At 38.9% G+C, this 72,089-nt stretch overlaps 1 protein-coding gene and 1 non-coding gene across 2 annotated transcripts; one reads left to right on the top strand and one right to left on the bottom strand.

Moving 5' to 3' along the window:
* The first annotated feature begins 31,156 nt into the window (after positions 1 to 31,156).
* Positions 31,157 to 67,652, top strand: Rnf125 (ring finger protein 125). Its single transcript, XM_026400759.1, has 6 exons — positions 31,157 to 31,457; positions 49,903 to 50,056; positions 54,819 to 54,913; positions 58,168 to 58,258; positions 63,906 to 64,013; positions 66,949 to 67,652. Exons 1-6 carry the CDS (start codon positions 31,294 to 31,296, stop codon positions 67,033 to 67,035), a joined length of 699 nt encoding a protein of 232 aa, XP_026256544.1. The 5' UTR covers positions 31,157 to 31,293; the 3' UTR covers positions 67,036 to 67,652.
* Trnav-cac (transfer RNA valine (anticodon CAC)) lies at positions 37,785 to 37,857 on the bottom strand. Its single transcript has one exon. It is a non-coding gene; the product is annotated as a tRNA-Val (tRNA).
* Positions 67,653 to 72,089: the final 4,437 nt, after the last annotated feature.

The raw sequence follows: 72,089 nt of genomic DNA, 5'->3' as shown, positions 1-72,089 counted from the left end.
GGTTTTTATCTAAGGGAGCAAAGGGCTTATTATGGGGAATCATCCCAAACAGGAAATTGGCATGATCTGTTTTGTAACGTAATAGTGAGCTGTTGTTGTTTGAGCAGAATAGATGTTTATATGAACTGAAAAAATGTTTTCTGTAGGAACCATGTAAAAGAATTGCGTAATCTAGGCCAGGGTTGTAGCTCAATGGGAGAACAAGTGCCTAGCATGCGTGAAGCACTGGGTTGATCCCCGGCACCACATGAAAAACAGCAACAACAACAAATAAAGTCATTGTGTCCATCTACAACTAAAAAAAGATAAATAAATAAAAAGAATTGCCTAATCTAAATGCATTAGTCTGAGATTAGAGAGTTTGGAATCATGGTTTTGTCCAAGATGATCACTAGGAACAATATGTAAAAATTGTGTTTGCTGGGGCTGGGGTTGTGGCTCCGTGGCAGAGTGCTTGCCTAGCATGTATGAGGCACTGGGTTTGATTCTCAGCATCACATAAAAATGAATAAATAAAATAATCTACAAGTTAAAAAAAATATTGTTTGCCAACATCTCTCCAGTAATTGCTATCATGCTTTCACATAGCAGACCCTCAAAAAGACTTTATAAGTTTAACCAAAAAAAGGGGGGGGGCAGCAGGGGTGGGGAGTGGGGGGGGGATGGAGGATGCCTGGAAGAAGTAGAAAAGGACAAGAGGGGAAAGAGGAAAAAGTTTCAGGAACATCACTTAAAGATTCATATGTTGTATAAGATGGGGTCTCTAAAATCAGTGTGCAGGGGCTGGGGATGTGGCTCAAGCGGTAGCGAGCTCGCCTGGCATGCGTGCGACCCGGGTTCGATCCTCAGCACCACATACCAACAAAGATGTTGTGTCCGCCGAGAACTAAAAAATAAAAAAATACTAAAAATTCTCTCTCTCTCTCTCTCTCTCTCTCTCCTCTCTCACTCTCTCTTTAAAAAAATAAAAATAAAAAATAAAATCAGTGTGCAATCTCTTAATTGTAGAGATGATAATTAGTCAGCTATTTGTCTCCTTGAAACTTACCTAAAAAAAATATAGAATAGCTTAAAATAGGAAAAGTTTATTTTGGCTCACAGTTTTATAGGTTTCATTCTGATCAGCTGGCTCCCTTGCTTTGGACCTGAGGTGAAACACAACATGGTAGAAGGACATGGTGAAAAAAAAAAAAAAAAAGGTATTTAGTTCATGGCAGCCAGGAAGCAGAGAGAAAGAGAGAAAGGGCCAGGGATAAGATATAGTCCCTAAGGGAATGCTCCCAAGTGCTCTATTTTCAACCATTCACCACCTGCCTACAATTTCTACCACCTCCCAGTATTCCATTCATCTATCAATGGATTAATTCACTGATGAGGTCAAAGCCCTTGTGAGCCACAAAGGGTCAAGACCCAAAAAGGGTCATGAACTATAGTTGAAAAACATTATTTTGACAAATAGTGGTGATGATTTACAAACTTTTCTGTATCCCTTTAATCTTCCTTTTTTTGTGAGCTGTATAATATTTGGGGCTGAACCTGAGATCTCCCCAGGATACGAATAACAGGGTAGAGCTAAGTAATTCCCACTATTTCATTATAGTTATGTTGAAGAATATCATAGGAAAGCATTATTGAGAAGTTCTGGAAATACAGCAAGTATAATAGTCAAAGACATCCCAGAATCTTGGAGAGACACTTTAGGGACTCACTGAGTGAAAGAAGGGAATAATCCACAAGTTCTGTCATTTAATGAATAAAGCAAGACTAATTATGTTGTATACAGGATGCTTCCATCTGGGTGAGATGACACATGCCTGTAGTCCCAGCAGCTGAGCAGGCTGAGGCAGAAGGATCTTGAGTTCAAAGTCAGCCTTAGCAATTTAGTGAGGCCCTGAGTAATTCAGTGAGATCCTGTCTCTAAATAAAATATAAAAGGGCTGGGGATGTGACTCAGTAGTTAAGTGCCCCTGGGTTCAATCACCAGTACCAAAAAAAAAAAAAAAAAAAGGATGCTTCTATTTGTGTACATCTGGTTGTACATACCAAGAGAGATGTTTTGTATACATTTATATGCTTGATGTGCATAGAATACCACTGGAGGACACCCATGAACTAGTCACAGTGGTATGTCACTGGTGGGGGTTACTGTGAGAGAGCCACTTATTTTTCAATGTGTATCCTTTAGTACTGCTTTAAATTTTTATCATAGACATGTATTACTTTTCAAAAATAATAATAGACTAATAAATAGGCATATTTCATGAGAGATAGGAAAACCTGAAAGACCAAAAAAATTCAGCCTTTGGTTGTGGAAACCACTCTACGTGATAATATCTGTGGAAAATTAAAAACAAAAATCTGGGGCTGCCCAGTGGCTCAGGAGGCTGAGGCAGGAGGATTCTGAGTTCAAAGCCAGTCTCAGCAACAGCAAGGTGCAAAGCAACTCAGTGATACCCTGTCTCTAAATAAAATACAAAAAAGGGCTGGAAATGTGGCTCAGTGGTTCAGTGCCCCTGAATTCAATCCCCAGTCCTCCCTACTCCAAAAACAAACCTGGGGCTGGAGATACAAATTAGTGGTAGAGAGCTTGCCTAACGTGCACAAAGCCCTTAGTTTAAGCCCCAGCACTAAACACTCACATGCCACCAAAATCCTAAAGATGTATGTGTAAGGGTACGGCGAAACGTCGGAGGGAGAGACCACCCAAGAGACTGACTCCATGCAATTGGCAAAAGGGGATTTATTAGGGATCCATTCCAGCGCACTGGGACTCTGTGCTCACTCAAGAAGGGAGAGCAGCCCAGAGCCCAGAGCAAAGGTCAAGCAGAGCTTAAGTACACTTTTTGGAGAGGGCGGTGGGCTTTGCATACATCAGAACAAATCATCATGAGGCTCGGGGAAATTGAACAACAACTCTGAGACGTGATTGGCACATTCATTGGCGGGAACAGGTCGGGCGGGGGTGATTGGTCACTCCTAAGCGGGGGGGGGGGGGGGGGGGGGGGGGGGGTACACATTTAAACTGATTGGTTCGGGCCCTAGGCTAAATGGCCAGTAGGGCATTGTTTTAACTATCTCAGGAATCTGGGTGTAACAGAGGAACTTAATAATACCTGATCTTTTACATTCAAGCTTTCCAGCTTAGAAACTTTACCCTTTCATATGTATGTGTTTTATGGATTATTAAGCACGTTAGTTTTTGTTATGGTTTGGTTTTTTTCGGTAGTACTGGGATTCAAATCCAGGGCCTTGTGCATGGTAAACAAGTGTTCAACCACTTAGCCATATTCCCAGCCCAGGTCTAGGGTGCACATTCTCTTCCAGATCTCCACAGTATATAGCATGTTATGAAAAGCCCAAGTAGAGGATCCCAAATATTTTCCAAAGAATTGAGATAGAGGTTTAGGATAAGAGAGAAATACAGAATCTTAAGCGAAACACCCTTCAGCCATTGAGATGAAGAAAACACATGGTAAACCTTGGCCCACACCATTGGAAAATGAGTGAAAAACATGAAAGCCCAGAAAAACTGGTGTGAAATTGTGCAGCTCCACACTGGATCCATCTCCAGTCCAGGCCCTGATACGGGCCACTAATATTGGAGCCCCAGCCCAAGTCAGGGCTGATGCTCACTCTAGAGACAGCCAGCATTTTCCTTTGAATATTGTCGTGATGGGCAAAATGTATGACTCATGCAGTGGAGGGGGAGAAATAAAGAATGTCCACACGCTTCTGCCCTTTTCAATGCTTTATTCACTCCAATCCCTCAATACAATTTCACTGTATACGTTCTATTTTTTTAACAAATTAATACATTTTATTTTATTTATTGATTTTTTAATTCATTTTTATGTGGTGCTGAGGATCGAACCCAGGGCCTGGCATGTGTGAGGCAAGTGCTCTATCGCTGAGCCACAACCCCAGCCCCACTCTATATGTTCTTAATCAAGTGCTAGACACTGCAATAGACATAATTAATTCACAGCAAACGATTCTAGATTAATTCTAAGCACTGCAAACACACTTAATCATGACAGGCTCATGTCAGACGTTCCCTCTTCATGCTAAGCTCAAGTGTCAAATCAAAAGTCTCCAGCCTTAGACTTTAAGTCCAGCAGATGCACACTCACTCAGACTGTGGTGATCAGATCAGGAACCAAGGCAGGCTTCTCCTGGGTGAAGCTGATGGCTGGTTGAGAAGAGGGGTCATAAGGAGAAGTCTTTCGTTCTCACCAGGGTCAAGATGTAGATGTAGAGTTTGAGAGTAGTAAGGAAGATGCAGAGGATCAGGTAAATGATGTTGGGATGTCACCAGGTTTCATTAGGCTCTCCAGTATGAGGGCATCAGTGTCAACTGGCTGAATGTCTGTACATTTGCTCCATCATTTATACTAAATTTTGGGGCTTCTGAGCCCCCTTTCAATTCCTATCAGCTGCCACCGGATTTCTCAGTGACATCATTTGCCCTGGGGTTAAAGCACCTGGTCTGGTGGTCCCTTCCCTGATTTTTTTGCCTTTCTGCCTGTCAGGACAAGGACAACTCGACTGAGACTTTGCTCTGAGCTTGTCAGGGTGGGGAAAATTGACTTGTTTGTGCCTGAGGGTCATACTGGAGTGCTCCATAGGTGTGCCTGGTGAGACTACAGGTTTCAAACTGGAGTTTTAAATGGAGTTGCTTAGGCTAAGGCCTAAGACCATCCTTACAAATGTCTATCTACCTTCCTAAATAAACCTCTGTCTCTGCATTTGTCTGGCTCCTGCTGAAATTCTTTTCCATCATGAATTCCCAATAACTCAATTGGTCCTGAGTTGAATTCCCTCTCTCCTCTAGGAACTTTTCGAACACTTCTCCAGAGACATCTTTTCTCCTGTGACAGAATGATGTAGGTTTCTCTTTCCCCTGCTTGTAGTAGCAGGGCTAGTGGCAAAGAACAATGAAGAAACGGAAGAGGTTCTCCCTGTGATACTGCCAGTTACTGGTAATGAGTTCTGCTCCCTCCTGTGTTGAAGTATAACATTAAAGAAGCACACCGAGTAGCATATAAAGCAAGGTTTATTTTAAAAGGGATAACAAAATAAATTCAAAAAATAAAAAGGGGCAACACAGATTTCTCCAGGGAGGAAGAAGGGGGCCATAACTGGTATCCTGGTATTCCCATATCCTGGTATCCCCTGAAGTGAGGGCAATTAGCCTTTTTATATGACTTAGGCTTCCTTTGTTCTGTTCCCTTCCTGCTTATCTCCTTCCTGCATAGCGGACACAACATCTCTATTTGTATGTGGTGCTGAGGATCGAACCCAGGCCGCATGCATGCCAGGCGAGCGCGCTACCGCTTGAACCACATCCCCAGCCCTAACTACCAGTCCTTAAATCTGACTTCACCTCTTTGGGCTTCAAAAGGAAGGGCAAAGAAAGGAGCTCCACATTCTTGGGATAATTCAAGAAGAGCAGTTTCTAAAAGTTAGTTTGCAGACGAATCATCAAGGTTGCTTTTAAATATCGAGTTTCCCAGACAGGTTTGGTGGTGTAGGCCTGTAATCTCAGCTACTGAGGAGGCCATAAGAGGATCACAAATTCCGGTCTAGCCAGTCTCAAAAACACAAAGAGGGCTGGGATACAGCTTAGTTGTAGCGAATCTTTGGGTTTAATCCCCAGTATAGGAAGGAAAAAACAAAAACGAAAAAGCACAGTGGTCTTCCTGGGGCCTGCTTCTAGAAATCCTGATTTAGTGGATCTGAGGTTTGCTATTAGTGATATTAAAATAGGTTAATTCTGCTGGGGATATAGCTCAGGAGTAGAGCACTTGCCTATCATGTATGAAGCCCTGGGTTCAATTTCCAGTATTGAGAGAGCGGGGTACATAAATCCTTTCTTTGTAGCAGCAGCAATACTGAGAGCAAGTGGTGTGCAACAAGCTATACCCAGACAAGATTTTTTATTTTAGGCTGAGGTTGTAGCTCATTAGTAGAGCACTAACCTAGCATGCATGAGGCACTGGGTTCGATCCCCAGCACCGCACAAAAATACTAAATAAACAAAATAAACGTATTGTGTCCATCTACAACTAAAAACATTTTTAATTATTATTATTTATTTTTACTTTAAGCCAGGTACACACCTGTAATCCCAGTGGCTGGAGAGGCTGAGGCAGGGGGTTCACAAACTCAAGGCCAGCCTCAGCAATTTAATGAGGCTCTAAGCAGCTTAGCAAGACCCTGTCTCAAAATAAAAATTAAAAAAATTTTTTAAAAATTTTAAAATGTGAGAAGCTAGGAATGTGGTTCAGGGGTAAAGCATGCTTTGGTTCAATCCCTGGGACAAAAAAAAAAAAAAAATGTTCACTAAATTGCCCAGAATGGCTTCAAACTTGCAGTCCTCCTGCCTCAGCCTCCTGAGTAGCTAGGATTGTTGTGGAAAGTTTAGTTGTTGTTCTCAATGCCAATCAATAATGAGGGCACGGTTTTGAGAAAAAGGAAAAAGAAGGTTTATTGCTTTGCTAGCAAAGGAGAAACACAGGGGACTCTCGTCCCAAAGGCTTTGATTCTGCCCATCAGCAAGAACAGGGGTAAAAGAGGTGATTCAGGGGTTGCAGTTGTGGTTCAGAGGTGGAGCACTCTATTACCATGCATGAGGCACCAGGTTTGATCCTCAGCACCACATAAAAATAAAATAAAGATATTGTGTCCACCTATAGTTAAAAAGTAAATATTTTAAAAAAATTTTAAAAAGAGGTGATTCAAAGGCTACATTAAACCTGTTTTCTGTTGGAGTTGTAACTCACTTATTAATTTGGAAGATAGTCATTTCTTATATCTTTTGGCACCATTCCCAATTTCAGATTACTTCTTTCTTATGGTGGGTGTGTACTCAGGGATAGATAACTCTGCCTAGGATGGAGAAGGAAGGTGATCTTGTTTCCCCTGAGATTAGAGAGGGGGAAAAGGGTAGGGAGGAACTGGGAAAGAGGAAGAGAAAAAAATAAGTTCCTTTTAAAAATCAGTTACAGAGCATGATGGCACACACCTGTAATCCCAGCAGCTCTAGAGGCTAAAGGCAGGAGGATTGGGAGTTCAAAGCCAGCCTCAGCAAAAGCAAGGCTCTAAGCAACTCAGTGAGATCCTGTCGCTCAGTAAAACACAAAATAGGGTTGCTGATGTGGCAAAGTGTATGAGTGCCCCAGAGTTCAATCCCCAATACTCCCTCCCCACACACACACACACACACAAATCAGTTGCAGTGGCAGAGCATCAAGGGCTATATTCAAAGCATAATGTGGGCCAATGTTACAGGATTACAGGTGTGCACTACCACATCCAGCTGATAAATTATATTTTCTTTATTCTTATTCTTATTATTTTGGTACTGGGGATTGAACCCAGGGACACTTTATCACTGAACTACATCCTCAGTTCTTTTTTTTTTTTTTTTTTTTAATTCTTTTAGTTGTAGCTGGACACAATTCCTTTATTTTTATTTACTTTTATGTGGTGCTGAGGGTCGAATCCTGTGCCTCACAGGTGCGGGGCGAGTACTCTTCTGCCAAGCCATGACCCCAGCCGCTCTTCTTATTTTTTTATTTTGAGTCAATATTTCACTAAGTTGCTGAGGTTCTTGCTAAATTGCCCAGGCTAGCCTGGAATACGTGATCCTCCGGCCTCACCCCGCCGAATCCCTGGGATTATAGTCATGACCACCTCACCCAGCTATAAATTCTATTTTCTGAAACTTTTGAGGACAAGATTTGAATGAAGTGTGACAATCCTGTTAAGAACAAACACACACAAAATACCAGGACAAAATAAAAGCAACAATACCAATGCAGCCAGGCATGTTGACACATGTCTGTAATCCCAGTGGTTTGGGAGGTTAAGGCAGGAGTATCACAAGTTCAAAGCCAGCCTCATCAAAAGTGAGGCATTAAGCAACTCAGTGAGACCCTGTCTCTAAATAAAAATACAAAATAGGGCTGGGGATGTGGCTCAGGAGTCAAGTGCCCTTGAGTTCAATCCCTGGTACCAAAAAATAAAAATAAATAAAAAACCAAGGATTATGTCTGCTATTCATCTGCAGACATGAAGACTATTTAAAGAGAAACAAGGCCTTTCCTTCTTGTGATTGTTAAACTGCAAAGTACATTTTCTTAAGTGGGTTAATCTGTGTAAAGAACAATGTCTGGCACACAGTATGAGTTCAGTAAGTATAAGCTATTTATTGTGATTTTTTTTAGGATACGTAAGAGAACAGTTGTTATGTAGATGAATCAGTGCTATAAATGATGCAGAGATGGGTTACAAGATCTTGTATCATGGGGAGTTTATCTTTATATCTTAAAGTTCTGGGTCTGAACATGAGCCAAGTAAATAGTGAAGAGGCAATACAATATCCAAACAGCTTTTGTGTGTGTGGTGATAAGGATTGAACCCAGGGCCTTGTGCATGCAAGGCAAGCACTCTACCAACTGAGCTATATCCCCAGCCCTCCACACAGCTTTTGACATTAGTGATACAGTCCTGTTTAAAACAGTTGTGGAACAAAAATGTTCCATGGTTTTTAAACTGGTATCTAAGTTGTCATCAATGGCACAGTACAAGTGAAAACATTGCTAAAAGTTCACCTTCACAAATGAAGGTTACCTAATGACACTTCTTTTCTCTACTTCCTCTCAACAGATTGTTTTCAATTTTATTTTGTTTTCATTTGCTAAGTTGATGAACACCCAAGCACTGATCCCAGTTTAGGTTTCAACTTTGTTCTAAATGCTTGGATAATGACCCAGATTCTGTCTCTTTTTTAAAGCCACAGACTTTCAGCCTAAAGTGAGTTAGTCACTCAACCGACTCAAACAGATGAGTTTCTATGTTGGCAAGGACTACAGACAAGTGAGCAACCACGTGTTAAAACCTCCTTGAAAATTTCCAAACCTAGGTGCTCACGTGGGTAACATCTTGTTTTATCAAGTTTCCTCTACTCCCACGAGAAAGACTATTCAGTAAATATTCCATACTTGAGATTTTAGAGAACAGCAAAAAAGGAGGGCTGTTCAGAGCGGCTCAGCCCCTTTCCTGGGTCCTCCCTTCCTTGTGTGCAGACCAGAATATTTTCCAAAAAATAGCAGCATCTTCATTGCACTTTTTTTTTTTTTTTTTTTTTTTTTTTTTTTTATGGTGCTGGAGGTTGAACCCAGAGCTTTATGGATGTGAGTCAAGCACTCTACTAATTGAGCTATATCCCCCATCCTAGAATATCCTTTTTAAGAGATTTTCTAGACTCTACTTTGTTTAAAGCTAATGAAGATGAATTTAATCCCTTTCAAAACATGTTACTCTATTTTTAGAAAACTGTTGGTAATTACAAGTCTTTTGCTTATGTTCCTTCTAATTGCGTCCATCTATGCTACCTAGAGCCCTGTGCCCTCTGAGAAAAGCTGAGGAAATGCATCTCTCATAAGGTGGCAGTCTTTCAGCTATATTCAGACAGCCTTGACACCCATTCTCCACTCTTTTATCTTTTCTTCTCTGGCTTCTGAAAGAGGTGGGAGGTAACCATGCATATGTAATATGCATCGCTTGGAAAGAGACTGGAGTGAATTATTGTTAAGTGTGAGTCCAATTGTATTTAATGCACTTTATATGCAGAAACTCAGCAGCAACAACAAAAAATTTCTAGAAGCTACTAGAAATGTTCTTATAACCTATTGAGAAATTTTTTTTAAGTTTGTATTATTTTTGTTTTTCAGTTGATGGTAGATCATTTTTACTGAGATTCTTTTGCTTCTCTCACTCACTGTATTTTTCTTCTTTATCTTTACCTTTTTTTTTTTTTTGTACCAGGAATTTAAATCAGAGCCACTTAACGATTGAGCCACATCCTTAGTCCTTTATTTTATTTTGTTATTATTATTATTATTTTTTTTTTTATTTTGAGACAGGGACTTGCCAAGTAGCTGAGGCTGGCTTTTGAACTTCAGATCCTTCTACCTCAGCCTCCCAAGCCACTAGGATTATAGGCATGTACCGCCATGCCCGGCCCTCTGTAATTTTAAAATAAAATAAAAATATACTAAAGGCTGACATTTTGACTGAGTGAGGACAGATAGCAGATGCTGTGGACTGTACCAATTCTTCCTTAAGTGATCCAGGAGGTTTTAAATGGCTTGAAAACAAAGGCCTATAGTCATCTCAGTATCATCAGTTCCTAGTACAAAACTATGCCCAAAGTTGGCCTCAATAAATGCTTTTTGTTTTAGGGCTGGGGATGTGGCTCAAGCGGTAGCGGTCGCCTGGCATGAGTGCGGCCCGGGTTTGATACTCAGCACCACGTACAAACAAAGATGTTGTGTCCACCGAAAACTAAAAAATAAATATTAATTCTCTCTCTCACTCTCACTCTCTCTTTTAAATAAATAAATAAATACTTGTTGCATTGAATTTACTTGAGTTTTCAGAAATGGAAAGATCACCAGAGAAAGATATAGACTAGGAAAAAGGGATTGAACTAACTTCAAGGAAGATTTTTAATATACCCTTCTAATCTTATCTTTCTGCTTATGAAAAATGACCTCAAGAAGATGAAAAATCATCCTGACAACCATTTGGCAAATGTCTAGGAACCCTCCTACCTCCAGTCTAAAAGCTTTGTCTTTTAACATTTTTTTTTTCATGTATTTGTTTTTGCAGTACTAGGGATCAACCCAGGGCCTTATGCATGCCAGGCAAATACAACCCCAACCCTAAATCTCTGCCTTTTAAAGTATCAGTGTTCTGATAACCCCAAAGCATCCCAGCATGTGTCATCATTGGCATTCTTTCCCTCCAAGTCACTGTGCATTTTTTTTTTTTAAAGAGAGAGTGAGAGAGGAGAGAGAGAGAGAGAGAGAGAGAATTTTTAATATTTATTTTTTTTTAGTTCTCGGCGGACACAACATCTTTGTTGGTATGTGGTGCTGAGAATCGAACCCGGGCCGCACGCATGCCAGGCGAGCGCGCTACTGCTTGAGCCACATCCCCAGCCCTCACTGTGCATTTTAAACACAGCCTTCTAGGGAAAGTGTTTTTAAACAAAGGAGAAATTATAATGATAGGCAGAGATGCTTTGGAAATTATTTTGATGGTGAGTGCTTAAAACTAGGAGCCAGAGAAATTCAAGTTCCTGACTTGACCAAGAAATAGAGAAATCCCCAGGAGAAAAGTTGGGGAGGGAGAGAAGCTGGGAGTCACAACCAAGGTGATACTGCAGTTTTCTGGAACTCCCCAAAGGATTCAGACCCAATGGCCTAATCCTGGAGAGTGGGAGGACTCTGGTTGACAGCAAAGTGCGATTGGCAGACTCTTGTAAGTGCAAAACACCTCATGAACACGTGCCTTTGTTTGAGGACTGCTTGTACTTTAACCAGATACTCCAATTAACAGCAGAACTTGCCCTGTTACAGGAAGCATGACTGTTTTCTGAGAGTGGAACAGGCACCAGTCTTGGGACTTGGCCCTGGACTTGCTCCTGTAGGAAGGGGGTGGGAGAGAGTGACTCAGCTAACAACAGAAATGCAGCCAGAAGAGCAGAGGACAAGGTCCCTGGGGGGGGGGGGGCATCAGTGTTAGAGAGGGCTCTTGCTTGATGTTGACCTCTACTCACCAAAAAGCCTGGGTTTCTGGGACAGGTTCTCAGTCCCCACAGAGTGGATAGGCAAATGCATGGCAAAGTTCTCATACCAGCTCTTGTATCCAGTATTGGTAGATGGCATGGAACTGTACTGGGTGGCACTTGTCTTGATATAAATATCTTCCCCTTTCATCTTCAACCAGGTCCTACTTAGGACAATAAATCATGTCATTTTTTGGCATGGGACACTAGGAAGGATACCAGACAAACAACTTTTGTAATAGGAACCAAGGCAAAGGCCAGCTTTATAAACTGGGGCAAGAGGGGATCAAGATGAGAACAATGGCCCAGGACACTGGATGGGATAAGCCTGCTACCCTTGTAGTTACTGGAAATCTCGAAGACAGTTCTAACCATATCCCATGGGTAGAAACAGGAGTCTATCTTTATTCACAATGACCCTTGCAACCCTCTGAAATAGAGAGGGTTATGGTCTTCTTAAATGGGTATTTCTTTTTTTTTCCCCTCTACTTTCTTTCTTTTTTCTTTTTTTCCTTATTGGTTTATTTTTTTCCTTATTTTTTCCTTATTGCTGCTGGGATTACAGGCATGTACTGCCACACCTGGCCTTTTTTTTTTTTAATATTGCTAATTGAACCCAAGGGCACTACATCCCCCTGGGTTCCTCTCCGTACCGCTGAGCTACATCTCCAGTTCTTATTTTATTATTTTGAGGCAGGATCTCACTAAGTTGCCTAGGTTGGCCATAAACTTGCCATCCTCCTTCCTCCGCCTCCTGAGCAGCTGGGATTACAGGGTGCACAACCATGCCTGGTTTACAACTGTTTTTGTATTTGCAGCCTTGTCGTTGAGAGTGACTGTGATTTACCCAACAGTTAACATAGTATTAAGTATCCTTGAAGAAGACAAAGGCTTTCATGGCGTATTCTTTTCAAATGTATAAACACTGTGCCACATAATGCATAGGTTATAAATTATTTCTAATCTAATTGGAAAGCTAAATAGTTACAAAAATTTTTTAACAGTCCAAGACTCCAACAGAAGAAATATCAAAAATTGGTGTCTGGCTAGGCGCAGAGGTACATGCCTATCATTAGGAGGTTGAGGCAGGAGGATTGCAAGTTCAAGACCAGAACTTAATAAGACCCTGACTCAAAATTACATCCCTACCCCCCTTTTGATTTTGAGACAGGGTCTCACTAAGTTGTTCAGGGCCTCCTTAAATTGTTAAGACTGGCTTTAACTGGTGATTCTCTACCTCAACCTCCTGAGTAACTGCTATTACAGTTAGTGACTCCTGGCTACCTGTAATATTTATGGGAGTTTAAAGGGGAAGAATAACCACTTCAGGTTGGTAAGATTAAAGAAATCTCATATAGAAAATGGGACTTTAGGTCTTGAAGGATTCCCCATTTATTAAGTACTTATTACTTGTGAGGCATTTTCACATGTGGATTCTTTTTTTTTTTTAACATTTTTTTGTTGTTGTAGATGGACGCAATATCTTTATTTATTTTTATGTGGTATTGAGGGTTGAACCCAGTGCCTCACACGTGCGAGGCAGGCGATCTACCACTGAGCTATGAACATCTCTATGAAACTTGTATTCAAAAGGTAGCAGAATACAACAGTTACTAATAGGGCATTATGTAAAATTGTGGATGTGTAAGCGACGTGATTCTGCAATCTGCATTTGGGGTAAAAATTGGGAATTCATAATCCACTTGAATCTAATGTATGAAATATGATATGTCAAGAGCTTTGTAATGTTGTGAACAACCAATAAAAAAATAAAGAAAAAAAAAGAAACTTGTATTCATATCTACAGTCTTCAAAGAAGGAAAACAAGGCTGAGAGGATTTAAACAATCTGTCCTCTATCACTCAGCCAGTAAACAGCAGAGAGGGCTAAGACCCATATGTATCTTCCAAGTTTCTATTTTTTCCAAGGGGGGAAAAATCACACACACACACACACACACAAAAAAAAAAAAAAAAAATCAGTGGTCTTCAGAAAGACAGAAGAGTGGGAATAAATGCAGGTCTCTTAATGGATGTGTTTAGAGTTCCCTGGCAGTCCTATTTAACAAGAGTAGAGGTTTCAGGAAAATGACAAAGTGGAATTCCACCTAAAATATTAAGTAGGGAAAAGTTTGTGAAAGGCTGGAAATAGCTTGGTGCAGTGGTGCACATCTGTAATCATCTGTGCACATCCCGGTGACTCTGGAGGCTGAGGCAGGAGGATCACAGTTTGAGACCAGCCTGAGCAAGTTAGCTAGACTCTGTCTCAAAATAGAGGGATGTAGCTTAGTGGTAGAGTGCCCTTGGGTTCAATCTTTAGTAAAAAAAAAAAAAAAAAAAAGAAAAAGAAAGAAAGAAAGAAAGAAAGAAAGAAAGAAAGAAAGAAAGAAAGAAAGAAAGAAAGAAAGAAGTATTGAAAGTCTTGAAATAACAGTGCCAAGAGCAATGGGTGACTGTTACTGTTTGGGCCTGGACCATGAATGCCTGGTGCTCAGAATGGACTGCACTGGGACCTGGGTTGTGCCCACTCAGGTTGCAAGGGCAAGTATTTGGAGGAAGGAACTGGGTGAGGCAAGGAGGGAGAGGAAAGAGAGGAGGAAAAGATGGAGGAAGAGGAGGAGATGGAAAGGAAAAACCCTAACCAAGATTTGACAGATAAATCACAAACTAGAAAAGAAAACAAGAGATATTGGAGTCATGTGGCACATGCATGAAAAGCTTTAGAATTAGTTGAGTTTAAATGTTGACCTTCCCACCTATTATGTGTGAACTTGGACTCGTCCGTCACTTAACGTCTCCTTATTCATGAAATATGCCGACTTTATGGTGCATTTTGCATTGACCCCCCCCCCCCCAAATCTTTTCACCTCCCCTGATCCAGCAAAGCTAATCGTGGGAATCCCATTCTCTTCTGCTAATGATTGGCTTGGGGATGGCTAATGACATATGCTATGGACTGAACTGTGATTCTACAAAACTCGTATGTTGATGATAATTTGGAAATAAGACCTTTTGGAGTTAATTAGGTTTAGGTGGGTTCATGGAGCTGGGCCTTCTTGCCAGGATTAACGCTCTTATGAGAACAGATATAAAGAATTTGTTCTCTGTTCTCTCCCCCTCCTTTTCTCCCCCCTGCCCATACAGTAAACAGATGGCCCCTTTGCATACCAAGGAGAGAGTCCTCACTAGAACTCTACTGTGGTGGCACCTGCTCTTGGACATCCAGGTTCCAGAACAGTGAGAAAATAAATATCTGTTGTTGAAGCCACCCAATCTATGGTATTTTGTTATGGAGCTTCAGCTTAGTAATAGAAAGAACTTAATGGAGGCTTTGGAAAGTTTTTCCTTTCCCTACCAAAGGAGAATCACAAAGTTTTATTCTTTTATCTCTTTTTTTTCTTTTGTGGTATGGGAGATTGAACCCAGAGGTGCTCTACCATTGAGTTATAATCCCTATTTTTTTAATATATATTTTTGTTTTGAAACAGGATCTTGGTATGTTTCCATGTTTGGCATCAAACTCCTCCTGCCTCAGCATCCCAAGTCACTGGGATTGGAGGCATATACCATCATGCTCCAATTAGAAGTTTCTTAGTCATACATCAAAAAATATATAAATAGTCCCAACTGTCACCAGAACCCATTCCATACCACCAAAGAAATCAGCTTCAGAAGAAGAGTGACATATAGCATTAAAATCACAGGGAAATGGAGAGAGAATCCTGATCAAACCAAGCCTGAAACTAATATACTATTGTACTTCCTGTTCAGTGAGTCAATATAGACTCCTTTAAAAAAAAAAAAGGCAAGCTTGGATCAAGTTTCTTTTACTTTCAGATTATGGCAAATTAGTGTTATTGTAAAGATAAAAATCAAATAACTGAAGACTTGGTCCAGTGCATGGTATACACAAATGGTCACTATTATTATTTTAGGCAGGTGGCTATTTTTGGGGGGAGCGGGGGTGGTCCTGGGGATAAAACCCAGGGCCTCACACTTAGCTCAGGCTAATCAAGAACTGTCCTTACTGAGCCCAGGTGTCTAATTTGTAAGTCAATCCCGGGTAGTAATTGTGACTGGGAAACCTATCTATTAGAAACTTCAGGGCTGAGAATATAGCTCAGTGGCAGAGTGCTTACCTAGCAAGTATGTGGCCCTGGGTTCCATCTCCAGCACCATAAAAAGGAGAAAGAGAAGGAGAAATTTCCAGCTAGCCCAGGGGGATGCACCTGTGTAGTCTCTGGTGGACAGAGAGAAGACCAGCAGAGGAAACCAAGCAGAACTGACATAAATGTCAATGACTGTAGAACAGAATATGCACTGTACTCTCTTCTTATTCCCAGTTTGCATCTAGGGGTTTTCCTATCATCCTAATGAGTCAAACAGTCAGCTATGCTTTAGAAACTTCCTTAAGTTCTTTCTTTGCTCTTGTAAGAGCCCCCATTACTAGTTTCTCTGGAATATACTCTTACATAAATTCTACTTCTATTTAAATATCTGGACTATATAAATAGGTGAAAAGTAGTAAAATTGAAGTAGCTTATTTAGTTCTTATTCAATTGTACTTTTAAAAATAAAAATGGCTTAATTACATATCTAAAGCAAAACAACAAAAATTTCTGAAAATTGTCCCCAAACCACATTGTTTACTTGATGTTGAGCAGCTCCTAAACAAAACCAATGTAGCCAGGAAGATGGTTGCTCTAGGCCCTTGCTCAGCTCTTCCTTGAATTGTTGTAGCTGGTAATTAAGCTAGTATTCATAATATGATTGTTAATGTTTTCTATTTTTATCAAGTTGCTTTTCTAAATTATGAAAACTATTTAGTCCTTGAATACTTATGAAATCATTTCCTTGTTATCAAGAAGTATGTAAAACAGATTAAATTAGCAATTATGACCCCAAAGCAAATATCAAGGAAATGTGCAAGGTTTGCCTACAAGGATATTCCTTGCAGTATCATTCATAATAACAACAAAGAAAAATAACCAAATATTCAATAATAGGAAATTGGCAAAATCAATGATGATTATTACATACAATGTCATTTAAAATATATGATAGGGCAGGGCTGTAGCTCAGTGGCAAAGCGCTTGCCTAGCATGTGTGAGGCACTGGGTTCGATCCTCAGCACCACATAAAAATTAACAAATAAAATAAAGGCATCCATCTACAACTACTACAAAAAAATCTTTAAAAATATGATAAAATTCTACAGATTCTAACATGTTAAAATAATTAAAATGAGCCAATAGATATTTAATTATATATATTTGGAACCTGATATTGAACCTAGGGGTACTTAATCACTGAGCCATATCCCCAGCCCTATTTATTTATTTATTTTTGGACTGGGAATTGAACTTAGGGGCACTCACCACAGAGCCACATCCCCAGCCCTATTTTGTATTTTATTTAGCAACATGGTCTCATTGAGTTATTAAATGCCTCACTGAGTTGCTTAGTGCCTCACTAAGTTGCTAAAGCTGGTTTTGAACTCAAGATCCTCTTGTCTCAGCCTCCGGAGCCTCTGAGATTATAGGTGTGCACCAATGCTTTATTTTTTATTTTGAGACAGAGTCTCTCTAAATTTCTTGGTCTCCCTCAGTTGCAGAGGCTGACCTTGAACTTGTGATCCTCCTGCCTCAGCCTCTGGGATCATAGGGATTACAGTTACGTTCCACCATGCCTGGAGTCTATAATCATATTTATTAATATGGAAAGATTATCTTGTCAGTGACTAACAGAGACAATAATGACTATCAAAACTGTAGATAACAGCATCACACAGACAACCCCATGTTAAAAAATCAAGGGAGCTCTGCAAATTTATACTAGAGCACCCAGAAAAAGTGTAGAGTTACTGTGCCTCAATGCTGGTGCCCAGTGAGAAGAAATTCTTACAAACATATATGAGATGCCTCATGATAACCCCCAGTAATACTGTGGTTAAACTGGAGATGGGTAGAAGAGATCTTGCATCAGTGTTTGAGGAGCTGCGAATCAGTGAAATTTAAATGATGATTATTAACATGTTTGTGTGTATGTATATATATACACTTTTTTTTTTTTTTTTTTTTTTTGGTTCGGGAGATTGAACCCAGGGGCACTTTAATCACTGAGCTATGTTCCTTCAGTACTTTTTATTCAGAGACAGAGTCTTGCTAAATTTCTGAGACTGGCCTCAAATTTGTAATGCTCCTGCCACAGCCTCTGAGTTTTGCTGGGATTAGAAGAGGCTGCCACCTGCCTGGCTCAGCTTGGGCTTCTTGAGTTAAAGTCTGAAATTTTCCAAATTCATTCATATTTTATATTTATTCCCTATAAAACCAATCGATCGAGTTGAATTACTAATGGAGCAATGTATGATTTGCTCTCCCATGTCCATTACTTCATTTACCATTGGTTCAGTCAAATGGTTGAGAAACAATTAACAGCTATGGGGTATCCCCCAGCACAATAGACCCATTCCATCCCCAGTGATTACTTTAGGATCTCAGGCCTAAGCTATTTGGATCATTCTAATTTCCAGAGTGGATATGACCCATTTAGGCCAATAAGGGAAGTTTGTGGAGGATCTTTCTTTCTTTCTTTTTCTGGTACTGAGGATCAAACCTAGGCACTTGACCACAGAGCTATATTCTCCACCCCCTACTGAGGATTCTATAAAATGTATTCTCTGCTGAGTGTTGTGGTGCACAGCTATAATCCCAGCAAGTTGGGAGACTGAAGCAGGAAGATTTCAGTATTGAGGTCAGCCTCAGCAACCTAGCAAATCTCAAAATAAAAAATAAGAACTGCTAATGTAGCTCGATGGTAAAGTACTTTGAATTCAATCCCCTGTACTGCCCCCCAACACCCCCGCAAAAAAAAATTGAGACGGAGAAGAGGAGGGGAAGAGGAGGGAGGGAGGGAGGGAGGGAGGAAAGAAGGAAGGAAGGAAGGAAGGAAGGAAGGAAGGAAGGAAGGAAGGAAGGAAAGAAGCAAGCTATGCATTGGATATCTTGTGACCATTCAATCCCTAGGTGATCCTCATGACCTAGAAAGTCTAGCGTCAGGAAATAGGTTGCTTAATAGATACATGCAACCCTTAGGATAGGACTGTATGCTGGAATTGATGAAGATGATAAGACAATGCCCACATTGCTGAACTTGGTGCTGATACCATAATTGGATGAGGCTTTGGATTGACCCTGGGTGAATGCATCTCATATAAGTGGAGCTATTTATGAAGATCTATGTAGTGGGACCAGGCATGGTGGTGCACATCTATAATCCCAGCGACTTGGGAGGCTGAGGAAGGAGGATAGCAAGGCCCAAATTAGCTTCAGTCACCTAGCAAGACCCTTTCTCAAAATTAAAATAAGATAAAAAGGAATGGGGTTATAGCTTGGTGGTAAAGCTGGACTCAATCCCAGTACCACAATTTAAAAAAATGAAGATATATATATATATATAGTGGACACTGCAGTGCACCACTCAGATATTCTCTCCACGACCACAGCACTCTTTCTTACCAGCTGCCAGGAGTGGTATTTACTAATGGCTCACAGTCAAGTCTCTGCCAGTCTAGGAATGGATCTCTCTCTCTGAGATGCTCCTATCTTCAGAAGAAGCCTGAATCCAACGTTACTCACAGGGAGGAGTAACGTTGTGTGAGAGGGGAGGAGAGATACATAGGCCTCAATTAAGGACAACTCTAGAGGATTATCCTGGATCTACCTTACCTGGTGGAATAGTCTGGGACCTCTGTGACAACTGCGTTATAGTTCAACTTCTCCCTCTGCCCAATCCTGCTTCCTTCTTTCACTCACCATAGTTGATCCCATAACTTTCCAGCCCCAGAGGTATTCATGTGGTCTGTATTGCTTCTCAGGAAGGGAGTGTGTAAGGATGCTAGCAAGCCTAGGGAGCAGGCCTGCTCAGTGGACAGGGTGGTAGAATCTCCATCAGCTTCCCCCACCCTAGAGTAGGAGCCATGTTCTTCAGGAAAATGACCCTGATGAATCTCCATATTGCTTTTAAGAGGTTGGTTCAGACCCGGTGTGGTGGCTCACCCCTGTAATCTCATTGACTTGAGAGGTTGTGGCAGGAGGATTGCGAGTTCAAAGCCAGCCTCAGCAACAGGGAGGCGCTAAGCAATTCAGTGAGACCCTGTCTCTAAATAAAATACAAAATAGGGCTGGGGATGTGGTTCAGTGGTCGAGTGCCCCTGAGTTCAATCCCTGGTACTCCTCCCCCCTAAAAAAGAGATTGGTCCAGGAGCTTGGGACTCACTTAGCATGTGCGTGTCCCCTGCCTCTGGTATTGCAACAAGGATTAGAGCCAGTATAAATTTGCTGGGAGAACATTACAGAAGTGTCCTTGCTTTGGATGTGGCAATGATCTTACCACTTGCCTAAGGAGGAAGTTGACCCGGAGGCAGCAAGGAAGTGAAGAGAAAGCAGGATCTTGTGCTGGGGCCTCTGAAGCATGTACTTAGAAGCCTGTACTGCCTCTGGACTGGTAGCCACCTGAGTCAGTGATTTTCATGGACTATGGGAGTTGGATTGTCTTTGCTTTAAGCTGAGGGCTGGAGCAGCTCCAGGTGTCACTTAAACCATCTCCTCCTCCAAACCTATCCACATTTTCATGAGCCCAACAATTGGGAATATTGAGGGCTTTTATTTCTTCAAGTATGAATTTGGAATCTAGTGGTTGTAAGTAACAAGCGCTAATGTTAGTAATCGTAAGCAAAGGAAAAAAAATATTGTTTTGGAAAATTGGGACATTTCACAGAATCCAAGCACAGAATCACAGCTTGGCCTCAGAATAAGCCAAAGCCTGAAACTTTGTGGGGGGATCTCAGGATCCTCACTCTCCATCCTTCTCCAGGCCTCCTGCCTTTTTCTCACTGCCAGAATAGAGTCTTTTATTCAGTTCACAAGGGACATTAAGTGCACAAAGCTTTTGAATTCTACATGTTACAGCTAATGTGGAGAGAAGCTCGTTTATTTTTCCCTCCCTCCCACTTTCCCTCCCTTCTTCTCTGTCTTATGAAATCCATCTTCCTGAATTTCAAAATTCCTACAAAATAGCCCTAGGCCAGCAGGGGTCAGGTAGCCACCCTGAGCCAGTAAACAGAGCTGGTGGCTGGGGGAGGAAGTTGGTTGGGTTCAAGGCCATTTCTAGGAAAGTGATTACTCTTACTGAACCCAAAGGATAGAGTGGGTGAGGGGAACAATAAACAGAAAAGAAGTTCCCAGCAACATGCATATGAACAACAGTGAAAGGGAATATGAGAAAAATGAAAGCATTTATCAAAGCTATGAGTTTATGAAGTTATGCTTTAAATTTTGTACTTTAGAACAGAACATATAGTACGGCACTTACAAACTGAAATTTTGTTGTTAACAGACCCCTGTCTGCATTCTACTCTGTTTACAAGCTGCAGGGCCTCATACTGCTTATAACTTCAAATGGAGAAAATAATACCTCCAAGAGTTTAGAATGAAATGAATTAACCTATGTAATATACTTAGCATTATATTGGTACATAATAAGTGCCTTATGAGAAATAGTTGATGATCTTTATGAATTTTCCTTAATTGACTAAAACACCATTTAAAAATTGAAAAATAAAAGTTCTTAGCATGCATAAGGCCCTGGGTTCAATCCTCAGCATTTCTCCACCCCCTAAAGTTAAAATACCACTTTAACAACAAATAAAAATTAGAAAATAAGTACATTTCTGCTGCTTTGTCTGAAACAAGGCATAAACCATTGGTAGGTACCCTGACAGTCTTTGCTCAGCATTGTGTGGTAAGACTGGGTCAGGTGATTTGCTATGACAGAGGTCTGTGGTCCCTGAGATACAAAATCTGAAAAGCAGCATTGCTATATTGATTAACTGTGAAGGAAAGTTCTTCACAGGAGATTTGACAATAGCAGAAGCATTAGCAGCATCTCCTTGAGAGCCATCTAGCATTGATTTTCCACTAAACTTCCTGAGGGAGGATGTGCCGGGCCTCAAAGAAAAAGAAAACAATGATTCTCCTCTTACCTCTGCAACTGCTGACTTAGAAGAAACTGTTGTATCTGTATTCACTTTGAAAACACAGAGATAAGCTAAAAATAAATAAATAAATAAATAAGGGCGGGCGGGGGGCAATCCATGGGCATCTCATGACAATATACTCTTTACTTTTATATTCTATTCTATTTGTGGTGCTAGGAATCAAACCCAGGTGCCTGTGCATGTTAGGTAAGTGCTCTATCATTGATCTATATCCGAGTCCCAAACATTTTAACTTTTCGTCCCCAATACTGGGGATGGAACACTGGGCCTCACATACACTAGACACGTACTGTATCACTGAGCTACATTCCTAGCCCCTTTTATATACTCTTCAATATTGTGCTTTTAATACATTTTAATTACTAGTGATGAAATATTTTGTACATTGCACTAAAGAAGAGAAAGGCTGCACTTTGCTTTTGATAGTCCCAGTTGAAGCTTAACTTCAGTCCCCTTTGATCTACATCTCTTCCTTCAACATCTGCTGTCAATTGCAAAGGGGCAGGGAATGACCTCACATCCAGCTATCTATCATGCCACCTAACCTGGCAAAGCACCAGTGGTCAGATGGCTGTGTGTAACTAGCATGGTATCTGGAGAGTTGCCACAGCCTGTCTTCATCCTCCGTGTCCCAAGAGCATGTACCTACTTTTATTCATGGCCCACAATCTCCAAATACACTGTGTCTCTCCACTTCCTCCTTTCTGTCCCACTTTTCCTATTGCTTATACAAAGAACCAAAAGATTGAATGTTAATAGGAGAGGGGAAAAACACACACAAACAAGCAATAAAAGAGGAATAGAAGCACTCCATAAAATGTACTTTCTCTATCACTGTCATATAGGCAATTCTTGTTTAACATCTGAGAATAAAACAGCTCTTTCACATGGTGGATTTTTTTTTTCCTATTGGATGGGGCAGGGGGGCGGGGGACAGGGCTGGGATTGAACCCAGAGTATTATGCATGCTAGGTAAGCTCTCTACCATTGAGCTACTTCCCTAGTTCTATTATTTGAAAATTTGATATATCAAACAATGGATATCCAGAACTCTTAAAACTAAGCTATTTTTAAGAGGAGAAGTTGTTCTTTTTGAGGCACAGCAAAATGGACCTTACCATTAGTTTTCCCAGAAATTTTTCTATAAAATCCATACATTGTGTCACCATTTTTAGATCATTAAAATTTAGTTGCTACCACAATTTCTATATATTATTTTTATCACCTTTTTCATTTCAAGTTATAGGGGCATAGATTAGAAATAAAAGGTGTGTTAGGACTATTCATATACTTAAGTTTCCCATTTGTGACATAGAAATAGTAAAGCTTATATCTGCTTTTATTCTAGGGACATCTATAATACCATGAGTTTTTTTTTTTTTTTTTCCAGTGCTGGAGATTAAATACAGCAAATTATACATGCTAAGTGTGCGCTGTACCATTGAACTACACCCCAAGCCTTACTATATTTTAACTTACATATATGGTGCCTTAAAAAAATAAAAACTTCAGGGCTGGAGATGTGGCTCAGTGGTAGCGCGCTCACCTGGCATGCGTGCGGCCCGGGTTTGATCCTCAGCACCACATACCAACAAAGATGTTGTGTCCACCGAGAACTAAAAAATAAATATTAAAAATTCTCTCTCTCTCTCTCTACTCTCTCTTAAAAACTTCCACTAGCATGGTGGTAGAAGCCTATAATCCCAGATACTCCCAGATACTCAGGAGGCTGAGGCAGGATGATTGAAAGTTTAAGACTGACCTGGGCACCTTAGCAAGATCTTGTCTAAAAATAGAATAAAAAAGGCTACGGAATGTAGCTCAGTGACAAAGTGCTCACTAGACCTTGGGTTCAATCCCGTTACTGCTAAGTAAATAAATAAATACTTCCTGTTTTCCCCATATTCTATATTATTTTCTGAATTTGAGAATTCAGAGAGCTAAACTTTTTTTTTTTTTTTTTTTTTTGTACCAGGGATTGAACTGAGGAGTGCCTAACCACTGAACCACATCCCCAGATCTTTTTTACTTTTTATTTTGAAACAGGGTCTTTTTTTTTTTTTTTTTTTTTTTTTTGGTACCGGGGTTTGAACTCAGGGGCACTCAACCACTGAGCCACTTTCCAGCCCTATTTTGTATTTTATTTAGAGACAGGATTTCAATGAGTTGCTTAGCACCTTGCTTTTGCTGAGGCTGTCTTTGAACTTGCAATCCTCCTGTCTCAGCCTCCCCAGCCACTGGGATTACAGGCATATGACACCCGTCCAGCCAGACAGGGTCTTTTTAAGTTGCTCAGGACCTTGCTAAATTGCTGAGGCTAGTTTTGAACTTCTGATCTTTCTGCCTCAGCCTCTTGAGATTATAGGTGCGTGTCATGGTGCCCAGCTCAAAAACACTAAGCTTTTGATTCATTAAAGGAAACAAGCCACATAAACAGAATAGAGTCAGTCCTAACTCTATATTTGATGATATAATGGGGAAAATAATACTAGGACCTATATGTTTGCATAAGTGTCAGAAACATAGACTTAAGAGCCTGAAACATGTTACAGACTCTGCCTTAGGTTTGGGGATGCAGAACAGTAGAAAAGTGCATGCTTAGTATGTGTGAGGCCCTGAATTCAATATCTAGCTTGTGTGTGAGCACACACACAGAACAGAACAAAACAAAACTCTTCTATTACAAGGAGATTGCATGGGCAAATTATTTAAACTTTCTGAGCCTCAATTTTGAAAAAGAAGTAAAAAAAGAAATAGGTGTTTTCAATATAAACTATACATACATATGTATATACATAATATAATTGTGCATGTAGGTATATGTGTGAATATATATATATACACACAATTCTTTACTTGTTATAACACTACCATATATATGCACATACATATATACACATAATGTAATGCAAGCATTACATTAACATTGCACATGGCCCAATAATAATCATGTACTAGTTTGTATTTTTATTTTATTTTTAAAAAATTTTTCTTAGTTATACATGGGCACAATATCTTTATTTTGTTTATTTATTTTTATATGGTACTGAGGATAGAACCCAGTGCCTCACATGTTTGCTCTGCCACTGAGCCACAACCCCAGCTCAATTTTTATTGTTATCTGTTATTTAAATCTTCCAAAATGGGAGCATATTAAATACACTTATATGTACCAACAAAATATATTTTAATTTACCTAGGCAAAAGATAGAATTTATCTAGGTTGTTCATTTGTTTCTTTGCAGAACTGTAATTTATTTATTTGAACCAGGAGTGCTCTACCTCTGAGCTACATCCCCAGCCCTTTTAAATTTTATCTTTTTAAACTTTGAGACAGAATCTCCCTAAGTTGCTGATACTGGCCTCAAATTTGCAAACTTGCCTCAGCCTCCCAAGTAGCTGGGACTATAGGTATGTGCCACCAAGCCCAGCTTATAATTTATTGATATTGCTAGCACAGGAAGCAATAGCATTTTTATTTTTATTAATATTTTTATCCTTTGTGATCTTGCTTCCCCAAATATTTATATCTCTTAAAAATAGAACACTACTTGCACTATTGATATGTACCTCAGTGGTAGTACTTGTCTAGCATACATATAGCCCTGGATTCAGTCCCATCACACACACACACACACACACACACACACACACACAAACAGGCTAGTATTTTTCAAGTAATACTTAATAACTTAATTTTTATTTCAAATAAATTAATCTGAAATGTTGAAGAATGTGATGGGAATGTTTTTGCCTCATTGGAAATCAGTTTATCTGTAAAATGACAGGATTAGGTTAAAAGAACATTCTTCACATGCTGACATGCCATGTTTCCATGCTTATTGACTTGGAATACCCAAATGGACAGTCCATTCAAATGTTACCCAGTGACAGATACTGAGATATTCACTGAGTTATTCCTGGAGTAAAACAGTATGCTTGGAAGATAGGCTGTAATGTATTGACTATCTATAGTTGAAGTAAACTGCAATGTTCAGAAAGTAATAGGGATGACTGCCTCCATCTTGGTATTTGTCAAACCTCGCCACAGGGAGCAATAAGACTGGCTAGCAGAAAAACTCTGGGCAATAATAAATTGAAAAAAAAAACAGTTATGCTGAAATAAAGGCAGAAGATCCAGGTCCTTAGTTGGCTTATCTGGATAAATTCTTAAGCCCTTCACTTCATTTATGATGGTGTCCTTCTTGCTTTAAGAAGCAAGAGGTTCTGGCTCAGTGGTAGAGCACTTGCCTAGCACGTGTGAGGCACTGGGTTCAATCATCAGCACCACATAAAAAATAAACAAATAAAATAAAGGTATTGTATCCATTTATTAAAAGAAGAAGAAGTAGGAGGAGAAAGAAGAGGAAGAAGAAGGGGAAGAGGAGAAGAGGGGAATGGTGACTGGGCGCAGTGGTGCACACCTGTAATCCCAGTGGTTTGGGAGGCCAAGATAGGAGGATAGTGAGTTCAAAGCCAGCCTCAGCAACTTAGCAAGGCCCTAAGCAAATCAGTGAAATCCTGTCTCTAAATAAAAAGAGCCGAGGATGTGTCTCAGCGGTTATGCACCCCCAGTTCAATCCTTGGTACCAAAAAGAGAGAGAGAGAGAGAGAGAGAGAGAGAGAGAGAGAGAGAGAGAGAAGATAATAGTCTCTCATTTTGTCTTCAAATAGTGCTTCAGATTGTGGAGCTGTGCTAAATAATATTCAAGATTCCATCTTGTATGTTTGTATTTCTGTGGAATACTAAAAGTCTTTATTACTGTCAATACATGCATAGATAAAAAATTATTTTTATCTTTGTCATTCAGAAATGTCTATGTGTCAGTGTCAAGTTATTTAACCAATGTAATGTCATTCCATAGTGAGGATGAAATCATGGATAGATTATGACACAATCAAAATAAGGGATTCTCTCCTTGCACTTGACATCTCTGCTGTTGTCAAAGCAACTTGAAAAGGTTGCTGCCCATCACATAGAACTGTATTTCTCATAAAATGGTCCTTTGACACCTGCATCAGAACTATCTGGGGGACAGTTAAAAATGTAGCTTTCATAGTTCACCCCAGCTATTACATTGAAATATCTCAGAATGGGGTCATTTTAATAAGCTCTTCAGGTGACTCTGATGAAAGATAGGGTTTGAGAACCCTTGACACAGAGAGAGTGTGACTTGTCAAAATTGCACTTATGGCCATGTCACCCTCCTATCTGTACTCATAATTGGCTCCTCAAAACAGAGAGCAATTGAAAATGTCCAACCTGTCAAATGCCATCTTTCTGGCCTTGTCTCTGGCTGGGTCTCTAGTTTTTTTCCCCTCTCCCTACTGATCACTGTGTGCTGAAAATTCCACCTACAAGGATTGTTTACAAAATGTCCAACTAGAACAAGGTGTTTCCAGGCTAAGTTAGCACCATTGCTCTTTCCTTATGAAGATTCCTATCACTGATCCTATCATATTGAATTATAAATGTGTTCTTTTCCTATTCATCTTATTAACTAGACCATGAAAGCCTGAAGACAGGGTAAGTGTGTCAGTTTGGTTGTAGACAATGGAACTCAAATCTAAATAAATTATGCAACTCAAATCTGAATAAATTATGCAAGAAACAAGGTGTTCTATAGCTCAAAGATAAACAAAAGTTTAAACTGGGCCTGGTGACACATGCTGGTAATCCCACAGACTTGGGAGGCTGATCCTAGAGAATCACAAGTTTGAAGTCAGCCTGGAAAACTCAGGGAGACCCTGTCTCAAAATAAAAAATTAAAAGGGCTGAGGATGTGCTTCAGTGGTAAAGCACTGCTGGACTCAAACTCTAGTATTAAAAAAGAAGAACAAGGTGAAGAAGATTTAGCAACTATGCTTCAGAGGGGCAGATTTCAGATTTCAGTGACAGGAACTTCTATGTATGAAAGGAAAGGGCCTTGAGAATAAAAAGTGGAGACTATAGGTGACAGTCCCATCAAAGTCATTGTTATAACAGTAAAACATATACACATACATAAATATGCAATTATATTTAATATTATGCATGATTCATAGTATTCAATCAACTTAGTTAAATTCTGGGACAATTCCTCCAACAGAAGTGTATGTGTAGTTACAGAAGAACAAGATGGAGAGATAGTTGCTCAGCAGCATAAAAATAAAATAAAATAAATAGATGGCCATTCAGCTGGTCATTTTGGGCCTTGCTCCTGATTGTGCCCCTAACATCTATTGAGGTACTTAACACAAAGTAGGTTCTCATTGAATGCTTGCAGAGTGAATGAAGTCAGAGAGAGAACAAACGCTTATTTAATACCACCTGCCAGGCAATAAGTCACCGGTTTCATTGTTCTTGCATTTAACCTCTGACAATAATTCTGCAGGTAAACATTATGTGTTGTTTTTCAGATGAAGAAACTAATGACCAAGAAGAAAACTGCCAAGGTCATTCAGGTTGCCAGAAAAGGAGTTGTGACTTTGAACATGTCCACACTAGTTTCCCTCATTGGTAAATATATAATGCTTTTTGCCCATAAAAAATATATATCTTATATTGATTTTTGTATTCTTTGGTAACATCCTTTTTAGTTATTTTTTTAGTGTATTTGAAACACTTCCATGCTAACCCAAATGAAGGAAAGCCAATATTTCATAGTGGTTAAGCACACTGATAAGAAGAGCCAGATTTCATGAGCTCAACTTCCAGCTTTACTTTTTTTTTTTTTTTTTTAATATTTTTTAGTTGTCAATGGACCTTTATTTTATTTATTTGTATGTGGTGCTGAGAATCAAACCCAGTACCTCACACATGCTGGGCAAGAGTTCTACCACTGAGCCACAACTCCAGCCCCCTTCCAGCTTTACTTTTTACCATAAATGTGATCTTAGTCAAATTTGAACCTGTCTTCACCTCTACTTTCTGGAAATCAGTATGATAATGTTAATTTCCTATCTCATAGGGTTATTATAAAGATTAAATGAATTAACATCCCCAGCCCTTTTATTTTATTTTTATTTGAGACAATGTCTTGCTAAGTTGCTAAGGGTCTTGATAAATTACTAAGGCTGACCTTGAATTGGTGATCCTCCTGTCTCAGCCTCCCAAGACACTGGGAATACAAGCACAGGCCATAATGCCTATATACTTTTAAAATTTTATGAAATACTGCCAAATGGACCTAAAAATGATAAGCCAGCTATTTTTAACATTACTTTATCTATTTGTTGAGTCAATTTACCACACTTTACAAACTTATCAAACTTTACATTTTCCTATGATAGACATTCAGCTTCCTCTGATTTTGCTAATAAAAATAAGCTCCAATGAATCTAGAAATGTCTTTCTCATTCCCTTAATGCTTCTTGAAGTTACAAATTCACTTCTTTTCATCTTTTCTGCAAAGAGATAAGTCTACTTGAGTTAGCCACATGAAAGTTACCAGTGACATTGATGATGGGACCATTTGGGGACATATAGAGGTAGAGAGGTCCTTATAGAACCCAGACTGGACAGGACAAAGAGTGGAAAATTAAAAAATGGAGACATAAAAGTAGAAAATTAGCTCAAGAGATTTGGTTTTGAAAAGATTTAGGGGACAAGCTGAGGGACAAGTGGAATCAGGAAGTTTTTTTTGTTTTTTCCTTTTTTTTTAGAGATAAGAGTGACTCTTTATTTTTAATCTACCAATCTTCCCCTGCTGGTCCAGCTCCACACATCTTCTCTGGTCTTTGTTCCTATCCCACTCACAGTTCCCAGTGCTTTTCCTGTGCTTCTCTAAATTTGTGAATGGCTGACTCCTTTTTATTATTCATGACTGCTCAATTGTTACTTAATTCAAAAAGTTTTCTCTTTCTTATTCTTCCTTTTTTTTTTTTTTTTTTTTCCATGATAAAGGTTAAACCCAGGGCCTCACACTGGCACTGTATCCCTGAGCTACATCCCCAGTCCTTTTCTTATTTTATGTGAGACAATAAGTTGCTCATTGCTGGTCTGAAACTTACGATTTTCCTGCCTTGCCCTCAGGAGTAGCTGAGATTATAGGTGTGTACCACCATGCCTGGTTTCTCTGACCTTATTTTTTTTTTTCCATCTTTATTCTTTGTGTTTATCTTCTTTATTTTTGTTGTTGTAGTTTTTTTTTTTTTTTTTTTTTTTGATACTAGGGATTGAACCCACAGGCTTTTTACCACTGAGTTATACCTCTAGTCTATGTATTTTTTTTATTTTGAGACAGAGTCTCACTAAATTGCTTAGGGCCTACCTAAATTTCTGAGGCTGGCCCAAAACTCGTGATCCTCCTGCCTCAGCCTCCAGAGTTGCTGGGATCACAGGCGCAGTCCACAATGCCCTGTTACTTGCTGGTTCTTATTTGAGATGATTTATTCATTTATGTGTTCATCACTTATACTTTCTTGGGGAAACAAGATGAAGCTTAAGGGATCATTATGTATTAGAGATATGATATACCTTATATGTGTGTTTTGAATGTTGTTCTGTAAAACTACATGAGAATTTATAACTTGCTCAAGATTTTTGTTTTTCTAAACTAAATTATGTGATTCTGTGAGATTTGACTTTTTATTTGTTTGTCGAAAACTTATCACAGATAGTGTCTGGCATGCAGTAAGCACTAAATACCTTTTTTGGAAAATGCATTAAGTCAGTGAGTGATATCCAGTCTTGGTCATGTTAAAAAATGATAGGTGGGGTGGGGAGATTATACAAACAGTAGAAAGAAATCCTTAGTTGAGGAAATCAGAATCCCCGTCCTAGAACCAAGATTTGAATTCAGATCTCTTTCAAAACCCCATCCCACCACTCCATTTATGGAGCACTGAGTAGATGACTAATCTACTAGTGATCATCTGTGATAGTCTGTGTCTTAGGAGACGCTCAACCTTGAGGGTTTATATTTTTGTTTTTGGTACTGGAGATTAATCTCAGGAGTATTTAATCACAGAGTCATATCCCCAGGCCTTTTTTGAGACTAGGTCTTTGCCAAATTGCTTGAGGGTCTTACTAAATTGCTGAGTTTGTGATCCTAGGGTCTCAGCCTCCTGAGTTGCTGGAATTACTAGCCTGAGCCACCACAACCGGCTGTTTTAGGTCATCTTTGCAGCTTATTATGATTCCAATGTGGAGGACTGATAGGATCATCATCTATCAGGTAGGTGTTTTCTAATTACCATAAAGCGTGACCAGGACATCACTCTCCTTAACTTGTGACCAGAGAGAAGGAGGCGTGTGCCGTAGCCTGGCAGGTTCACTGTCTGCCCAAGTCTTCTCCTCTGCGATAGAGGTTTCAGGTTTCAATTCTCCCAAGACCTCAAGACATCGCAGCTTGTGAGGTGCGGCTGCCGACTCCGCCTCTGCACCCCAATCAAGGCAGCTAGCGAAAGACAATTTCAAACCCAGGGCTGCGCACTTGGCCTGCCCTCGACCGAGGTTGTACCCGGCGGCGGAGACGGCTTCCAGCCTGTGCTAGCTGGGCGAGCTAGGAGGCGGCGATCACAGCTGGGCTGGGACTTCCTTCCTCCACCGCAGGACAACAAAACAACCCAGAGCCGGCACTGAGCTCTTGGCAGCTGTCTGAGCGAGACGCGCAGCGATGGGCTCCCTGCTGAGCAGCGACAGCAGCAAATCCTCGCCAGCCTCTGCCACCCCACGGGCGGTGGAGCGCAAGGGGGACCCCGAACTGCCGGTTACGTCCTTCGACTGCTCCGTGTGCCTTGAGGTGTTGCACCAACCCGTCCGGACCCGCTGTGGACACGTGTAAGTGTCTGGGGAGCTCGGCTTGCACGCCTACCCTCTGGGGAGGACGATGTTGGGGAAGCCGAAGGCATGGTGTGTGTGTGTGTGTGTGTGTGTGTGTGTGTTTTAAAAGAAGCCAGCGCGTTAGAAAACAGCTGCAAGGATAAACCTCAAACCGCTGGGGGCGGGCCACGGGGAAAATGCCTCATCGGAGGGTTGCACAGAATTTCGGTAGGAGAAAACAAACAATCGAGCTACGCAGCACCCTAAAGCTGCCTCCCCCTGAAACCCAGGTGCCTACTCCAAGATAGGGATCCAGGCGCTGGCCAGCGGAGAGCCAGGGCTTGCCAGCTGGTGGAGAACCAGCACACGTCCTGGCACAGAAAGGAAACAAGCGCTGGCCACAAGGCTCTCACAAAGCAGTTTTCCCGCTGGACTTGGTTGAACCGGCTGTAGCTTCTCTCCCCCCACGAGAACTCGAGTGGTTTTGTTTTGCTCTATCTGTGCACGTGCTGCAGAACCCTCACGGAAGCTGGGTGTCTTGAGCAATGGGGGGGTCTGTGAAAACTGCCCTTCCATCGCAACCCCGCGTCCGTTTACACACACACACACACACACACACACACACACACACACCTCAAAGATCTTCAAGTCCAACTGGAGCATCTGAGTGACTTTTCTGAAGTCGTTGGACAACAACGTGGGACATGAGGCTTGAAGTTAGCACCAAACCAGTGATTGTAAGCCATTTAAAACCCAGCCACAAAGTGACAGGAGGCTGCAGATTACCTGCTTCATGCTCTCCTCTCCAAACTGAAAGTATGATTAAAATAACTTTCTTAAAAGCCACGGTACTATTTACTTAAAACTCAGTTGGTGCAAAGCACGGTAGTTTCTAAGAAGGGTTTGAAAGTTCCTATATAAAATCTGCGGGTCTTTAGCTAGAGCTTGAGTAGTAATGTGGTGGAAATTGGATCTGTAATTCGGGTTCACTGTTCACTTAGGAGAACTCCCCTCTTACATGGGTGTGAGTGTGGTTGCTGTTGTTGTGTGTGTACATGATGCACAGATCAGGAGTGAAGCCACTTAATGTCACCTGGTAGATGAAGCACAGGAGCAAAACCTCAGTTGCTTAAATGGGTTTTTGGCTTACCAAGAAAGAAGAAAAGGCATATTAAAAATGCAAACGTACAAAGTGCTTTTGAAAGGATTTAAGTGGTCCTTGAGAAGCAGTTTGCACCATTGCTCATCAGTGAGCCAGGGAGAAAAGTGTGCTGCCCACACATATTTAAGCAGAGTGCTCTGGGCATTATTTTGTGACTGTATTTTCAGGGCCTTTTTTTTTTTTTTTTTTTTTTAGCTTTGAACTTTAAACTCATGGCTTAAATTTACCCCCTTTCTACTTATTGATGTTTCCAGTCATCCAGACATAACTCATTGACACAATATCCAAAGGCCAGTATGAAAGCAAAAAATGCTGTTGTGTAACAGGATAAAGTATGTTGATGAATTCAGGATAATAATAAACTGAAGATAACTACATTAAATTTAATCTTTATTAGCATTAAGACTAAAGTTGTGCCAAAGATGAACCGTGAGTCTTTAGTTCCTTCTGTAAAACTGGAATGGGCATCTGGAGGTTGTTTTTTGAGTTTGGAATTTGGACACTATAATTTATTGTTTACAGTGTTCTGGCTTCTACTAAAGGGTAATATAAATTTGCAAAATGTCAAATTTTTAGTTTAATCTTTTTCTTTGTTAAAGTGAACAGGAAGCCAGGGACTGGAAAAATAGCCATAAAATAGCATAACAAAGGCTGGACAAACTGTCTTCCCTAACTTTACTGTTCTTTGTTTGGACAAATCTATGTCCATTGTTCTGGCTGTGGGCAGAATTTCCATATTCCTCCTTTTGGCAAATTTACTTGGGCTCCTTCCACTTTATAAATGTTAACCAGAGTCCCTTTTACACTGGAGACTGTGTGTTAACACCATTTGTGCACGCTAAATGAATTAATCTTTTCCAATGAATATAGAAAATAAAGAAATGCAAACGCAATCTCTATTTTATTATTCCATATTGAAATTAGATTTCCAAACTTATTGAACTAAGTCTTTTTATTCTGGTTTCTGTTTACAAACCTATTCCAAGTCAAACAATTATAATAATGAAATGATACTCAGAATATGTATAGAGTACTTTATAAATTGTATTGTAACAGTAGAAACCGGGCATTACAGAGCACTAGACTTAATTCAACTCTGCCACTAGCCAGCTATGCAACTACTCACTAAACTGTTGAATCTTTTTGAATATGTTTCTTTTCTTTTTCTTGTACCAGGGATTGAAATCAGAGGTGCTCAATCACTGAATACAATAGTCCATTATTGTATTTAGAGACATGGTCTCATTAAGTTGCTTAGGGCCTCACTAAGTTGCTGAGACTGGCTTTGAATTTATAATCCTCCTGCCTCAGCCTCCCAAGCTTCTGGGATTACAGGTGTGCACCACCATACCCTGCTCTCAGTTGTTTTTTATTTGTAAAGTGAGGTGAACAGTACAATTTTGTAGACATTTAGAATATAAAGAAATTCCGTATTAAAGATGAAGGGCTGGGGCTGTAGCTCAGTGGTAGAACACCAGCTTCTTTTGCACAAGGCCCTAGATTTGATTTCCAGCACAGAAAAAAGAAAGTTCAAAATATGGTTTCTGTTTCCTTCAGTCATTCAATGAGCAAAACACCCATGAACAGTTATTATTTGTTATTTCTGAATTTTTTGCTTTTTGGAAGCAAACTGGGCCACAAAAGATAAATCTATAACATTTCCAAGATGTCTCAGATAGTCTTACTTTTAGCTTTTTTCTTTTTCCTGTAGCAGACTTGAAGAAGCTTTTTTTTTTTTGATATTTTATATTTTTTAATTGGCTTTGTTCATATTACTATATTAGTCATAAAAACATTTGGGGGAAAGGGCTTCTTAACTCTGAATCTTCTATTATCAGAGCTGGGAAAAGAGAGGATAGATAAATTGAAGTTGTATGAATTGAGCTCAAAAGGAATTTGATTTACAGATAAAAGAAATATTCAAAATATTCAATTGCTGTCAGATTGGATATACAGAGAAATATATCAAAGACAACTCCCAGATTTTAAGCCCAGTGATAAAGAGAGGAGGAGAGTTTGACTCAGGAGGAAGTTAATGAACTTACAAATGGGCCTGTTGAAGATACAGTAGTCCCATATGAAAATATCTAAGTGGAAATAGTCCAAAGATCCTGGGAGAATAGGATTAGGGAAAGAACTGGAGAGAGTTATCTGAGTAGAATATAGAGATTGAGAATGAGCCTAAAACGGCTGAGCACTAACTGGGCATTCGGTAAGGTCTAAAGAGCCACATCTCCAGTGAACTCAGTGGATATGACTGCTCTGTGTCACAGAAGGTGACTAATTTTGCTTCAGTGAAACTGTCAAGGATAATTCTGAAGTGCTTTCAGGTATGTGGATTAAAACATTCCATTTGTGGTCAAGTATGAGCAGAAAATCCTGCCCCAAATTGCTGGTTCTCTAAGTAGAGTCTGAGTGTCTTCCTGGTGAGTTCTAGACTGATCTAGAAATATACATCAGTGCTTTCATTCCATTTCATTTCTTTTTTTTTTTTTCTTTATTTCTTCTTCTTCTTTTTTTTGCAGTGCTGGGAATCAAACTTAGGACCTCAAGCATGCTAGGCAAGTGCTCTACCAACCCCACCCAGTGCTTTCATTCTTACAGGAGATGTTTAATCCCAAAGACTTCTTGTTTAACCTGAGATTAAAGATTTTATCCTATTATTTATTATAGACGTTTTTATCTACTTATGTAATATCTGTTAGTGGAGGTTCTCTAGAGAAACACCAATAAGGGTGTACATGTTAGTTTCCTGGCAGTATCATTGAATCTGTTGGAAAAAACTGACAGTAAATTAACAGGAGAAAAGGCACACAGTTTATTAAAGGTCCAAAGGTGCTGGACACTGTGGAGCACACCTGTAATCCCGGAGGCTGAGGCAGAGGGATCGCAAATTCACAGCCAGCCTCAACAATTTAGTGAGGCCCTAAGTAACTCAGCGAGACCGTGTCTCTAAATAAAATATTTGAAAGGGCTGGGGATGAGGCTCAGTGGTTAAGCGTCCCTGGATTCAATCCCTAGTACCAAAAATAATAAATAAATAAATAAATAAAGGCCCAGAGACATCACAGAGTGAACACCCAACAACCCAGTGAGATTCAGAAACTTACACACTTTCTTCATAGGGAAGAGAGAAGGAAGACCTGTAAACATATTTGGAAGAGTATAAAATATTTTTAGAGGAGATGAATGAGCTTAAAGAACAAAGTTTTTCTGGTTTCTGGGTGTGGTGTCAACTCTAGGTTTCTTTTGGGTGGGGGAGGCCGGTACCAGCAATTGAACTCGGGGTCATTCAACCATTGAGCCACATCCTCAGCCCTATTTTTTATTTTATTTAGAGACAGGGTCCCAGTGAGTTGCTTAGCACCTCGCTTTTGCTGAGGCTGGCTTTGAACCCTCCTGTCTCAGCCTCCCCAGCCACCACCCAGCCAACTCTATGGTTCTTTCTAGTGCGTTAATCTAGAGGATCTGGCCTTTAGGTAGATAAGAGGACTTCAGAGAAAGTCCCTCTCTGTTTCAGAAGGAAAAGAGGAGTGGGAAGTCAGACTAGTTTTCAGACTGCTTCTTCAATTCAAAGAACTCAGTATGTCAAAGAATTATACTTTGGGGTATATAGATATTTTTATTCAGATACATATTTTTATAGTCATATGTATTTATATTTATATATTTCATATGTAGTTGAAGCTCAAACTAAGAAATATTTACATATTCTATATTATTACATATATTCATTTATATATAGAGAAAATATATATAAATATATAAGTATAAATAGACACTGATTCCTTAAAATCTTATATATACGTGGGAGAAGGAAAGGAAGGATATTTTTAAGGAACTGGTATATATTATCAAGGGTAATCTCTTACAGTCAACTGATTATAGATGTTAACCCACATCTACAGAATACCTTTAGAGCAACATCCAGGTAAATGTTTGACTAAACAGAGTACTATTATGAAGTTAACACATACGATTGACCATCACATTTATTAAATGAGTTGTGTGTGTGCGTGCACACATGATTATGGTACTGGGGAATTGAACCCAGGGGTATCTACCACTGAGCCATGTCCCCAGCCCTTTTTAAATTTATTTATTTATTTATTGGTACTAGAGATTGAACTCAGAAGTGCTGTACATCACCAGTCCCTTTTATTTTTTATTTTGAGACAGGATCTCTCTGAGTTACTGAGGTTCTTGCTAAGTTGCTGAGCCTGGCCTCAAACTTGAAATACTCCTGCCTCAGCCTCACTAGTAGCTGGAATTACTGATGTGCACCACTTTGTCCAGGTATTAAGTTTTCCAGGGTTAGTAAAATCTGGTTACTAAAAACAAAAATTAGATCATTATTAGTCTTTACCTGAGTACATTTCAGCATGCTACCAGGCAACTTGCTTGTCTGTTAACAATGCACATAACCCTGTGTGGCTGGTAGGAACTTACACACTGTTCTTTAAATTTAAAAATCTTTGTTTAAAGCTGGTGAGTGGTGGTGCACACCTGTAATCCCAGCACTCTGGAGACTGAGACAGGAGCATCTGGAGCTGAACAGTTGCAGATCAGTCTTAGCAACATAGTGAGATCCCATCTCAATAAATAAGTGTTCATCAGCTGGGTACTATGGTGCATGCCTGTAATCTTGGTGGCTTGGGAGGCCAAGGCAGGAGAATTACTAGTTCAAAGCCAGTCTCAGCAAAAAGTGAGACCCTGTCTGTAAATTTAAAAAAAAAGGCCTGGGGATGTGGTTCAGTTGTCAATTGCCCCTGAGTTCAATCCCTGGTACCCTCCAAAAAATAATAATAAGGGTTCATCGAGTTTTATCATTATCACTTTGGTTTGCCATGGGTTATTTAGTTAGATCTGTAATTGTATGGAGTAGATTAATTTATTGATCCAGTAGATGTTCTTCCAGGGAAAATGGACAAAAAATAAGATAATAGTGTTAAGCATGCAGTACACAGTTGGCCCTCCTTATCCACAGATTTTGCATCCTGGGTTTCAAAACAACTGTTATTTCTGAAAATATTCAGAAAAAAATGTTTGTACTGAATACATATGGGCTTTTTTTTTCTTGTCCTCATTCTCTAAACAATATATTATTTGTGTGTAGCATTTTATTGTATTAGGTATTATAATTCATCAAGAGATGATTTCTTTCTTTCTTTTTTTTTTTTTTTTGGTGGTGCTGGGGATTGAACCCAGGGCCTTGTGCATGTGAGGCAAGCACTCTACCAACTGAGCTATATCCCCAGCCCAAGTGATGATTTCTTTATTTTGAGATAGGGTCTCACTATGTTGTCCCTCCTGGCCTCAAAATCATGGTCTTCCTGCCTCATCCTGGAATTTAGTGCTGGAATTATAGGGGTGTGTACCACCACACCTAGTTTAGAGATGATTTAACATATACAGCAGGATGGGCCTACGTTATATGCAAATACCACATAACATTTTATTTATTTATTTATTTTTTGCAGTGCTAGGAATCTAACCCAGGGCCTCATGCATGTTGAGACTACCACTATACCACTGAGCCACATCCCCAGCCTGATGTGCCACTTTCTATGAGGAACTTGAGCATCAGGGAATTTTGTTCCCCAACAGATATGAAGAGATGACTATATATTGATGGATGTTAAGGGTTGGGGAGGAAAAAAAGAAGGAGAAAGAGAAGGCAAAGAAACAAAATGGAAAGTAAATGGGAGAGTTGCAATTTTAGGATATAAAGAAGTGCTTCTCAAATTGTCTACTGTAAAGACTAGGAGCAAGTGGTTCAATTCCCAGCACACACACATACACACAAAAGTGTTTTTTTGTTTTGTTTTTTGTTAATTTCCAGCCCATCACTAATTTTGTAATATAAATACAAGTCTTATAGGAAAGTGAAAATCTAAGCCAGGTGTGATGGTGCATCTATACTCCCAGATACTCACTAGGTTGAGACAAAGGATCACTTGAGTCCAGTAGTTTGAGGCCAGTTGGGGCAACGTATCAAGATTCTGTCTTAAATAAATAAATAAATAAATAAGAAAAATGAAATCTTAAAACACTAAATATATATATATATATATATATATATATATATATATTTTTTTTTTTTTAAGAGAGAGAGAGAGAGAGAGAGAATTTTTTTAATATTTATTTTTTAGTTTTCGGCAGACATAACATCTTTGTCTGTATGTGGTGCTGAGGATCGAACCCGGGCCGCACGCATGCCAGGCAAGCGCGCCACCGCTTGAGCCACATTCCCAGCCCCTATATATATATATATATATATAACAAGCACTCATTTTAAAAATTATTAGGTTCTGGCTCAGGACTGAAATCTCAGAAACTCAAGAGGCTGAGGCAGGATGACCACAAATTTGAGGTCAGCCTCAGCAACTTAGTGAGACCCTTTCTCAAAATAAAAAGAGGATTGGGGATGTTGCTCAGTGCCGCTGGGTTCCATCTCCAATACTAAAAAAAAAAAAAAAAAAAAAAAAAAAAATCAAAAAAACTTTAATAATCTTTAGGTTCAACACAAATAAAATAAAATTACTGTCAGATTGCCAGCTGAGTTTTTAAATAACTCTCTCAATTTCCATACTTAATTAAACATGAATTTTTAAAAAATGGGGCCTCGTTTTGTACAGGCGTGGTCTAGAGGAAGGAAGGAGGTGAGGAAGCTAGTTTGGCTGCAGCTAAGTGAATGAGGGGAGCAGTAGGGTGGAGTGGGGTTGGGGGCATTTATAAAAAGCTGGCCTGTTTCTCTGAATATTTTTTTTTCCTTGACCAAACCACTCGAGTCTATAATTTTAATGTACAGCATGAAGTCTGCGATTTCTCAAAATTCTCATCTGGCAATTAGAAAGAGCTGAATCTGCACTTTCAGTCTTTATCATTAGGAAAGGGACCTCATTCATCCTCTGTCTGTCCACTGGGAAAGTCTGGTGATGGAAATTGACCCAACATAGAATCTGAGTCATAGGAAAAGCTTCAGAGAACACAGAACTACATGGTTGCCCTGGAGACCTCAGCCTGGATCACCTGGGATCTGGTCAACTGGGGAAACTGGCTACACAGGAGATTAGCGTGCACATTAACACCAGGATGAGAACTCCTGTCTCCAGCCACCTGTGTGGCAGTCTCTGAACAAGTGACCTCTGACATCAATCAGTAAAAGGCACCAGCTGGGTCAGAGCCAAAATGCTAAAGCCAGGTCTAGGCCAGGCTACCCTGCCCCTGCTTATGTCACTTCACCCAAGTAAGGGTTTTGAACAGAGATATGGCATGAAATGACTTAATAGAATAGAATAGACTATAGGGAGGTGGCTAGGACCACGAGAGCGAGTTGGAGGCCACTGTCATAATCCAAGTGAGAGACTAGAACCAGATGTGAAGAGTGGATGGGGTGAGAATGGTGGGATTTTAGGAGTATTTAAAGGTGCTGCTACAAGATGAATTTAATGTGGTGTGTCAGGGAAAGTGAGGAAGCAAGATGACATCAAAGTTGGGGACAACCAAGTGGAGACAGTGAGCAGTAGATTGAATCTCTGAGTCTGAAGTTCAGAGGAAGACATGGATTATAGATAAATAAAATCCATGGTCATGGCATATACTTGATCTAATCCATGAGACTGGTTGAATTTATCAAGGACTAGACATGGTTAGTAAAGCATAGATGTCTAAGCCTGCATAGTGGTGCTCACCTGTGTTCAGAGACAGACATGGAAACTACAAAGGACCAGCCAAGAGTTAGGAGGAAATCAGATTGGATTCTGGAGGCCAAGTGAGTGATAAAATATTCAAGAAGGCAAGAAGGATTCACTCTATCTACTGCTGCTTAAAGGTCAAGAAGATGAAGATAAACTTGACCTTTCATTGGATAAGCAACATGGAGACCATTGTCATCTTGAGCAGTTTCGGTGAATAGCGGGCTCTAAAGCCTAACTAGAGTGAATTCATGAGTGCCCAGAGGACAGAATCAGAGACAGGGAATATAGAAAGTCTTTATGAGCTGGGCACCCTGGCACATGCTTGTAATTCCAGCAGCTTGGGAAGCTGAGACAGGAGGATCACGAGTTTAAAGCCAACCTCAGCAAAAGAGAGGTGCTAAGCAACTCAGTGAGACCCTGTCTCTAAATAAAATACAAAATAGGGCTGGGGGTGTGGCTCAGTGGTCAAGTGCCTCTGAGTTCAATCCCTAGTAACCTCCTCCCTCCCCACCCCCCAAAAAAAAAAAAATCCTTTCATGGAGTTGGAAGGTAAAGGGAAGGAGAAAAATTGGGACAATCGCTCAAAATATTTGATCTATGATTTTCCAATAAATGACTTTAAGATGAAACTGCAGCTTAAACATAAAACATCCATGCCCTGATGATAGAACAAAAAAGTGCATAGAACACTTCTTCCTCCCAATGTACTGGGATGTTACTTAAAATTAGATGAGTGAGGTCTTTTCTACTATAGTGATCTAAAAACTCTTCAGAGCCATTGTTCTAATAAAAGAATGCTGCTTTCCACATTGCCACTTCTTAAGATCTGGCAACTTATTGTTTGATGGTTGCTGAATTAGTGAGTGACTCCAAAACAAAAGATGGTTGGTATAATTTGGTGAATGCCCCTTAAGAGGGGACCATCACTCCCCAGGTGTCAGTCACCATATGCCATGTAGTTATGTATGTATTTTAGGCTTGCAGTTTGGGTAATAGTAGTCTTGTGATAGTTTTGAACCTCATCCACCACTCCTATAGGGTTATTCATCTGTGCCTGTAGTGATGAGAATTTCAGAAAGATGTAATTAAGCTGGTCCACAATTTGCCTCCCCTCCCCTCCCCGCGTAGTTAGACTGCTCTGTGTTTACTTAGCAGCATTAGTATTGTCATAGATGAATTAAACATTACTGACCTATTGAATTATGTATGTTCTCACAAACAGAACCTAAATAACGTGGCAGATTGAGTTTTACACAGAGATGCCTCTTAGGTTCTGGTTTCTGGTCCTTAGACCAGCAGCACTGCAGAATTTGGGACTTACATCAGATCTACTGAATAGGAACATGCATTTAAACAAAGATCCCCAGGTGATTTTATCTTCTTTAATGTTTGAGAAACGCAGCTACGTAATCCTATTTCATTTACAGTAAGATGAGGCAGTGTTTGAGGGTTATGAAGAAGCGCTCCTCTAAGATTTTAGGGTAAAGAATAAAATTTAAAATCAATACACAGTGATATGCAGAGATCTGCAGAGGCAAAATTTGGAGATTGAAAGACCAGTTCCCAGGCTGGACTTTGACTATGACCTAGTCAAATATATCAACACATCAGAGGGAATCTGGAGGCCATTCAAGGTCAGGGGGGCTCAGCTCCAAGAATTGCTGCACTTGGGCCTGTCCAGTGTCATCCATTAATGAAAAGGGAGTGAAGTGTTTATTGCCCTAGAATGGAATATTCTAGCCGAGACTTTGTCGCTTTGAATAACAATAACAACTCCCTTTATTGTATTTCCATGTTCATGTTTACCAAGACAGGCCAAGATTTTAATTCAGCTTCACATTAGCATACCCACAGTGAGACAGCTATATATAGAAGATTAGACCTGCCACGGGTTGCCAACAATGTCTTCCAGAACCACATTCGAAATCAGCTCTGGGTCCTTATTTTGCTTTGCTTGCCCTAGACCCCAGGGACTCCGTAATGGCATCCCTTTCCTTTTAAAATCCATTTAGGATTTAGTTTTACCTCATCAGATGGAGCCCATAAATCTACCCAGGATCTTCAGCTGTCTTTTCCTGTTTCCTTCCAATGCTTTACTGACCTCTTGGTTGTAGGGGATTTTTGGCCAACCATTTAATTTAGGGAAACAGAAAAGGGTTCATAAAATAACAAATAGGAATGAGGTAATTAACTTTCCATCTGGTTTCTGAGTTGAGTCATTATCTAGTTCCTCATTGATTTCCTCATGGATAGCTAGCTACAGTTTCACAGGGGTGAGATTCCTGCTGCAAATGAGTGGCAAGGGCCAATAGTACCCTCTGGAAGAGGCACCGACCCATGTGGCTTCCCAGGGATGAGATTCCAGAGTCACACGAGTCTAGTGAGACTAGCTGAGCAAGAGCAGCCAGAAAATTGGCTTTGTGTGAAATCTGATGATTCTGTGAAATCTGATGAACCACCACCACAAACAAGATCAGGAACATTTTGTTTCTTGACTCTAAAAAATTCCCTCCTAGCCTTTGTAGTCGATTCCTTCTACCAACCACCAGCCCCGAAGAACCCCATCTGCTTCTGTCATCCAGTTTTAGAATCTGTGCAGTCAGTAGTCTTTTGTGTTTGACGTCTTTCACTTTGCATAAAAGTATTTTATGTCATTTGATGTTGGAACCCGTTTGCCTATGCTTCCAAATTAAATGCTAAATCTGCCGATTTACTACTGTCAACTGCTACTTTGCTGGCATAAACCACCATCCTCTCTAGAACTGCCTCTTAAAACAGACCTAAAACACCACTCCTTGCTATGCTCTTGTAAATCTGTAATCCATCTTTTTTTTTTTTTTTTTTGCAGAGGGCGGAGTGTACCAAGGATTGAACTCAGGGACACTGCCACTGAGCCACATCCCCAGGCCTTTTTATTTATTTATATCCCCAGCCCTATTGTATTTTATTTACAGACAGGATCTCCCTGAGTTGCTGAGCACCTTGCTGTTGCTGAGGCTGGCTTTGAACTCAAGATCCTCCTGCCTCAGCCTCCCAAGCCACTCGGATTAGGGCGCTTGCCACCACACCAGGCCTCTTTCATTTTATCTTTCTTCCTTCCATCTTTCCTTTTTTTAAAAAAAAATTTTTTTAGGAGGACTGGAGATGAAACTCAGGGTCTTGCACATACTAGGCAAGCACTTTATCACTGAGCTATAGCACCAGCTCTTTTTATTTTTATTTTTTCATTGTTTTAGATTTTATTTTATTTTGCTATTCAAAGTATTGCTAAATTGCCCAGGCTGATCCCAAAGTTGCTATGCTGGTGCCTTAGCCTCCTGAGTAGCTGGGATTACACATGTATATCATCACACCTGGCTTTTAAAATTTTACACCTGTACACTTTTTGTTGTTGTTGTTGTTGTTCAGGGGATTGAACCCAACTCTGCTTTACCAATGAGCTACATCCTCAGCCCTTTTGCTTTTTTTATTTTGAGGAAGGGACTCACTAAGTTGCTCAGGGCCTTGCTAAATTGCTGAGGCTGGACTTCAACTTGTGATCCTCCTGCCTCAGCCTCCTGAGTTGATGGGAATGTAGGCTAGTGTCACTGTGCCTGACTACACCTGTACACTAGGGTGAGGATGTTTAATTCAATTCTCCAGCTCTCATAAGCTGAATTTGATTACTATATTAATTTTAAGGAGAAAAAAATTGTGTGCTTTTTAAAAAAAATTTGTTCTTGTCAGATATACATGACAATAGAGTATATTTTGAGTATATATATACATGGAGTATAACTTCCCATTCTTGTGGTTGTCTATGATGTGGAGTTACAAATAACTGTGTATTCCTATATGAACATAGGGAAGTTATCTCTGATTCATTTTACTATCTTTCTTATTCCCATTTTCCCTTCTTTCCCTTCATTCACCTTTAATCCAATGAATTTCTATTCTCCCCCTGCCCCCCGTATTGTGTGTTAGCATCTGTAGGTGGGGATTGGCTTATCTCAGTAGGATTGTCTCTAGTTCTATCCATTTACCAGCAAATGCCATAATTTCATTCTTCTTTATGGATGAATAATATTCCATTGTGCATATATACCACAATTTTTTTATCCATTCATCTGTTGAAGGGCATCTGGGTTGGTTCCACAGCTTAGCTATTGTGAATTGAGCTGCTTTATATGTTTATAAACATTGATATGGCCACATCACTATAATATGCTAATTTTAAGTTCTCTGGGAACATGCTGAGGAGTGAGATAACTGGATCAAATGATGGTCTATTTCAAGTTTTCTGAGGAAACTCCACACTGCTTTCCAGGGTGGTTGCACAAATTTGCAGTCCCACCAGCAATGTAGGAGTGACTCTTTTCCCCCACATCTTCACCAACATTTATTGTTACTTGTATTCTTGATAATTGCCATTCTGACTAGAGTGAGATGAAATCTCAGTCTAGTTTTAATTTGTATTTCTCTAATTGCTAAAGATGTTGAACTTTTTCACATATATTTGTTGACCCATGGTATTTCTTCTTCCATGAAGTACCTGTTCAGTCTCTTTGCCCATGTATTGATTGGGTTATTTGTTTGTTGGAGTGTTAAGCTTTTTGAATTCTCTCTATATACTGGAAATTAATGCTCTATCTGAGATGAAGGTGGCAATGATTTTTTCTCCCATTCTGTAGGCTCGCTCTTTATGTTCTTGATTGTTTTTAAGGAGAAAATTTTAACCTTGTTTCTACAGTCTTGTTTCTACATGCCGCAAAGGAGGACAGAGCTGCGGGCATTCCATGGCTTTTCATAGCAATATTTTTAAATGGTTTTTATATATACAGAATTAATACCTGTGGTCTCTTCTTAAACTCCATGGCTTTCTGGTTTTGTTTGTTTGTTTGTTTGTTTTGGTATTGGAGATTGAACTCAGGAGCACTCAACCACTGAGCCACATCCCCAGCCCTTTTTTATATTTTATTTAGAGACCAGGTCTCCCTGAGTTGCTTAGTGCCTCACTAAGTTGCTGAGGCTGGCTTTGAACTCTAGATCCTCCTGCCTCAGCCTCGCAAACTGTGGGGATTACAGGCGTGCACCACTGCGCCTGGCTGTTTTCTCCATGTAATAGCTACTTTTATTGAGTGATTATTTGCAACTAAATTTTCATATGATGCAGTAGCATCTATATAATGCACATGTGTGTTTCATCCTACAGATAACACCCTTGTATAGAGGTTAGGGTGTTTATATGAGGAACTCTAAGGAAAAAAAAAGTGACTTGAGGTTACTATTTTGCACAAACATCCCCACTTTCATAAACATCAATAAAATGAGAAAGCCCAGCATCCGTTTACAATTATTATAGGAGAAATGGGTAAAGTGTACAAGTGCCTGCCACAGGGTTGCACTGGTATTCATCTTCTGCTTGGATTGGCCTAAAACTTAAATCAGTTGAGAAAAAAAAGGTGGACACTTGTAGTTGAGAAAACCGAAATGTTATCTGCTTGCTCCTAAATAATTCATGTCAGACTTATAGGTCTTGAATTTGAAATATTAACGTTAAGTTGAAGGGTTGGGGATGTAGCTCAGTGGTAGAACCCTTGCCTAGCATGATGAGGCTCTGGGTTCCATGCCCAGCACTGCCAAAAAACCCCCCAAAAAACAAAAATATATAGATCTCAGTGGTACAGTGTTTGCCTAGCATGCTCAAGGCTCTGGGTTCTATCCTTAGCACCTCAGAAGAAAAAATATATTTGAGTTAACATTTAAACCATTTGTGTGTGTGTGTGTGTGTGTGTGTGTGTGTGTGTGTGTGTTTCCTTTGGTGCTGGGGATTGAACCCAGGGACTTGTGCATGCAAGACAAGCCCTCTACCAGCTGAGCTATATCCTCAGCCCTGTATTAAATACTCTTTAAGAATACATTTTGAGAACCAATTCTTAGAGACCCAGAAATATGCAAGGGCAGACTGTTCCTTAGAGTTTACAATTAGCTAATGTTGAGAGAGGTAAAAGGTAGTAGAGACTCAGGTCTCCTGATTCCTCAAGTATTGACTGCTCTAACTGGGGCAGCCGTTGTGGTGGAATGAATGGTTACTGTTCTTTGGATCAGAAAACCCCAGCTCACCACCAATTGAAGCCAGGTACTTTCTATTTACATGATCTTACAGAAGTAGTTCTGTGTACCTCAGTTTCTTTGTCTATAAATGGAAATTGTGATCTTTCTCAGGGTTTTCTTATGGTTAAGTGAATTAAAGTATATGAATGTGTTAACGTTTTGAAAAGGAGTCAGTGAATCCAGTTTGAAATGACATCAAAATTGTCACCAAACAAGAATTAAAAACAGAAAGAAGAGTAGAAACCTAGGCTGATCTGGGATTCTAGGTAAAGAGCAGGGCAGTCCCATCAATTTGCTGCTGCTGAGACTTTGTGTCACTGTCCAGTACTCAACTTCCAGAAAGGGTTCATGCAGCCTGGCCTGCATCCAGTGCTCACATCTTCAGCAGGCCGCAGTTGGCACCTTGATTAAGGTTCCACTGAGGTTGCATCTAATGGAAGTGGGGTTGCTTCTGCAGCACAAGATGCTATTGGAAGAAAAATAAGACACTATTGGAAGGGAGTGGATGCGGGGTTGACAGAAGCATCAGGATAATTCTAGCACTAAGCAACTTTAAGTATCCCTTGTGTGTTTAAAATAATTTAACAACAGACTCAGAAGAGAGTACTTTTAAGAATCACTAATGGCTAACATAACTGGGAGTTCAAGGAAACCAAAGAGCAAGAAGAGTTTAGAAGCTGTCTGTGCTTGTCCATTACTAAAATTGATCATCAGAACACATTGAAATGTTACCCAAATGCCCATTGGCAATACAATGGGAAAGAAATTTTGTTACATTCACACAACAGTCTTTACCAAATTAGAATGGACAATCTCAAGTACTCACAGCAATATGGATACATCCCTTAATCATAGTATCGAATTGAAGAAGACAGATCTGAAGACTACACATACCAAATGATTCCATTCATACAAGGTAAAAAATAGCAAAAATAAGTTTTGCTGTTAGGATTCAGTGATTATAGCCACAAAGGATCATAAGCAGGAATAGCAAAGCTGTAAGTCTGCAGATTGGTACATTTAATAAATATATTATAACATTTTGTATATTAAAGTATAGATACTGTTTTTATTGTTCTTGTTGTTGTTTGGTACCAGAGTGCTTTACCACTGAGCCACATCCCCAAAGTCTTTTTATTATTTTAAGACAGGGTCTCACTAAGTTGCTTAGGGTCTTGCTAAATTGCTAAGGCTGGCCGTGAACTTGGGATCCTCCTGCCTCAGCCTCCTCAGATACTGGGATTACAGGCTTAGGCCACTGTGCCCTGCTTAATTTTCTTTTTTTTTTTTTTTTAACTCAGTGATTATATGGGAAAGATCAGAATTGTGACTGGAAGGTAGCAAGAGGGGAGATTCTGGGGTGTGGTCATGCTCTACTTGTATGGTTATGAACTCCCAATTTTACCCCAAATACAGATTGCAGAATCACATCGGTTACACATCCACATTTTTACATAATGCCCTATTAGTAACTGTTGTATTCTGCTACCTTTCCTATCCTCTACTTGTATGGGTATGTACTATTGGTGGGTCACATTTCATTGAACTATATAGCTTCAATATGTAAACTTTTCAATATGTATGACATATTAACCTTTTGTATTTGGTGGTGTTGGAGATCAAACTCAAGGCTTTGGGCATGGTAGGTAGAACCCCACCAATGAGCTACACCCTTGAAAAGTTTTAAGTTTTTTTTTTTTTTTTTTGGTTACCGGGGATTGAACTCAGGGGCGCTTGACCACTGAGCCACATTCCCTAAATAAGATACAAAACAGGGTTTTGTATCTTATTTAGAGACACAAGCCCTGTTATGTATCTTATTTAGAGACAGAGTCTCACTGAGTTGCTTAGGGCCTCACTTTTGCTGAGGCTGGCTTTGAACTCCCAATCGTCCTGCCTCAGTCTCCCAAACTGCTGGGATTACTGATGTGCAACACTGCGCTCGGCAAGTTAAAATTTTAATATGTACTAATACTCCCAAATAGATATTAAGTGCTGAATAGTTTAAGAGGTACCTGATCATGCTAATGTATATAACTGTTCTAAAATGCTCATTTCAATTTCATGTACACTTAGCCTTCAACAGCTTCTATAAATAAGTCAGGATTTTCTGTGAATTATATTGAGATTTTATTAGGATACCTCTAAATAAGTCAGAGAATATATTTCTTGACTCAGAGGACATTCCTAAAGTGGTGACTTTGATTAGTTAATTTTCAATATCAAGGAATGACATTAAAATGATTTTCAAAAGAATTATAGTCAGCTAGTGGCACCTGCTTGTAGTCCTTGCTAATTGGGAGGCTAAGGCAGAAGGATTTTTATTTCAAGGCTATCCTTGACAACATAGTGAGACCCTGTCGCAAAAACAAACAAACAAACAAACAAACAAACAAAAAAAAAAACATGCCTGGTATTTTTACTTATTTGACTTGCTGCTATTTTCTTTCTTTCTTTCCTTCTTCTTCTTCTTCTTCTCTTTCTCCTTTTTTTTTTTTTTTTTTTTTTTGGTGCTGGGAATTACACCCAAGTCCTGGCACATACTAGATAAAGTCCTCAACCACTGAGCTACATCCCTCCAACCCTCTGCTGTTTTCTTATCCAATGAACACACAAAAAAAAAAAAAAAAAAAAAAAAAAAACACAGACCAAAGACCAATTTTCCAACAATTTGAGGTAAAGTAAGATTAGGAAAAAGGAAAAACAATAGTTATTTTTTAGTTAGTTTTTAAAAATCACTTATTTTTCAATTTTTAAAATTCATTAAATAATTAATTTGGGTAACAGGGATTGAACCCAGGGATTCTTAACCACTGAGCCATATCTGCAGTCTTTTTTTTATTTTTAATTTTAAGATAGGATCTCATTAAGTTGCTTAGGGCCTCACTAAATTGCTGAGCCTGGCCTTGAACTTATGATCCTCCTGCCTTAGCCTCCCGAGTTGCTAGGATTACAGGTATGTGCTGCCAGCCCCTTTCTTTGAGTTAGTGGGTTTTTTTTTTATTGTTGTTGTTGTTGTTGTTATTGTTTGTTTTTTTGTTTTTGGTATTGGGGATTGAATTTGGGGGCACTCGACCACTGAGTCACATCCCCAGCCCTATTTTATATTTTATTTAGAAATAAGGTCCCAGTGAGTTGCTTAGCACCTTGCTTTTGCTGAGGTTGGCTTTGAGCTTGCAAACTTCTTGCCTTAGCCTCCTGAGGTGCTGGGATTATAGGCTTGCACAACTGCGTCCGGCCTTGAGTTAGTTTTAATGCTCTTTCGCTCACTCTGTATTCTTACTTTTGTTTACATAAATGCAAGTACTTGAGGTGAAAGCATGTGATCTCAAAGAAGTCTCACCAGGAAGGTGAGCCATTCTCTGGGAAGTGTAGGATGCAAGTGGACCTATATTTTTGGGTAGTATGGTTGATAGTGCACATTAAATTACAATTTACACAAACACATGGTGGTGGCTCTTTTATGTCATTCAAGGAAAGTGACATATTCTTGGTTTGTTTTGGGTAGATTCTGCCGTTCCTGTATTGCTACCAGTTTAAAGAACAACAAGTGGACCTGTCCATATTGTCGGGCATATCTTCCTTCAGAAGGAGTTCCAGCAACTGACGTGGCCAAAAGAATGAAATCAGAGTACCAGAATTGCACTGAGTGTGACACCCTGGTATGTGACATGCACATGTTCACGGTTACTGGCTTAGGTGACTGAAAAAATTACCACTTTTCCTGTGCTTTTCTTTTCTTTTCAAATATTTCTTAGTTATAGATGGACACATTGTCTTCATTTTGTTTATTTATTTTTGTGTGGTGCTGAGGATTGAACCCAGTGCCTCACATGTTCGAGGCAGGCGCTCTGCCACTGAACCACAGCCCCAGCCCACCTGTGTTTTTTTTGTGGTTGTTTTGTTTTGGTACCAGAGATTGAACCCCCAGGAGTGATAAACCACTGAGCCACATCCCCAGCTCTTTTTATTTTTTATTTTGAGACAGGGTCTCAGAATGTTGCTTAGGACCTTGATACATTGTTGACTTTGAAGTTGCGATCCTCCTGCCTCAGCCTCCTGAGCTGCTGGGATTACAGGCGAGCGCCACTGTGCCTGATTTTGCCTTTGCTTTTGATCCCATTCTACTCAGCTTTTCTAACTGCTTTATCTCAGCCTTTTTACTGGCATCTCTCCGATTTCATATGTATAGGCAGCAGATGAAACAGACCCCTGTACTATGTTTGCCTAACTTTTCAAAAAAAATTTTTTTTCACCAAAAACTACTGGGGGTTGAATCCAGGGACATTCTACCACTGAACTACATCGCCAGCCCCCCCCCCCCTTTTTTTTTTTTTTTTTTTTGGTGCTTGGGGATTGAACCCAGGGTCTTGCACATGCCAGGCAGGCACTCTACCACTGAGCTATATCCCCATCCTCAGCCTTTTTTTATTTTTCATTTTGAGACAGGGTTTTGCAAAGTTGCCCAGACTTTGACCTTGAATTTGCCATCCTCCAGCCCAACCTCCTGAGTAGCTGGGCATATTTCCACCTATATTATTCCGATCCCTGTAGTCTTTATTGATCAATTCCTCCTGGTTGTAATTTTCCACCTTTGGCACTATACTAGTCTGATCAGATAACACGGAGTCTTGGAGTTCATGTAAAAGATTCTAGATTTTGCTCTAAAGGCAATAGTAAGCCATAGAAAGAATGTGAGCATTTGAATGCCAAAATGGAGCTTATATTTTAAAGATAGTCCTCTAGTATGTGCATAAGGAATGAGTTTGGAGAGGATGAAAGGGAACCTTGGAATCAGTTAGGTGGCAATTATGCTAGGTCAGGTAAGGAAGCTGGGTCAGGACGATGCATTCAGGTATGGGAAAAGAGATTGTTTCAAGGTATAGTTAGGAGATAGAATTGAAGGAAAATGGTATTTGACTGGTGTCATTAAATGAGAGAGGTGACATTAATAATTAAATAATTAAATGACATGAATAAATGAAGTTGCTAATAAGGTACCAAATTTGAAGAGGAATCCACAGAGATATGTTTGGATATGTTAAGCTTGAGCTCTGCCCAGGGGAGATGCTGGGAGGGTGTATAGACTCCCAGTCCAGAGATCAAGAGATTTCTTTAGGGAACCTCTCTTGATGGTTAAATCCATTTTTTTTTTTTTTTTTTTGTACTAGAGATTGAACCCAGGGGTGTTTTACCACTGAGCTGTATCCCAGACCTTTTTATTTTTTACTTTGAGACAGAGTTTCACTAATTGCTGGCCTCAAACTTGAGATCTTCCTGCATCAGCCTTCCCGAGTCCTGGGATTATAGGTGTGTGCCATTACACCCAGCTCTTGACTGTTAAATGTAAACTGGAGCCCTGTCCCACTTTTCCTTAGAACCCTGTGCTCTCCCTTTATACTACTTACCACTCTTTTGTGGGTTTTTTTTTTTTGTTGTTGTTGTTGTTGTTGTTCCATTAGGGTAAAAATGTTGGCTATTTTGCTGATGGTACCTGTGCCCAGTCTTTGAAACTGGAATTTTGCTCCCATCATCCAGAATAGGAAAATAAAATTATCAAAATGGAATTTTAGAAAAACATTAAGTAAATGAAATCTAATTCCAGGAGTCTATATACAGGACTGTTCCTTGCTTCTCTGAGTCAGACAGATTGGGGGCCAGCTGAAGGGTTAGTAGAGATGGAGCACATTTCTTCAGCCACGAGCTCCTGAAAAATTAATTCTTTCTTTTTAAAAATATTTATTTATTTTTTAGTTGTAGTTGGACACAATACCTTTATTTTATTTATTTATTTTTATGTGACACTGAGGATCAAACCCAGGGCCTCGCACGTGCTAGGCAAGTACTCTACTGCTGAGCCACAACCCCAGCTCCAAATTAATTCTTACTGTGGAGGCAGGAAGCCCCCGGAGCCAGAGTGCTGGCATCTTAGCTCTTTAGCTCCTGAGGAGGACAGACCCCCTGATTCTTTCTGCTTGGCCTTCCTGTTAGGTGGGGCCCTCATCCTCTTCGAGTAGGCCATTTCCTTCTGCCTTGTTGCCCCAGAAACCTAGGTGGCTTACCTTCATGTGTCAGCCACAGCTGGGGCCTGGGTAGCATAGCACCTCCTCCAACATTGTACCACCACCTGCAAGTTGGCTCATAGTCAGGGCAATGCATTTTATATGTTAATATAAAACTTTTTGACTATTTATGTAATCTGTTCATGGCTACCTGACTAGAATTTATGCATGGTCTTTGGGGTTCAGACACCCTGAGATCAAACACTTAATTCTCTCAATGCACTCAGTATGATTTTGAGCAAGTTATGAATCTAAGTTGTAGTTTACCTTTTTGTAAAATAAGGAGGAAGATAATGTTGCTACAGAGTCGTTGTGAAGGTATATTATATAAATGTGTCTTTTAGCATAATATCTGGAATATAGTAAAGTAAAAATCAAAAGCTTTTTACATTTTGGAGAAGAGATTATCGCTTATTTTTACTTATTTTTGTCATCATATAAAATTTAGCATGTACAAAATCAAGCTCATGGTATTCCATCACCCACTTCCTTCCCTCACCATTGACATCTGTCAGGAACAACAGCATTCTCTGCATTATCCTGGGTAGAAATCTTCTTCCTTTTTTCAACCACCACCCCCATATATGATTAGTCACACGGATTTTTATTTATCTTTGAGGAACTTATTGCATATGTCTCTTCTTTTCTGTGCTATTCCTGTTGCCAGGTATGCTGCATCTTTCTATGGCCATTTTAGACTTGGCTTATTCTTCAGAGTCTGGGCTAGACTGCCACTTCTCAAGGCCTGGCCATGGTATCTCACTGTGCCCTGTTAATTTCCTGTGTATCTGTGCAGCCTTCTTCCTCTGTTAGATTACCAGCACCTTTAGAGCAGGCATGTGATTTTTTTTTTTTTAAAGAGAGAGAGAGAGAGAGAAAGAGAGAGAATTTTTTAATATTTATTTTTTAGTATTTGGCGGACACATCTTTATTTGTATGTGGTGCTGAGGATCGAACCCGGGCTGCACGCATGCCAGGCAAGCGCGCTACCGCTTGAGCCACATCCCCAGCCCAGGCATATGATTTATGTTTCTTTTGCCATCGCAATGTACAGTGTCTTAGATAATTTTGCGTGTAGACCATGAGCTTATCAATTCATCTATTCGTATACAGTTCCCAGATCAGCAATTTTCCTGAGGAATACTTATCTTTTTGAACAAAGAGTTCAAAGAAAAAGATATGTTTGTTAACAGAAGTAGTAAGGAGATTAGAGGACTTTAATGTGTAAAGCTGGATATTAAAGGTTGTAAACACATCTGTAAAACAATCAACTATATCAGCCCTTGTTTTTATGTTTTAAACAGATATTGTAAAGCAAGGCTTATGGTTTTACTTTTTTACTACCTTTTATTTTGCCTTTTGTTCAACAATGATAACTGTTTCCTTGACACAGTAAATTTCACATTTGAGGCTGAACTTCCGCAGCTTGGGTAAAATGAAGCACAGCGGGTTGACTACTGTACCACAGCTGTACAAAGCTTCCTTTAGTACAAGATCTTATCAGAGTTCTAATGAAACCTTTGGTAGAATGTGTGTTATGTTAGCAACAGATGCCTCATGGTTAGCATCTCTGAATGTATGTCTGTAGGAACAAGGGCTCTTTATTCTGCATTAATAAAAATGCACTGCAAGAGCTGTTTTTTATGTTTGCTCTTCATGGGACCATTAAGTATGCTATGCATTGTGAATTCATATAGTGCTACTGGGTATGTTATAAATCCATGGTATTTATATCTTTACCTAAGGCACAGGGTTTCTTACCATTTTTTTTTCTTTGGGTACCAGGTATTGAACTCAGGGAGACTTGACTACTGAGCCACATCCCCAGACCTGTTTTGTATTTTATTTAGAGACAGGGTCTCACTGAGTTGCTTAGCACCTCACTTTTGCTGAGGCTAGCTTTGAACTTTCGAAATTCTCCTGTCTCAGCCACCTAAACCTGGGGACATCTCTAAAATTCATACATTTATTTTTCTCGCCTCTCTTTACTTCTTTTCTGTTTCTTCTTCCTTCTTAAATTTTTTCCTTCCTTCCTCCTTTCTCTTTTTCTTTACCAGTTTTCTTTCTCTTCTTCCCCCCCCAATCTATTTATATAATGGCATGCAAAAAACAATTTTCAGTTATTATACTTCTTTTCACTTTAAAAGAATAATGCTTTTTACTAAACATGTAAGTCCTCTAAGTATTGGAGATACTTAAAATAGCATTATTCTTCATCATGCCTCGCTCTGTGGTACAGTTTCATGAATGCATCCATTTATTCAGCTGACCCCCTGGTATGGTTTAACTTGAAAGTTATAAAGTTGGGTCACACAAAACTCCTTTTCAACAGTGAGCTTATGTTGAATTTGCTTTTCCATAGGTTTGCCTCAGTGAAATGAGGGCTCACATAAGGACTTGTCAGAAGTACATCGATAAGTATGGACCACTACAAGAACTTGGGGAGACAGCAACAAGGTTTGTTTTAATACAGCATAATTTAGGGCTAGATGTGATATATCTATAAAGAATTTATGATCTGGAAATTTTGACATTTTTATTATGAAAATATGGGGTTATGATTAGGTTCATCACCATAATACCTGGTGCAGGTGATTGTTTGTTAATAGTAATCATTGTCAAAGAATTTTGCTCTATTAAAAATTTTGCATAGGGGAAACCAACTGGAGATTTGGGGCAACTTCCTCAAATGAGTTTGTATTAAGGAAGACCAAAAATAGAATGCAGAACTTAAATTTCTGCTAGGCTCTGTTCTCTAATAGATTCCTGAAGTAGTTTGTGATGAAAAGATTATTCACCTTTACTCTTTCTTTTTCTTTTCTTTTTTTTTGGGGGGGGGGTAGGTACCAGGGATTGAACTCAGGGGCACTCAACCACTGAACTGCATCCCCAGCCCTATTTTGTATTTTATTTACAGACAGGGTTTCACTGAGTTTTTAGCATCTCGCCATTGCTGAGGCTGGCTTTGAACTTGGGATCCTCCTATCTCAGCCTGCTGAGCTGCTGGGATTACAGCTGTGTGCCACTGCACCAGGCTCATCTTTACTCTTTCTTAAAATACTATTTTATTTCTTTACATGTGAGTTGTAACTCTTTTTTTTTTTTTTTGCACCAGGGATTGAACACAGGTGTGCTTCACCATTGAACCACCCATTGAACCACATCCCCAGGCCTTTTATTTTTTGAGACAGGATCTCACGAAGTTGCTTAGGGCCTTGCTAAGTTGCTAAGGCTGGTCTTGAAAATGCAATTCTCCTGCCTTAGCCTACCAAGTCACTGGGATTCAGGCCTGCATCACCATGCCTAACTCATCTTTATTCTTTCTTTTTTTTCTTTTGTGGTACTAAGGAGTTAAACTAGGGGAGCTCTATTACTGACCTATATCTCCAGCCTTTTTATTTTTTATTTTGAGACAGGGTCTCACTAAGTTGCACTGGCAGCCTCAAACTTGCAATCCTCATGCTCCAACCTCCCAAGCTGCTCAGAGTATAGGTGTACACCACCACACCTGGCTTATCACCTTTCCATCACCACTGCTTGGTTTTCCAGCTCCTTCTCTCCCATTTTGCTAGTTTCCTTTAGAAGGAAGTGGCATCTCAGTGTATCTTCTAACAAGGGAAGAACAGGTCTGGGACAGGTATCATGATTCCTTTGCCTTTTTGGTTGGGTGATCCCTATGTGGGGCTGAGGAAGGGTGGAGGTGGTAGTCAGTGTAACAGAGGACATTGATTATTAACTATTTTTTTCTTTAAAAAGGAAAAAGAAACAAATCACTGATGGGAAAGATAGTTTAGTTGTATCAGAGTAATTAGAAAATTTGACGTTATGTCCCTATTAACAAAATTAAGAAGTGATTTGTAATCTCTTGCTTAGGTCATGGCTTTGAAACCATTAAATCTACTTACGCACAGTTTCCCGCCACTGGTATTCAGTATAAGTATAATTTCTTTCTCTTTCCTGAAATTTTAGTTCTACATATTTTAAGAAATATACTCAAAATAGTAAACCTCGTAACCTAAAGTCTAAGTGATCACCCCTTTCCTTTTGTTCTACTAGACACTGCCTTGCAGATGTACCTGTTCTTACAGATTAGTTTTACACTATGATGTTATGCATCTTAAATGAGCACTGTAGCTATAAGCAGACTTTGGCTTCTGCAGGACTGACCACAAGGACCCTTGAGAAGGAAGGATAATAAGTGGGTTAAGAAAGTGTGTGGGTTTGATTGCAAGGTAGATGGGCTTTGTGAAAATTTAAAAATATATGAAAGCTAATTTAAATCCTAATTTCTTTTGCTGGTTATAATTACAGTAAAGAATTTTAAAAATAGATGGAAGTGGAGTCTTAGCTCATTGGTGGAGTGTCTGGGAGGCCCTGAGTTCCATCCCCAGCACTGAAAATAAAAAAAAAAAAAAAAAGAAAGAAAAGAAAATGAGGAGCTTGTCAATCAGTTTTATAGGCCAGATTTATATTTTCATTTATGATCCAAATCTTTGCTTTATAGAAGAATTAACTACATGATTCAAATATTGACAGCTCTCATACAGGAAATTTTTCCAGAGTAACAGTCTCGGGAAACAGGAAATGACATGTATAATGGAAAAGGAGCAAAAGCTTCAAGCTTCTTCCGTACTGTTGCTAAGAAATTAAGGCAATGTTGTCTAATAGAAATGATGTTGATCACATTTAATTTAAAATTTTTCTAGTAGCCACATTCAAAAGATTAAAAGAAACTAGTGAAGCCCTGTGTGGTGGGGCATGCCTACAATCCCAGCCACTCGGGAGGCTGAGGCAGGAGGACGGCCAAGTTTAAGGCCAACCTCAACAGCTTACTGAGACCCTCTCTCAAAATGACAAATATTAAGGGCTGAGGAGTTTGGTAGAACACCTCTGGGTTCAATCCCCAGATACCACTCCCCCCCAAAAAAAATAGAAAAGAAACTAACTTTTAATATATTTTCTTTTAATCTAATATAGTCAAAGTATCATTCAGACATGTAATCAGTATAAAAATTATTGAGATAGTTCACATACCCTTTATTACATTAGGCTTTGAAATTTCAATACGTAAACTCAGTGGTTGAGCACTTGCTCAACGTGCTCTTAAGTGCTGAGCACGTAAGCCTTGGGTTGATCAGTGTGTATTTTATACTTCCAGCATATGACAATTTGGACTCACCGCATTTCATATGCTTAATAGACATATTGGACAGCACAGATGTAAGGGATAATTACTAAGTACTTATAAGGACAGCTGCAGGTGAATTTTCATTCTTCATTGGAAACTAAGAATGTGTAGTGGATACCCCTTAGTGATGCTCGTGGAGTTGGAGAACAAATAACACTCATATCAGATGGTACTTGAATTAGGAAAGAAAAAGGTAACTGAGAGCTGGGTGCTGTGATCATCAATTTCTCAGTTAATGGGTGTTGGATTGCACTTCTCTCCCAAAAGGAATAAAGAGCCTCAAAAATTCTATATAACTCTCTGCCCTGTCCCTGTTAGCACACACATTTACATTTCTCACAGGGAAAAACCTAGGCACCAGCAACATTATCAGGAGAGGAAAAATAGTATTCAATCAGAAAAGAACTAGAATTAGATAATCTACCTAACTTCTCCTCCTTCATTTCCACTTAAGTGATTGAGTACTCTAGCTGCCCACGGTTTTAGTAATGTTTGGAATTCTACTCATGTTTGCAATTTCCAGGTGTGTATGTCCGTTTTGTCAGAGGGAACTGGATGAAGACAGTTTGTTGGATCATTGTATTACTCATCACAGATCAGAAAGGAGACCGGTGGTAAGGACTTTTATGACCATGTCTTTTAGCAGTGTTTTAATTTAAGATGCATTAGAAAATCCATTTAATAGATTTAGTTTCTTCTTTTAACTTCTCCCTCTCCCTCTCTTTCTTGTTTTTATGTGTATGTATGTGTTTGAAGACTGAACCCAGGGCCTCATGCAGGCTAGGCAACTACTGTACCACTGAGCTACATCTTCAGCCCTAGAATTTTAGACTCATTCGTTCTTACTCTGCTTTCACTGTTCTCACACATGGTTCCCTAGTAAGGGAAGTCTAGCAATAAACAAATAATATTGAATCCTTTTAAGAAAACATTTAAAATTCCTCCAGGAAGAAAAAACCTACCCATTTTGAAGCACAATACTACCATCATAAATGTAAGTTTTTAAGTGTCTTACAAAGTTAAGAGCAGAGGTAAGAATTTTTTTCATTTAAGAAACGTTGTTAATTTTAAGAAACCTAAAACATTCTGTTATTCTGTCTTTCTCTCTGAAATACTTTTATTTTTTATATCAGACAGGGATATTTTCTTCTGACATTTCCAAGGACTCTCACTCTCTTTGACATTCCAAAAAAGGAGACCAAGTGGACCACAAAAGAAGAAGGGTTTTTTAATAGGCTCTCTGTAAAGCATACAGTCCTTGAGTACTAATTCCTTGTGAATCTAGATTGTTCTAAAGATGGTAACTGCTTTATAGAGTTTTCCAAAATGAAAAAAAAAAGGCTTTGTTTTTTAGATCTCTCAACATCTTAACTTTCCATCTGTATCTATTGATGTTTCTCTTATCCAACAGTTAAAATAAAATATAGTGCTCCAAGAATGCTTAGGTTCAGGGAAGGATCAAGCAGTGGTGCACATCTGTAACTCAGGAGGCTGAGGCAGGAGGGTTGCAAGTTGGAGGTCCGTCTGGGCAACATAGCAAAAGTGTGTTTCAAAAAAAAAAAAAAAAAAACAGTTTAAAAGGGTGGGGATATAGCTCAATGGTAAAGCATCCCTGGGTTCAATCCCCATTATTTAACAATTATTTTAGATAATTGAATGCTATCAGAGCTATTCATTATTTAGCATTTTACTAGCTTTAAAAAAAAAAAGATTAAGACATACTCTGGTTTGATAATGATTCTCAGTAAAATAAAATCCTTGAGAGACTTTTCTCTGTAGGTACTGGAATTAAGAAAGGTGATCCTAACCACAACCTAGGTATTACAGCCAGAATTTCAAACTTATTTCCTTCTATTTCATCTTTTTTTTTTTTTAAAAAAAAAAGGAAATCACATTTTCTTTAAGGCAATGTTTCTCAACCATTCTGCATCAGAGTCACCCAGAGGGCTTGCTTAGGCAGAGATGCCTGGGTCCTGCCCACTAGAGTGTCTGATTTAGTCAATCTGGGCTGGTGTCAAAGAATAAAGAATTTGCATTTCTTTCTTTCTTTCTACTTATTTTTTTCCCAAAGATGGACATTAAACCCAGGACCTCATACTAGCGATCTACCGTAGAGCTACACCCCAGCCCCCACATTTGCATTTCTAATAAGTTCTTTCAGGTGATGCAGATGCTGTAGGTCTGAGGACCTCATCCTGAGAATCACTGTTTTCTTTAAAACATTGAAGAAAAGTCAAGCTAGACATATGACTGATTTTTCATTGATTGCTGTTGTTGACCTGTGTTGAATATTCCTAGAGATTTGGAGAATAAATATCCTTCTCAAAGGATCTTCTCATCTGATTAAAAGTGGAAGGAAACATTTGTTTCCAAACATATTGGCAGTGGATTTTATTTTAATCCCCTTTACACATCCTATGTCAGGAGATCTATCCCCTTTTCTTAGCAAAGAGATCACTTTGGGTCCTCAGTTTAATCATCTGTAAAACAAAGGTAGAGAACATCACTCAATGGTGTTGGTTATTTTTTGCATTTTAGTTTCTCGAGAGAACAATTAATGAAGATTTATTACATGTAAAGGGACAATTTGTAATCAATAGGACCAGAGAATATAAACCCCAGGGCTATGAGAGGTCAACTGAAGGCACCAGTAGGAAAGGATGAGGCTCTTCCCTAAACTACCAGCTCATAATTCTGTACCAGCAGATCATCTGCTGGGTGTTGGCCTACATGGCAAATGGACTGTGAGCTCATCTACTGAGGACCTGCCCTCTGGGGTAATTTTAGAAATAATTCTCAAATCCCTTTGCTTAAAATTCCAGGTTTTCATTATCTCTGTCCTCCACCAGATTCTAACAAGCTCCTTCATGGTTGGGACCAGGGCTCAGTAGTCATTTCTGACTTCTGGCTCTTGGCACAGGGAATACAGAAACCATGTTAGCTGCTCAAGTAAATATTGAGCAAAACTGGTCCCAACTTATTCTCCCAAAGTCATCAACAACCACTTCCACCAACATGCCCTACCTTCAGTCACGTTGAGTTTTTGCCATTGCTTAAGCTGGCCCTGTCCTTTTAGGAGTTCCTGCTTTGTCTACATCCTTTCCTCTGCCTGTGATGGTTTCCCCCACTGGCCTGGTTAGCTTATTCTTTAAAACTCACCTCTGTGACCAGCAGTTCTGCTGAGCCTGTCCCGACTTCCTGGGCAAAATCAGTGATTCCCTTTTCAGGTCCCTTGTCCAAGGTCTTGAGTTGTTGTCTGTTCATATCTTGAATGTAATACCTGCTGTGCTGTATTGAAAGTATCTGCTTAACCCATAATGGCAACCTTTTATTACTGTGCCAAGGACTGGACTTCATAATATTACACAATATATTATTTTAAACCTATCAATAGCCCTGGAGCATAGGAATGATTCTCATTTTGCAGATTAAGATTAATTATTTGCCAAGGATATTTTAGTGGGAAGTTGAGATGAAATTGGAAACTATCTTCTGGATACTGGAAATACTAGAGTCAATACAACAAATGTGGTTTCTTTCTGCAGGGAGCCCCAACTCATTGAGGACAGGAATCATATAGAAGTAAATGTATGACAATTGTTGAGTTCCTAGTACAGATATGGTTCGTTAAAGACATTGTCTCTAAATACAACAGCTATCCTGCAAGGTGTGTAGTAGCTTCCCTATCTCATAGAAGAGGAAATAATATGCCTAAGGTCACACATCTAGTATGGTTTGAATCTAAAGTTGTCTGACTTCAAAAAACTATGTTGTAAGCCAGGGGTGGTATAATTATAATGCACCAATTCTAAAAATAAATATAAATATTAAGGAGGTTAGAGTAGAGGAAGGGGATCCTGGGTAGGGAAAGGGGAAGTACTAGGGAATTAAGTGGACCAAACTATGTTTTGTGCATATGTGAATATGTCATGTATAGTTATTATGCACTAATAAAAACAAAAGAGTCATTTTAGCCATTAGGGAAATGCAAATTAAAACCATAACGAGACACCACTACACACCTATCAAAATAGCTAAAAAATTTTGACAACATCAAATACTGGTGAGAATGAGGAAAAACTGAGTAATTCACACATTGCTGCCATGATGTAAGATAGTATAGCCACTCTGGAAAACAGTTTGGCAGTGGGTTTTTTTTTTTTGTTGTTGTTGTTTTTAAAGTTAGACATACACTTACCAAATGACCAAGATTTCAAACTTCTAGAAATTTATCCTAGAGAAATGAAAACTTACTTTTATACAAACATCTGTATACAAATATCTGTTGCATTTTCATCAGTAACAACCCCAAATTGGAAACAATCCATATGCCCTCTAAAAGGTAAATGGATAAATAAATTGGGACATCCATACCATGGGCTATTTCTTAGAAATGACAAGGAAGGAACAACTTAGATGGCCCTCATGGTCATTGTACTCAGTGGAAGAAGACAATCTCAAACAATTAAATGTTGTCTAGTTCTATTCATACAGCATTCTCAAAACGATGAGATTATAGAGGTGGAGGACTGATCAGTGGGCGCCAGGACTTATGGAGGGAAGAGGAAGTAAAAAGATAGCAGCACAGTGCAGTTCCTTGTAGTGGCAGGAAGATTTTGTGTTTTGATGTGACAGTGGTTATACGAATCTCTACATGTGATACGATTTCATAAAACTGCACATATACATTTAAAAATTGAATATGTGGGCTGGGGATGGGGCTCAAGCGGTAGCGCGCTCGTCTGGCATGTGTGCGGCCCGGGTTCGATCCTCAGCACCACATACCAACAAAGATGTTGTGTCCACCGATAACTAAAAAAAATATATATATATATTAAAAATTCTCTCTCTCTCTCTCTCTCTCTCTCTCTCTCTCTCTCTCTCTCTCTCCCTCCCTCCATCACTCTCTCTCTCTTTAAAAAAAAAAATTGAATATGTGCAAAAACTGGCAGAATGTAAGGTCTGACCAGTTTAATTTCACATCATGTACAACCACAAGAATGGGAAGTTATACTCCATGTATGTGTAATATGTCAAAATACATTCTACTGTCATGCATAACTAAAAAGAAAAAATAAAAAAAATTAAAAGATAAAAATAATGTAAGGTCTGAGCCTAGTTAATTGCCAGTTTCCTAGTTTCAACAATGCAGTATGCTGATGTCAGATGTTACTATTTGGGGAAGCTGGATGATAAGGACATGGGACCTCTGCACTACTTTTATAATTTCTCGCAAATTTATAAATATGTCAAAATGAAAAAAAATGATACTGGGGTTTGAATCCAGGGTTACTTTACCACTGAGCTACAGCTTAGTCTTTTATTTATTTATTTATTTATTTATTTATTTATTTATTTTGATACAGGGTTTTCCTAAGTTACTGAGGCTGATCTTGAACTTATAATCCTCCTCCTCAACCTCCTGAGTCCTGGGGTTACAGGCATGTATCATGGTGCCCACAGAAACATATTTCTTTAAGAGCCCTAAATAGCTATTAAATTAGAAAAATATGTGTAAATATTAATAACTAATTCTGGTATTTTGTAACCTGTATTGCTAATGGCAATACAAAAAACTACAGAGCAATAGATATTATAAACTGTAAATGTTCAGCAGTTTTGTCATAAGTATCTCCATTTCTGGCCTAAATAATCCCCTAAAAGGTGCACACCATAGAAAATGTCATTTGTAACATCAACTTATCCACATACCAAAAAAACTAAGTATTTCAAGAGGTAGGCAACTAATTCAGTAAGTTATGGCCCATCTACTAACTAATATTGTTTAAATAAAAAAATTATGCCTATGGCCAGGCATAGTGGTACACACCTGTAATCCTAGCAACTTGGGAGGCCAAGGCAGGAGGATTGCACATTAAAGGCCAGCTGGACAACGTAGCAAGAACATGTCTCAAAATGAAATTTAGAAAGGGCTGAGGATGTACCATAGTTGTAGAGCACTTGCCTAGCACATGCAAAGACCTGGGTTCAATCCCCAGCACTGCCAAAAAAAGATTGATTAAATATGAAGCAGTTTAACTTTATATATGCAAACAGACAAGGAATAATTTGAAGAAATGAATGCAATTTTATTTGTTTAATATTGCTTTTAATAGTTATGCAGTTTAACCCTACAATATTAAGATAGAGTGAATGGAATTATAAAAGTTAAAATTTACTTTGAATAGTTACTTATTTTTTTTAATTATAATGCTATTAATTAAAATTCTTTCTTGAACTCTTGGTGTTGGTTCTTTCCAGTTCTGTCCACTTTGCCGTTTAATACCCAATGAGAATCCAAGCAGCTTCAATGGCAGTTTAATAAGACACCTGCAAGTTAGCCACACTTTGTTCTATGACGATTTCATAGTAAGTATATTTTCTAACTTTCACATGATATTTTTATGCTGTGTATGTTAAACTTACCTTTTAAATCCAAGTGAATAAAATTATAGAGGAAAAATGTGTTTGTAGCTAACGGGTTAAGTATCAGCATTAAGAATGAAAACATGAAATTCAAGTATTTTATAAATTTGACTATTGATATTAAAGTGGTTTTCTATCCTGGACAAAATTATTTTCTTTGTGATCTAGGTAATCACGCATTATAAATATATTCAGGTTTAATTTTTAAATTATTTTAATTTTGATTCTAGTCCCTCCTTTTACATAGTTATAATTTTTGTGACATTGTGGACTTACATAGCTGAGATGCTCAGAGTTATGTATCCAATTATTTTTATGAGTACATTGAATGTCTATAATAGATATGATATTATCAGGCTAGTAACACTAGCCTTCTCATTTTTTATTTAAATTTTATAAAACATAAAACTATTGTTTATTTTAAACATTTTTTGGGCTGGGGATATAGCTCAATTGCCTCACATGCACAAAGCCCTGGGTTCAATCCTTAGCACCACAAAAAAAAAAAAAAAAAAAAAAATTTTGTACTCAGAATTGGACCCAATTACCACTGAGTCACATCCCAGCCCCCTTTATTTTTTTATTTTGAGACAGGATCTTGCTAAAGTGCTGAGGCTGGCTTTGAACTTGCAATCCTCCTGTGTCAAGCTTCCCGGCTGAAATTTTTAAACTAAAAATTTATTACAAAAAATTTTAAACGTGAAATTAGACAGAAAAATATAATGAAACTTGATATACTCATCACCTAGCCTCAATTACCAAACCATGGCCAATCCTGTCATGTTGAATATTTTTGAAGATGGAGGTATAGTTACATGTAGTATTAATAGTTTTAATACTTTAAATATATTTCTCATTATCAGAAATGATAATAGCAAGCAAATGGTTTTACTTTGGTCCATGTGTTGTCATGTGTGAAGAATGCATTGTTTCAGCAAAAAAGTATTAACATTTATTAATGTAGTGGGGGAAGTTATTACTAGTATTTTATTCTGAAATAAAATATTTTTATTGTAATGGAGTCAAGTTTGGATTTGCACATAATTTTCACATGTTTTTGATTGTTTTCTTTTTATACAATTTCAAGATACAATTTAATCATTGTTGAGGACTATTGTTTGAAAATTTTCTCCCTGCTTTCTTATTCATTGTGGTTATCCAAATTGGACTCAAGGAGCCTAGGTTCTGAGTTAGGTCTAAGTAATAACTCTCAGGCTGAGCAACCTTGGGGAATGTATTTAACCTCTGAATTTCATTTTGTTTATTTGCAAAGTAGAAAAGTAAAAGCATCTACTCTAAAAAGCTTTTGTGAGGATTAAATGAGAGTGCATAGAAAGTTATTTATTTGCACAATTCGGGCACGGATGATAGGCAAGTTGAAGACTGGCAAGGAATAAGTGGGATTATTAGGACCACTTGAAGAATTGCACAAGGCACGTGACAGAGGCTAAATATTCTCTGCTCAGCTTTTCTAATAGTCTTTACTGGCCCCATATGGTACACAAGGCCTCAGCATAACCTGGTTCTGGTCCTGTGTTCTTGTCAGTAATACAAAGGGGTTCCTCTTTATCTAAGCTCTCTAAGATGTTCTAAAAGCCAGATTGGTTGTATGCCTTTCTAGCCAGTAATGTTCAGTCCATCTTTATCAAGATCTTTAGAGAAAGTATGACTGGTCACTTTGAGAATACTTTCTCGCTACTCAAAACCATCTTTATGGGTATGGAAGTGAACTTGAATTAATGTTATTTTGATTTCTGTTTTTTAAGCTACTAGATAAACCATATATGTACTTTATGCATATTATTTTATTGCTTCCAGAAACTCTCTTAAGGTGAAATTGTATTTTTATCCTCATTTAACTGTGAAATATCTGAAGCTCAAAGGCTAAGAAAATTGCCTAAGAGTAAGCCAGTAATGAGACCAGACTGGTGCTCCACTGTGCTTTGGATTTTGCTTCTCTGTTTTAAAGTGGTCTTCCAGGAGATTTCACTTTTTGTTGGTTGTTTATTGTAGAGGAGGAGAGAGATTGCAGAGGATGGGGTTCATAATACTTTATATTTTATTAACAGAATGTGTTGGTATCAAGTTTTGAATTCCATTTGACTCATGGAGAGACAATAAAAGACATTTTTTTAAATAAATAGATATTTAGTAGTACTGTTGGCATTGTGAATCCTAGGGGGAGATATATCTACATCTCTATATATCTATCTGCTTTTTTCCCTGCAGCGCTAAGGATAGAACCCAGGGTCTTGCACATGCTAGGCAGGTGTTCTACCATCGAGCTATGCCCCCAGTCCCCTAAGGGATGTTTTAATTTACTCCATTTATGTGTTATATGTTATGTGAGATATAGAAGTCTGCCCAGAATTTTTAGCATTGTCTGTAAAACTGTTAATTAGGTCAGATAAAACTTGAAATTCCAAATCAAGATTATTTTATTATGACAGGAACTAGTTAATTGCTAGTCCAGTAAAGGGAAATAGAAAATGTTCTAGCTCTAAAGCAAAAGTCCCGGGCTTAGTGCCAGGCTTTGTGAAACCTTGAACAAGTCAGGTAGCTCAGGATTTTAATTTCCTGAAAAATGAGATCTTTGCATTGACCAACATTGTCCATTTCTCTTTTTGGTACCAGGATTGAATCCGGGGATACTTAACCATGGAGCCACATTCCCAGCCCTTTTTATATTTTATTTAGAGAGAGGGTCTCCTTAAGTTGTTTAGGGGCTCACTAAGTTGCTGAGGCTAGCTTTGAACTTGTGATCCTCCTGCCTTAGCCTTCCAAACTGCTAAGATTACAGGCATGTGCCACTGCAACATCCTCCAATTTCTGATACACTGTTGATTGTGATATTTCTAATTATTCTTCTTTATTGTAGGATTTTAATATAATTGAGGAAGCTCTTATCCGAAGAGTCTTAGACCGGTCACTTCTTGAATATGTGAATCACTCGAACACCACATAATTTTATTAAGAGGAAGGGGAAAGGGACCATTCAATAGCAACATTTAAAATGCTGCTTGAACAATTGGAGGGAAGTTGTCAAGGTTTGATGGAGAAAAATGTATAACCCAGTTATATGTTTGTCCATTCTTATTGTTACAGTGCATTCAAAAACTGCTTTCATTTTGATGGTTTAAGTCTGTTTTGCATTCTTGAGTTTCTCAGACATTTAACAAGAAATAGTCTCTGTCCGTCATTAATTATGGAAGAAATACAGGCTGAGTATGTAGGTGGAGGATCTCTATTTGTGAAAAGGATGACATCATTTGGAATGCGACATTCATAGTTAGGCAAGACAACTGATCTTTGTTCTATGTAAAAAGAGGAAGAGTGGAACAAAGTGTAGACACTCAAGAAATATGAAATCTGTTCCAATGATTTTTTTCTAATCTCTAATAAAATAACATGAATAATCTTGTATGGGAGTAGGAAAGGAAATTTTGATGTCAGCAGTCCATTTAACAGATATTCTATAACAGATATTACATAATACTATAACAATAAATTCTGTGTTAGAAACGTATGTAATTCCTTGACTTGTTATAACTGAACACATAAGAATTTATTATTATATTTTTTAAATATTTGTAGCTTATTATTTAGAAATTTCTATAATATAGATAATTTCTTAAGAATCGTCAGTTGATATTTACAGTAAAAGGATTTATACCCATCATTTTTAATAGAAACCCTAAGGGCTTTATTTTAAATTTTAACCTTTTAAAATTATAAAATAAAACACCAAAGCTGAAAAGCAGACACAAAATTTATAGCTAATGCATTATTGTAAGAAACATTCTTTTAGAACTCTGCCAGTCAACCCATTTGTCCTCTTGTATCACAATTGCAATCCCGTAAAAGCAGCCACTACACTGATTTTTACAATAATGACTTTCCTGCATTTTCAATAATTTAATCACCTAGGGCATATCTTTCTATTTTAATCTTATTCATTTAAAATTGTTTCATTTGATTTATATTTCGCAGGGACTGGAGCCATAGCTAGGCAGTGGAACACTTGCCTAGCTTGCTAAAGGCCCTGAGTTCAATCCCCAGCACTGTAAACAAACAAACAAAAACAAGATATATGTTTCATACCTCTCTTTGATCTGTAGGTTCCTCCTTCCTTCCTTTTTTTTTCTTAAAATTTCCTTGATGAAGAACCTGACTTAGAGAGATTCTCACAATTTGTATTTTACTGATTGAATACTCATGACACAATTCAATAGATGCCTCCGAATATTGGCACATGGATCCAGAGTTTTGATTAGACTCAAGTTTGCTCTTTTTGCAAGACTTTGGGTCATGGTATGTTCTTTCATCAGAGGGCACCTGCTTTTTCCCCCTTTATTTATTCATATATGTTGCAGACTGGGGATTGAACCCAGGGCCTCATGGATGCTATTCAAGTGTTCTACCACTGAGCTATATCCCCAGATCTATTTTTAGATCTTATTTCAAGTCAGGGTCTTGCTAAGTTGCCCAGCTGACCTCAAGCTTGCAATCCTCCTGCCTCAAACTCCCAAGTAGCTTGGATTACAGGCATGCACCACATACTTGGCTTTTTTTTCCCCTTTTATGTACCAGTTTTCGAAATGATAAAGGTGTTCATTATCTTCCAGAAATCACTTTAAAAAAAAAAGTATTATAGAGTAATATATTTAAACATATTTGATGGGCTTCAGTGCATTACAAATATAACTGTATAGAGACTCCAGTTGTTTAATTTATGGCCATCAAGAGCTTAGTCAAGACAGTTCTGAGACCTTTTGACACTTTAATGGATTCTTTGCTATCCTATATGACAAGATACTTCAGGGTGAACATGTATGTGAACTTGTATGTTTCCTGCTCCAGACATTGAATCAGTCATTTCTTTAAGGGCCTGGTTTTTTGCTGTGAGAAATGGTATTTCAAACCATACTGTGGACTCTAAGGATGCTCCTTGCTACTAGATTGGTCATTGTTTCAAGGAGAGAGCTAGGAATTATCTGTATGTTTTTAAAGATAAAACACTTGATAAGTTTCTTTGCTGCTTCCAAATAAAATTTGGTAGTATAGGGTTTTTACCTAAATTTTCTATTCCAAGAATATTCTGTACTTCCCTACTAAAAATCTTGTTTTTCTGGGCTGGGGTTGTGGCTCAAATGGTAGAGTGCTCACCTAGCACACATGAGGCACTGGGTTTGATCCTCAGCACCACATAAAAAAAAAATAAAATAAAGTTGTTGTGTCCACCTAAAACTAAAAAATAAATATTAAAAAATCTTGGTTTTCAAGGACACAGAACATGATAGAATAAACCATGATTACCCACTTCTTTATTTACCTTTCACATGCAACTGCGTCAGAATAACAATACTAATACGATCATAACCAATGTCATAACCACAACAACAAAAAATTTATTTGCTCTCCCCATTTTCCCTCTTTAAAAGTTGTATTATGTCAACATTTTTAGAACATTGGTATAATATACTTTAGTTTCTCCATTTTATCTCCAATTTAGTCTGGCCTCTTCAAGTAATGATATATTTAACATTTGCTACCATTCTTCATTCAATGGCTCTATTTTTCATATCTGGCTCTTTTAGTGACACTTCTAGGCTGTAGATTAATATTCCAATCTTGAAAGGAAGAAAAGATGCAAATAAAGGTTAGTAGTACCAACTCCTGAGGATAAAAGAGTTAGCTTTTAATTGTAATTACTTAATTTAATTGTAATCCTTGATAAATTTACTTTTCTCCTTGGACATAAATATAATCATACTCATGGAGCCCCTAATTTTCTATACCAAGTTACCCCTAACTCACTAAGTCTTGCTACTGTTTTTCCAACCAGTGGAAGGTAATTGGAAAAATGTAAAGCCAAATAAAGTCTATAGGGCTTCATGTCCTCATTTTACTTTTTATTTTTTTGATGGTGCTAGGGGTCCAACCCAGGGCCTCATGCACCTAGTCACATGTTCTGCCACTGGAACTGTACCCCCAGCCACATCCTGCATTTTAATTTTAGATAATGATTTCAAACTTTCTTTCACAGTTGCTAGCAAATAACAACAGATTTTTAGTTTCACAACCTCTCATCCTCTAATTTGGATGGATCACACAATAAAGCAAAACCTGTTGGACAACAATAGCAAGAAGAGAGGAATTACTTAGAAATAATCATTGAATTGAAAATCTAGCCCTTGAAAAGTAGATCATATTTCTGAGCATTAGTACCTAATATCCAGACAATAACTTTGTTAATTCAGAGCAGTACAAAAGTCATATTTATATCTGTAAAATTTGATTTAAAAAAAAAACATAAACTTTTAAAAATCTGTCTTTTAAGTAAAGCTTTAAGTCCTCTCCCACTATTAACCTCAGTGCAATTCTGAATCCTGACCGTGAATTCCTCTATTGATTCTCTTGCCACCTACAGGACAGATTAGGTGCTGGCCACCTGCATTATTCTGTGTTCTGAATTATTTTGAGTTGTAAAATGTTGAAGTGCAAATATTCATTGTTTCACTGTGCCTTTGGTCTTTTGTAAAAGGAGTGCATCATTCATTGTTTTAAAATAACCAATATTTGAAGTTGCTGACTACCAACAAAATTTCACTTGCTTTTAAAAAGTGCCTCAGGCTGCAGCTTTTTCAAGGTTGTATAAGGGAAAAACTGATTCACATGTTATTCTTCCAGAGCTAAATTCTAACCTATGAAAGCCTATGGGGATTTCTTTTTCATATGTTTTTTTTTCACTCAGATTTCTAAAATATAGGTGGAACACCTGGACTAATTGTACATACATGGTAAAGACAGAGCTCCATGTCAGATCTTCTAGGAGATTCTATCTCCAGTGATGTTGTTTGGTTATTGTTACGGGGTGCTAAATGTCTTCCATTATGAAGTGAGCGTATTCCAGTTTTTAAATGTTTATCATGTCATAATTGTATTCTCAAACACTGGTGGTATTTTAAAAAGTACTAAGGAATTCATTCTTTTATTATTCAACTGTAAAAAACATCTGTATAATGGTCAGAATTTAAAATGTACAATTCTTTTTCTTTTGAAAATTGTATTATTATGGGAAATAAAGAATGGCAGGACCATTGTTTTCATTAAAATATCTACTGTGTCTATTCTTTCTTTTCTTTTTTTGTACAGGGGATTGAACCACTGAGCCACATCCTCAGCCCTACTGTGTCCATTCTTAAATACCGATCTTGATAATTTTTTTAGACAAATCTAATATGCATTTTTCTTCTTCCCTGTCTCTTCCTCCTCCTTCTCCTCTTCCTTCTTTTTCCTTTTTTTGTGTGCTGGGGATTAAACCCAGGACCTCATGCACACTAGGTGAGTGCTCTGCATTGAGCTTCACCCCTGTCTTCACAGGTTTGTTTGTTTGTTTGTTTGTTTTGGGTTTTTTGTTTTTGGTACCAGGGATTCAACTCAGGGGCACTCGACCACTGAGCCACATCCCCAGCCTTATTTTGTATTTTATTTAGAGACAGGATCTCACTTAGTTGCTTAGTGCCTTGCTTTTGCTGAAGCTGGCTTTGAATTTGCAGTCCTCCTGCTTCCGTCTCCCAAGCCTCTGGGAGGATTTCAAGGGTGAACCACCATGCCCGGCTTTCAGAGGCTTTTTAAATTATCAACATTCGGCAACATCGATCACAAGAATATACATTCATTTATGCCATTAATTATCAACTGCAGCTATTTTTTTTTTTTGTCCCAGCAGACATTGGCAATTTCTAGAGACATGTTTGGTTGTCATAACTGGGGCAGATATTCTATTGGCCTGAGATGTGGATACTGTTGGGTGTGTGTTAAGTTTCCGACTTAACTTCAGCAGGGAGTCTCCCACACATCACGGCATCCCTTAGCCCTCCCAAATTCAAAGGTTTTCTCAACCAATCCCTGCAGGACAAAGTGTCCGCTGGATGGTCCTGAGTCACCCTGCCAATCAGCATACCCCTTCTTAAGCCCAAGCTTGCAAGCTCTCTCCCTCTGCCCTCCTCCTCTCTT

Source organism: Urocitellus parryii, chromosome 13, assembly GCF_045843805.1.
Source record: "Urocitellus parryii isolate mUroPar1 chromosome 13, mUroPar1.hap1, whole genome shotgun sequence".
In the NCBI taxonomy this organism is placed as follows: domain Eukaryota; kingdom Metazoa; phylum Chordata; class Mammalia; order Rodentia; family Sciuridae; genus Urocitellus; species Urocitellus parryii.
This window is presented reverse-complemented; position numbering and strand designations above follow the sequence as displayed.

Excerpts from the sequence above, each read along its gene's own strand:
- Rnf125 (XM_026400759.1), top strand. The coding sequence starts at position 31,294 with ATGGGCTCCCTGCTGAGCAGCGACAGCAGCAAATCCTCGCCAGCCTCT. Across the intron at positions 54,914-58,167 it reads CTTGGGGAGACAGCAACAAG|GTGTGTATGTCCGTTTTGTC; the intron begins GTTTGTTTTAAT and ends TGCAATTTCCAG. Across the intron at positions 64,014-66,948 it reads TGTTCTATGACGATTTCATA|GATTTTAATATAATTGAGGA; the intron begins GTAAGTATATTT and ends TCTTTATTGTAG.